The following is a 72,089-nucleotide window of genomic DNA, read 5'->3' as shown; positions in this document are numbered from 1 at the left end:
TCAGCCTGGATGCTGAACAGGTGGAGATGGAAATTGTAACACTGCAAAATGACCTCCACCTCAAAGCCCACCAGGCTGCACCAAACTTTTGGTGCCTTGTTGACACAGAAAAGTACAGTGGTGTATGCGCAGCAGCTATGAAGGTTGAAAGCCTGTTTGGTTCAACTTATCTTTGTGAGTCAGCCTTTTCTGACATGAACTTTATCAAGAACAAACACAGAACATGCCTCACTGATGCACATCTGCAAGACTCACTCAGAGTTGCAGTGTCAAGTTACACACCAGAGTACAACACACTAGTTAACAGCATGCAATGCCAGGCTTCCCACTAACTGACAAAGAAACAGATAACAGATTTGGTATCAGTTCAAAGTGTGACATGATTTATTTAAAAATTGGAGAGTTGACCTTTGTATTTTACATGAGTTATTATTTGTACAAACATGGTGCAAAGTAATTCATGATTTGTTAAAAAATTTCAGTGGCTAGCTAGTTAAAATGGGATATTGTGATTTCACAAGACTGTCTTAGAAGTGATCATTTGAAAATGTTCAATTTGAAAAATGTGCACTTAGAGAAAATATAAAAATAAAGTGTTGCATATTGATATTTATCTGTTTCTATTTATATTTATTGTGAGAAATCATTAAGATGATCAGTGTTTCCACAAAGATAAATATCATTATTAATAATAACATAGAGTTAAAGGTAAATTGAGCAAATTGGCTATTTCTGGCAATTTATTTAAGTGTGTATCAAACTGGTAGCCCTTCGCATTAACCAGTACCCAAGAAGTAGCCCTTGGGTTCAAAAAGGTTGGTGACCCCTGCTCTAGAGAGTGGTGTAAGGCAATTGGAATCCTAAAGGAATGCAGGTTTGGAGGAAGTGTAAAGACATGAGCAACATCTGCCAGGAAGCCCCCACAGGTAGGAGTAGAGGATAGGGGTCGGAGGTCACCCGACTCAAACTGATCAGAGTAATAATGTCAGGGAAAGATTGACTGGCCAAACAACAAACTGAACTTTGTCCAGACTGGCCGGCTTCAAGGCTAGAGTTACGACGACTGGGGATCTTCGTGTAAAAGGTACTAAAGGACAGTGATCCGAGAAGAAATCAGAAGAGTAATCAGGCCCATACTCTTTCTCCTGGAGGCTGCAGTTCCAGTCTGAGGCTCGATGAAACAAATAAAGCTTTTTGTTCGACGATTCCTCGTTGGCGTCTTCTTGGATCATCACACATCACTTGACCAACAAAGATACACAACTACCTAGCTACATGGGTCTAAAAGCAACTAACCTACAGGAAAAGCTACTCGTTAAAAAAGTAGCTAAGCTACCGCCAAGTTCATCACTGCCAAGAATTGATTTAAGTGGACCCCGACTTAAACAAGTTGAAATTTTTTTTCGGGTGTTACCATTTAGTGGTCAATTGTACGGAATATGTACTGTACTGTGCAATCTACTAATAAAAGTCCCAATCAATCAATCAATCAATCAATCATCATGGATGTTCTCTGTATGTTATCTGTATCTTCATCCAGGTCATTATATTTTCTGCGCCATTTTTTCTGGCCTGGATTCGCAGTCCTTTTTTCTCATCACTAACGCCAAGTCCATCACTGCCAAGAACAAACAATATTGTGGATATCTGCACGTCATCTTCATCACTAAAGAAAAATCTAATCTGCGGGGGAGAATTGCATAGTTATTACAAGTAAAATGGTTAATGGTCCGTATTTAAATAGCTTTTTACTAAACCTGGAATGATACCAAACGGAGTTTACATTATGCATTTTTAAGGGCTTTATGAATATAGTTGGTATGGTATGGTATCACATTCACCGTTCCCACCCGAGTACACAAAAAGAACCACTGTGAGAAGATGAAACAAAGAGACTGGAAAGTTTGGTTGGACATATTTCCACTGAGGTAGAGGCGGCACTGATGAGCCAATGAGATAGCAGCAAAATAGTTCCCTCCCATTTGGTATGATGTGGTTCTAGTCAATAATATTAAGATGCTGTCTAGATGGTCTGATGTTCACTTGGTCCAACGAGAGGAGAAAATGTGGATCGTGCTTCATCTGCTGCTCCTGCTCCAAAGTGGAGGTAAGTCCATGCTCAGTTCCAATGGAGACATGTTCATACTGTACATGACTCTTATTACTATGTCTTCTTTTTCTCTTCAGCATGTACAGGTGCTTACAACTTTTCCACTCAGACTCTTGGACCTAGACAAAGTGTCTCTCTGACATGTTCCTACGAGGATTATGGAAATACAAATTACTTATTTTGGATCCGATTGGTTTCTGCAAACTTTCCTGAAGTTTTAGCTAAAACGGCACCTTACAGTTCCGGCTCTGTTGAATATGGAACATCAAATACTGGACGTCGCATCACAGCCAAAAAGGAACAAGGAAAATGTGTCCTGCAAATTAGTCAAGTTAGAGAAAAGTGATACGGCGATCTACTACTGTTTAAAAGCAAAATCAGGTCAACTCCTGTTTTTAAATGGAACATTCCTTCAGGTCACAGGTAAATATGACAACAAATAATTAGAAGACAATTTGAATAATACATTCTCCATACTTTGTGTCATACTTTCAGTTTATAGATAACGATTCTAACTTGACCAATTATGCAGCCTTCAAATGTCCAAATTAACAAATATTTTATTGTGATGAACATGTTTTTACATGCACTACAAGAAATGTAACCTCTGCATTAACACATCACAGTATTTTTTACCTTCAAGATTTCAACAGAAGTGAATGTCGATCTGTGGAATCAAAGTCACAGAGTGCTGAAAGACTTCAATTTGTCTTTCACTCTTCCCAGAACCAGAACCCTCCGTGTCTGTTGTCTCTGAAGTCCAACCAGGACCGCCTGTGAAGTTGCAGTGCTCAGTCCTCTCCCACTCTGGGAATGAAACCTGTCAGGATGGACACAAAGTGTCCTGGATCAGAACTGGACCAGAAAGTGTCCATCCCAGCTTTGTTTACGCTCATAAGGAATGCAAGAAGATCAAAGATAAGTCCACACAGAAATGTGTCCAAAATTTGTCAAAGAACGTCAACTCCTCTGATGCTGGAACTTACTTGTGTGCTGTGGTCACATGTGGGAGGATTTTCATGGGAAATCCAATAAAAGTCAACATCACACAAGGTAAATATTAACTATTAATATTCATCCTAAGTGTTTTTTCACAAGTGTTTTTCATCATAACAATCTAGATGGTGGCAGCTCTGATTCAAACAAGTATGTTATAACCGTCTTGAGTCCTGCTTTGGCCTTAAGTTTCATCATGTCAGCCTTCCTCATCAACAAGATCTGGGCAAAAAACTGTTTTTCCTGCAAAGGTAAGAAAAAAACACATTAGGAATCATCAATAAGTTGCTCTTTTCTATGATTTATTTTAAATAGTTTTTAGCTGGTCCACATAATATTAGCTCATTTTGAATTTGATACCTGCAACATGTTTCAAAAAAGCTGGCACAAGTGGCAAAAAAGACAGAACGTTGAGGAATGCTCATCAAACACTTATTTGGAACATCCCAAAGGTGAACAGGCTAATTAGGAACAGGTGGGTGCCATGATTGGGTATAAAAGTAGATTACATGAAATGCTCAGTCATTCACAAACAAAGATTGTGCGAGGGTCACCACTTTGTCAACAAATGCGTGAGCAAATTGTCCAACAGATTAAGAACATCATTTTTCAACGAGCTATTGCAAGGAATTTAGGGATTTCACCATCTACAGTCCGTAATATCATCAAAAGGTTCAGAGAATCTAGAGAAATCACTGCACGTAACATTGAATGCATGTGACCATGGATCCCTCAGGTGGTACTGCATCAACAAGCGACATCAGTGTGTAAAGGATATCACCACATGGGCTCAGGGACACTTCAGAAAACCACTGTCAGTAACTACAGTTGGTCGCTACATCTGTAAGTGCAAGTTAAAACTCTACTATGCAAAGTGAAAGCCATTTATCAACAACACCCAGAAACGCTGCCGGCTTCGCCTGGCCCGAGCTCACCTAAGATGGGCTGATGCAAAGTGGAAAAGTGCTCTGTGGTCTGAGGAGTCCACATTTCAAATTGTTTTTGGAAACTGTTGACGTCGTGTACTCCGGAACAAAGAGGAAAAGAACCATCCGGATTGTTATAGGTGAAAAGTTGAAAAGCCAGCATCTGTGATGGTATGGGGGTGTATTAGTGTCCAAGGCATGGGTAACTTACATATCTGTGAAGGCACCATTAATGCTGAAAGGTACATACAGGTTCTGGACGAACATATGTTGCCATCCAAGCAACGTTATCATGGACGCCCCTGCTTATTTCAGCAAGACAGTGCCAAGACACGTGTTACAACAGCGTGGCTTCATAGTAAAAGAGTGCGGGTACTAGACTGGCCTGCCTTTAGTCCAGACCTGTCTCCTATTGAAAATATGGGGCGCAATATGAAGCCTAAAATACGACAACAGAGACCCCAGACTCTGGGAGAAGTCAAAACCAGGAGAACGTAACTGTTGCCTATTGCAAACATTGACCCAGCATCTAATGCTGGGTGACAGGAAACTATAAAGGGGAGTGATTAACCAAAACACCTGGTGGGAACACTAATTGCAAAACTAAGACAGGTGAGGAGAATCAGTGCCCATGGAAACCAACAGAAAACAAGGAAAGAGGGTGCACCCAGGAAACAGACTAAGACAGAAAACTACCAAACATAAATCATGCCATGACCCGGGTAACGGATCATGACATAACCCCCCCCTTAAGGGACGGATACCAGACGTCCCAAACTAGAAACCCCTCCCCACCAAAAAAAACAGAATAAGTCCAAAGTCACGGGAGGGTGGAGGGAGGACTTGGTGGTGGGCCCCCAGGCCATGTGTCCCCGAAGCCACCGGGGACAAGTCAGGTGGCGGCGGCAAGCCATGTCTTAAAGCATCTCTTCCTGAGGGTGTTTCAGTGTTATAACTTCACCTTTATCGTTTTTTAAGCCAAAATGCGTCCGTTCTCCCTTTTTTGTCTACACACTGTGTCTGCTTGTAGGTACTCTGTGTGTGTGCGCTGCCGAACATGCTCCTCTGCTCGTAAACCAGCAATGACACGACGTGACAATGACGGGGGTGCGGGGGGGGGGGGGGGTGGGGGATCGGTACTTTTTAGAGGCAGTATAGTACCAAATATATTTCATTAGTATCGTGGTACTATACTAATACCAGTATACCGTACAACCCTACACTCATCCTGACCCGTGTTTTCTTACTGGCTCGGATTCTTTGCAAAGCAAAAAGCCAATGTTGTTATTTCCCTTTCAAATATGTTATTTCTTTCTTCTTTTTAGCGTCTTTTTACCCACAGAGCGACAAAGACGCTTATCTGAACACCACTGTGGTTTTTACCACGATGGAAACTGGAACGAGGGACGCGGTGGCGAGACGGAGGGTTCACGCCGACAAAAAGACTCAGGACTCGCTTGCAGACTATGTTAATGTTTAAAAAGACCTATTTGGTATTTCACAGTGGTATACTGTAAGTGAAGAAAGCAACATGTTTTGGGACTAAACAGCTTTGTGGAAATAAAACAATGCCAGTGCATTTTGGAAAAATTTTAATAAATATGTTTTATCATCACATTTTATTCATTTTTTATTTTATTTCATCACTTTATTATTAAGAAAATATTATACATTTTGCACCTCGAGGGCCCTCAGGTTCGATTCCCGCTTACGCCACCCTAGTCACTGCCGTTGTGCCCTTGGACAAGACACTTTACCCACCTGCTCCCAGTGTCACCCACACTGGTTTAAATGTAACTTAGATATTGGGTTTCACTATGTAAAACGCTTTGAGTCACTAGAGAACAGCGCTATATAAATATAATTCAATTCACTTCACACCCTCCAGAAATAACCCTTGGCCAAGTTGATTTGATATTATATATTTATTCAAATTACTTCATTCTATTTCCAGTCTTAGAAATAGAAAACTAAGCATCAACATTGTTTAATAACATTCCATTATTTAAGGCAGGGGTGTCAAACTCATTTTAGATGGGGGGCCACATGGAGAAAAATCTATGCTAAAATGGGCGGGACTGGTGAAATCACGGCACGATAACTTAAAAATAAAGACGACTTCAATCAATCAATCAATGTTTATTTATATAACCCTAAATCACAAGTGTCTCAAAGGGCTGCACAAGCCACAACGACATCCACGGCTCAGCGCCCACATAAGGGCAAGGAAAAACTCACAACCCAGTGGGACGTCGATAACAATGACTATGAGAAACCTTGGAGAGGACCACAGATGTAGGTAACTCCCCCGCCCCCTCTAGGGGAGACCGGATGCAATGGACGTTGACTGGGTCCGACATAATATTGTGAAAGTCCAGTCCATAGTGGATCTAACATAATAGTGAGAGTCCAGTCCATAGTGGATCTAACATAATAGTGAGAGTCCAGTCCATAGTGGGGCCAGCAGTAGCCCATCCCGAGCTGAGACTCTAACCCAACCGGTGCACAGGCGAGCGGTCCACCCCGGGTCCCGACTCTGGACAGCCAGCACTTCATCCATGGCCACAGGACCTGTGCCGCACCCCCCCCCCTCCCCCTCCCTCCACAAGGGATATAGGGGCAGAGGAGAAAAGAAAAGAAACGGCAGATCAACTGGTCTAAAAGGGGGGTCTATTTAAAGTCTAGAGCAGGGGTGTCAAACTCATTTTAGATCAGGGGCCACATGGAGAAAAATCTACTTCCAAGTGGGCCGGACTGGTAAAATCACGGCACGATAACTTAAAAATAAAGTTAAGTTAAGTTAAAGTACCAATGATTGTCACACACACAGTAGGTGTGGTGAAATTTGTCCTCTGCATTTGACCCATCCCCTTGTTCACCCCCTGGGAGGTGAGGGGAGCAGTGAGCAGCAGCGGTGGCCGCGCCCGGGAATAATTTTTGGTGATTTAACCCCCAATTCCAACCCTTGATGCCGAGTGTCAAGCAGGGAGGTAATGGGTCCCATTTTTATAGTCTTTGGTATGACTCGGCCAGGGTTTGCACTCACAACCTACCGCTCTCAGGGCGGACACTCTAACCACTAGGCCGCTGAGACAACTTCAGATTGTTTTCTTTGTTTAAAAATAGAACAAACACATTCTGAAAATGCACAAATGATAATGTTGGGGTTTTTTATACTTACATGTCGTGGTTGATAGTATTCTACCTTTATTTGTCCTTATTTATACTTTCTGAATAAAGTATGTAATAATGTACATCAGTCCACTCATTGGTGTTAATTTTCAATCAATCAAGATAAAAAAATATATATAAAAATCAAATTACAGGATGTTATTTATGTAGTTTGCTCATTTTCCTTGACTGGTGCACTACAAAGATACAAATAATTGCTATTGGGACATCTAGTGGACACATTTAGAACTGCAGTTTATTTTCTTAAAAAATTTCGGCTCATTTTTATACATAGCAAACTCATCCCGCGGGCCGGATAAAACCTGTTCGCGGGCCTAACGGGCCTTACGTTTGACACCCCTGGTCTAGAGTATACAAATGAGTTTTAAGATGGGACTTAAATGCTTTCAGATTGTTTTATTTGTTTAAAAATAGAACAAGCACATTCTGAAATTGTACAAATCATAATGTTGTTGTTGTTGTTGTTTTTTTACAATTATCAATCAATCAATCAATCAATGTTTATTTATATAGCCCTAAATCACAAGTGTCTCAATTGCCTGTTGAGGTTAATAGTATATATAATTTATTTGTCGTTATTTATGTTTTATGAATAATTTATGTGATACTGTTCATCAGTCAACGTATTGGTGTTAATTTTCAATCTATCTGGATACAAAAATTATATCAAAATCAAATTACAGAATGTTATTTATGTAGTTTGATCATTTTCCCCGACTGATGTACTAATCATGTGGTTTATTTTGTACATATGCAGATGCAAAGATACAAAGAATTGCTATAGCGACATCCAGTGGACACATTTAGGACAGCTGTTTCTTTCATTCAAAAATATGAGGTTAATTTTTATACTTAGCAAACTCATCCCGCGGGCCGGATAAAACTTGTTCGCGGGCCTGATCCGGCCCTCGGGCTGTACGTTTGACACCCCTGATTTAAGGCATAGACTCATAATATATAATTATGGAAATATTTTCGCATTGCAATATACTTTTTCAGATGTTTAGCGAGCCCCTCGGATGACTTGAAGTAGAAAATAAAAAGTGAAATGTTAACTGATGCATGTCGTGTGTGAAGCCACAAACGATGAAAGAACTGCACATGTTTTGATGCTATTAAGCGCGTCTAACAGCGACATGACAGACGGAAGCTGTGGCGGGCCTTTGACCAACCACTCGGCTTGTTTACTCAGAAGAGCGTTTAAGGGCAGGAAATGGGAGGAGGGGCTTAAATCTGGGTTGAAGCACAGAAGACATTATTGTCTGAGGAGGTATGATTATCATTTTTATTTGTGTTGAAACTTTTAGACCAGTCTAGTCAACTAGTTTATTTTATTGAAAGCTAAGGCCAGACTAGTCATTTCACAATTGTGTTTATTTTATATATTATGTCAACGCAACTGGAAACGCTGAGAGCAGAGATCGCTTTCGTGAGCTTCAAGCTCACATTAAAGAAAGTCGCTTATTCTAAAACCCTTTTGCTGCCGACATTATTGACACTCTGCCCTCTCTTCAATTTCAACTGGCTGAGTTTCAGGCCTGCGATGAAAGATGCTTTCACCCCCAACTGTCTCATAGAGTCCTACGCTTCCCTCCCACACCAGACCTACCACAACATGAAAAAAGCATACAATGAAGACAGACAGTTTTTGGGAGCATATATATGGCTGAATGAGCAGGTATCGGACTCCTCAGTCTCCTTGGACGTATCCTCGCTCATCCATGCGGACTGGACACTGGCCGAGGGTGGAGTCGGCTTTCTTGGTTGCTTTGTTGGGTCTGCTCCTGTCTCTGGCCATGCTCCCCCCACCCCAGCAGACGATGGTGTGGAACACCGCAGAGGCCACCACAGTGTATATGTTTATTTTTTGTTGTTGTTTTACTTGTGTGGCTGTGTGTAGAAGTGGCTGGTTGCATCAGCTCTGCTCTTTTAATGTCTTTTATGTCCTTTGTGTTATTTGATGTTTCCCTCTTACACACATGCTTATGTGTGCTATGGCTATGGGTTTTTTTTCCCCTTGGCCTCAGTCTGGACCGCCTCTCCAGGGACCCAGGCTTAGACTGAATTTTTTTTTCTCTCACCTGTTTCTGACCTTTTTTGTGAGGGGCGCCAGAAGTTGGCAGACCCGTCAGCGATCCTGTTCTGTCTCCCTGTAATGTTTGTCTGATCTTGAATGGGATTGTGCTGAAAAACTTAATTTCCCCTCTGGGATTATTATTAAAGTATTTCTGATTCTGTATACTTTTGACCCATCAGATTTGGTCACATTTTCAGTAGACCCATAATAAATTCATAAAAGAACCAAACTTCATGAATGTTTTTTGTGACCAACAAGTATGTGCTCCAATCACTCTATCACACAAAAATAACAGTTGTAGAAAAGATTGGAAACTCAAGACAGCCATGACATTATGTTCTTTGCAAGTGTATGTAAACTTTTGACCACGACTGTACCTGTTAGCACAATTAGTTCAACAAAATACTTGACTATTGTTAACTCACCTTAATACATATGATACAAAATCAGCCCAACAAGATATCTGATTCTTACTTTTTATTCTGTTTTAACATTATTTCACTACTTGTAAAGACAAAATACCTACCAATCGTTTACTCACCTGTACCTGTTACAAAATCACATCACCTCTTTGTTACCCGGCATCGGCTTGTGTCGAATAAAAGGAGTATATGTGGTACTTCAAATAAACACATGAAGACTATATATTTGTGTGTATACTGTATTTATTCTTTTTTTTTTTTAATCCAATGCGGCCCCCGGAAAAAAACGTTAAAGGTGAACTGCACTTTTTTTTTTAGAAATGTGTCTTTTGTTCAAAATTATTTCGAAAGACCTTTTTTTTTTTGTAATGCTTTCTAACTTGTAAATAAATGCGATCAAATGTCCGCTTACAATGGAGCCTATAATATTTGCTCTATTCTGCCTCTAAAACCCTTAAAAAACATCCAAACACCTCCATTATGGTTTTATACACATTATATAAGTGTACATGTAATGTAGTAACAGGCACATTTATAATAACACTTAATATTTACGTATTTTGATCATTTTAAGCATACGCGGCGCATTCATTTAAAAAATGCAGCACGACATTCACTTTTGTTTCTAACAAACACTGATTAAAACTCACTTCAGACTTCATGAGAGCCAGCAAACATAATAAAACATCACTCACTGTACAATGTCTGCTGTCGTTAAAATGCCGACTGCTAGGATGTTATATATATTCCCATTTAGATGAAGAATGACTCATAATTGTGAGAAAAGGGTACCAACTTGTCGGAGTACGTCCTCATCCCTCTACTATCCAGGTGAGAGGCATGATTTATGATCTAGGATAAAGTTTGACGAGCAAGGAAACGAGGAGGCAGCTGATCAGTCGATGATGTCAACATTGGCACGCAAGCTCCTGATCACGGCGACGCTATAAATAGTTTGTCTGCGTTAGCGCTTATAGCAGGGGTCACCAACCTTTTTGAAACCAAGGGCTACTTCTTGGGTACTGATTAATGCGAAGGGCTACCAGTTAGATACACACTTAAATAAATTGCCAGAAGTAGCCAATTTGCTCAATTTACCTTTAACTCTGTTATTATTAATAATTAATGATATTTATCTTTGTGGAAACACTGATCATCTTAATGATTTCTCACAATAAATATGTATAGAAACAGATAAATATCAATATGCAACACTTTATTTTTATATTTTCTCTAAGTGCAGATTTTTCAAATTGAACATTTTCAAATGATCACTTCTAAGACAGTCTTGTGAAATCACAATATCCCATTTTAACTAGCTAGCCACTAACATTTTTTAACAAATCATGAATTACTTTGCACCATGTTTGGACAAATAATAACTCATGTAAAATACAAAAGTAAACTCTCAAATTTTTAAATCATGTCACACTTTGAACTGGACACCAAATATGTTATCTGTTTCTTTGTCAGTTAGTGGGAAGCCTGGCATTGCATGCTGTTAACTAGTGTGTTGTACTCTGGTGTGTAACTTGACACTGCAACTCTGAGTGAGTCTTGCAGATGTGCATCAGTGAGGCGTGTTCTGTGTTTGTTCTTGATGAAGTTCATGTCAGAAAAGGCTGATTCACAAAGATAAGATTTTTCCTCATTGTTTGCGGAACCTTCTTAATCTTTTGGACATATTTTCACAGCAATCTGGCCTTAAGCTTAATTATGATAAATGTAAAATGTTAAGGATCGGAAATCTAAAGGGAACGTCCTTTCGAATGGAATGCAACAGTGCCTGTTTTGTGGACAGATGGACCAGTTAACATACTTGGTGTTGTTGTCCCAGAAAAATCTGGATGATCTAGGCTCAGTAAATTATGATAATCGACTAAGAAAGCTGGACAAAATTATGCAATTATGGAAAGGGAATCCCTAACCTTGTATGGTAAAATGTCTATTGCCAACTCGTTAATTATTCCTCAATTTATTTATTTGTTTTTGTCATTACCAGCTCCATCACAAAACTTTAAGATTTATGAGCGGACGGGCTTCGATTTTGTCTGGAACGGCAAACCAGAAAATATTAAAAGAAAGGTTTTGTACAAAGAGTATGAATATGGGGGCCTGAAACTCCTCAACCTTGAAGCTATGTGTCTGTCTTTAAAAGCATCAATTGTTCCAAAGATGTATTTAAACATTGAGTGGTACACAAATGTCCTGTTGGACAAAAAACATGTACTGTATCAAAAGAAATTGTATCCTTTTTTACAAGTGATCCCCTCCCAGAGAGTCTGCTGGGAAACATGGCGGGGTTCATAAAGGAAACAATCCACTCATAGTGGTGTTTTCAATTTTATGTGCCAGAAAAAAGAGACGATATTTTGCAGCAGTTAATGTGGATGAACTCTAATATTGTAATAGAAGGAAAGCCTTTCTTTTGGAAAAATATGTTTGAAAGAGGAATCATTTTTGTCAATGATATTATCAATGAGAATGGTAAAATTATCAAGTATGATGAATTTAGAGCTATGTATGGTGATGATTGCTCAAGCTTTTCATTTTATCAACTAACTGGAGTAATTGGGAAAAGATGGAAACAAATAATTAATTATGGAACTACTAAATTATTAGTTTGTAAACCTCTAATAAGAAATTCTAGTTGGCAAAAAGGAACTAAAATAAATAGAAAAATATATAATTTTTTATTTAATAAAGAAATCTTTGAAGGCTGCCTCATACAACACAAATGGAAAATGGGAGGACTTTTTTGACTGCCCGTTGCCATGGGATGCAATATTCAAACTAATCTATAAAACCACTATCGATGTGCAAAATCGTTATTTTCAAATTAAAATTATTTATAACTTCTTACCCACAGGGAAAATGTTAAAATTATGGAATACGACAGAGTCAGATGATTGCCGATTTTGTTGTCAGGAGCCTGAATCCACCCTGCATTTGTTTTGGTATTGTCATATTGTGTCTTTGTTTTGGGTGGAAGTTGAAAAAATGTGTTTAAGGATTGGTTTGTTTATGAAGCTTAATGTGGTTTCTGTTATTTTAGGAGAGTTCATTGACAATCATGATTTAGTCAATTTAATTATAGTACTCGGTAAAATGTTTATTTTTAAGGCCAAAAACAGATATTCACTTAGTATTACTTTCTTTAAAACATTTATTCAGTATTTTCTAACTTTAGAAAGTTACATGGTTGAAAACGATAATGATGCCAAAAAAACATTTAAAAAAAAGATGAGAAGTCCTCAAAGGCTTATTTTGAAAGTATAATTATGTTTATAGATTATATGATATCTGTTGTTGTGTTCCCTAATTTGAGTGACCTGGACATAATCTGGACTGTACATAAATTCTTATTTTGAAAATGTAATTTTGTTTATAAATTATATGCAATCTGTTGTGTTCCCTAATTTTTTTCTGTGTACATGAATGAAGGTGTGTGTTGCTGAGTCCGACTTGGACATTATCTGGACTGGGCCTGGTTTAAAAAACCCTTTAAACAAATCTAATTTCATTGACAACCTGGTCTGTTGAAGATAAGGCCCTTTTTAAAAAAATAATGTAAATAAATAAAAAACATTTTCTTGGATAAAAAAGAAAGTAAAACAATATAAAAATAATTACATAAAAAATAGTAATTAATGAAAATGTTAGTGGACCAGCAGCCTATACAATCATGTGTGCTTCAGGGACTGTGTCCCTTGCAGATGTGTTGTCTATGTTGTGGGAACCAGAATATTGGTAGCAGAAAGAAATAACCCCTTTTGTGTGAGTGGGTGTGGATGAGTGTGCATGGGGGAGGTTGTTTGGGTTGATGCACTGATTGAAAGTGTATCTTGTGTTTTTTCTATGTAGATTTAATTTAAAAAAAAAAAAAAAAAAATTTTTTTTTTTTTAAATTTTTTTTTTGTTTGTTTGTTTTAGAACAGGCCCGCGGGCGACTCATCTGGTCCTTACGGGCGACCTGGTGCCCACGGGCACCGCGTTGGTGACCGCTGGCTTATAGTAACAATATCGCTAATACTTGGTTAATATTCCAGTCACGAAATGTAAATGGAGTAATGTCTGCGCTTTTTGGATGTTTTTTATTGGGTTTCAATAAGCGGAACATAGGACTCCCTATTGGCTCCGGACTTTTATTTGCGTTTATTTACGAGTTAAAATGCATTAAAAAAAACAAAAAACATCCGTCATGATTGTGAATGATAGGCAAAATTAAGGTATGGCAGAGCCTTGCATTTCTCGGTTGGAAACGGTACAGCTGGTTTCTCAGCTGAGAGGCTTCGAGTAGCAGGGAGATGGGTGAAGTCTTGTTTTTGCACTTGTCCAGCAAGAACCTCAAATGCGCTAACATGGAAATCCGTGTCACAGACTGAATTTCCTTTCCCTTGGAGATGTAAATCGAGGCCATTTAGAATTTATGTCACATCTGTTAAAAAGTTCCGATTTCCACTGTGTGTCGATCAGCTCTGTCAGGAGAAAAGCGTTGATTTCGGCGGGTAGCTGCTCAAAAAACGCTGAAAAATCTGCCCCGGCTCAACCTTGCGACTCGAGAGTGGTAAGACAAAAAAAAACTTCTGTAGTTTTACTTTGTACTAGCCAGAGACTGATACAAAGGGACTGGAAAGTTTAGTTGGACATATTTCCACTGAGGTAGAGGCGGCACAGATGAGCCAATGAGATAGCAGCGAAATAGTTCCCTCCCATTTGGTATGATGTGTTTCGAGTCAATAATATTAAGATGCTGTCTAGATGGTCTGATGTTCACTTGGTCCAACGAGAGGAGAAAATGTGGATCGTGCTTCATCTGCTGCTCCTGCTCCAAAGTGGAGGTAAGTCCATGCTCAGTTCCAATGGAGACATGTTCATACTGTACATGACTCTTATTAATATGTCTTTTTTCCCCTCTTCAGCATCTACAGGTGCTTACAACTTTTCCTCTCAGACTCTTGGACCTGGACAAAATGTCAGTCTGATATGCCCCCGCGAGAAAACTCTGGATCAGGAATACTGAAATTTTAGACGCAAAGCCATCTTTAGACGGAGGACCTGGTTCTGTTGAACCCGAGACATTGATCCAACGGCAGCGCTTCTCGGCCAGAAAAGAACCAGGAACTTTTGTTCTGGAAATTAGTGATCTACAGAAAAGTGACACAGCTTCCTACTACTGCTTGAAAGTCAACAGATCTAACATGACCTTTTTAAATGCAACATTTATTCATATCACAGGTGAGAATTTCCACAATAGCTATGCTTTAGGACAGCATATCAAGAAAAATACTTTAAATAAAGGTAATAAATGTGTTTGATATTGATTGATTGGAGGAAATATATATTTGATCTGCTACCTACCAGCAATAATTCAAACCCAGCAAGAAGCTGACGGTACTTTAATCTTTAATCTTTAATAAATCAGAAATGGGGTGAGGAGCCTGGTCACCTTGAAGGAGCTCAGAGTAGAGTAACTTCTCCTTCGCATAGAGAACATACATGTGTGCCACCTCGGCACCTCCTTAGTGAGGTGTTCCAGGCATGCCCTGCTGATTTGAAGCCCCAGAGTAAAATCATAGGATACACTGGAGGGATAGTGTCTCTCAGTATGCTTGGAACGTCTCAGGTTCTCTCCGGTGGAACTGAAAGAGCTGGTACAAGACCAGGAGTCTGGGCCTCCCTGCTGAAACTGATTTGACCTGTAAGGATTGTGTTTGTGAGAAAATTCACTGAATTACACAAGAGGAGGCTGTTAATGATGTCAATGAAGTTGGGACCACCAAGTCACCAAGACAACTAAGACTTCTCTCCAATGTGTCGGCCCCCCTGATCCTAAGGACACATGTGATGTGGTCAGATGAGACATAGAAATACTGAATATTAACCCCAAAACTCCATTGCTAATGTCCGGCTTAGGGGTTGTTTCTCTGCTAAAAGTATGTACAGGGAGATTTCCCCACATTGAGGGACTGATGAACAAGGCCATGTACCGTACAATCTTAGATGAGAACTTCTTGACCTCAGCCAAGGAATTGGTCTTCTAGTATAACAATGAACAAACACATACGGACAGGACAATTAATGAGTGCTAAGATCTTGGATTGGCCTGGTTAATTTAGGGGCTGTAATCCCACTGGAAAAACCTTCATGATTTGTAAAGAAGAGTGGACCAAATCCCTTCTTAGATGTGTGCAACCCTGCTGACCAACTACAAAAAAAAGTATGACGTCTGTATTTGCCAACAAGGTTTTCCTCACCAAGTACCAAATCATGGTCTTTGGAATTTGGGTAAACCTACAAATTCAGCACTCGTTCGATGACGCTGCCCTCAAATATTCAAATGAACGTATTTGTATATGCACAACAAGAACTGTAACCTCCACATTAACACATTGCAGAACTTTTTGTGTGGAATCAAATAAATAAATATGACTTTTTATCCAGACTTACCGGAACCAGCAGGTCTGCTTTTGGGTTTCTTGAGTGCTGCTTTGGCCTTAAGTTTCATCATGTCTGCCTTCCTCATCCACAGGATTAGGACGAATAAGTGGTTTTGCCACAAAGGTAAGAGAAAATACTCATTATTAATCATACTCAGTAGACATTATTGGATGGCTTTCATCCAATAATCAATGCAAATGGCTTTCATGGTCACTTTTCAGCTGGTCTACAAACACTCGATGAAACGTCCAGTCGTGTCCAGCAGGTAAGAAGGACGTCCGTAGAACATTTTTGTGCATTTTTGCTTCTTCTTCTCATGTCCCCCATGACCTGTTTCCTCAGAGAGACGAGGGCTCTTTGGTTTATGCCGTGCCGACCATCGTCACCAGGAAAGCCGGCAAAGCGAGGCAGACAAATACGAGGGCAGCACAGGAATTCAGCACGTACGCCGACGTCTATCTTTGTGACTCAGTTCTCAGGATGCAAAATTAAAAAGTGATCTGACACAGCAAAGAGACTCTGGAAATTATCGTAGATTAAAAGTTGCACTAGGCTGCATTTGCACGTGTGGTTCGGTGCTCTGGTCTGGAACCAACAATCCAAAAAATATACTGCAGTTTTCTTGGAGTTCACACTGTTTTATTTTGACATTCTGGCTGTGCAGTGAAGAACATATGCATAAAGTAGAGACTTGAACAAAAATATGTTTTATTGTATCTTTGTCCCCTTTGTTTACTTCCAACATGCATGTGTATACATATGATAATGCAATGGTAATAACTGCAAACGGTCAATAAAAAGCATTTCTTTAGTAATCCTGCTGTGTGGAGTCATTGCAACAATCGTGCATGCTTGAGCAGGGGAATAAATATGGTCACACTTTATTTTTTCAAAGGTCAACCACAACAAGTAGAAATTTTCCATGCTGCATTTGTGTCAGTAGGCCTGAAGAGTGTGTGTGTGTGTGTGTGTGTGTGTGTGTGTGTGTGTGTGTGTGTGTGTGTGTGTGTGTGTGTGTGTGTGTGTGCGCGTGTGTGTGTGTGTGTGTGTGTGTGTGTGTGTGTGTGTGTGTGTGTGTGTGTGTGTGTGTGTGTGTGTGTGTGTGTGTGTGTGTGTGTGTGTGTGTGTGTGTGTGTGTGTGTGAGTGATTGAGAGGCTGATTTTGAGGAAGTGGGTGATTGTTTTGTGGTGCTTGAACAAAAATAGATTTCATCTACAAAATGTAAAAACGGATATTTATTTATATATATATATATATATATATATATATATATATATATATATATATATATATATATATATATATATATATATATATATATATATATATATATATATTGTTGCGTCAACCAGATTTTCCTCCCAGGGAATTTAAGTCACTGGTCAATGCCAAGTTCTTTTGATGACATATATGCTGAGCAAAAAGGACCATAAAGACAAAATAGGAATATTATCAAGTTTTACTGAAGCTTCAGGAGAACAGCCCAGACCAATACATTCATACCGGCTTCTCAAGTTGTTCTAACACTCAAACAAAAGGGCCAACTTCTTGCACACGAAAAAAGCCCCCACCTGTCCGGAAAGGAACACAGCCTCATTGTTGTACTACAGATAAGACAAAAGGGAGTATTCCATCTCCTACAGTGCAAGCCTTCAAGGTAACACACATAGTTTATTTGCGGACATAAGATAAAACATAGAAAGAGTACAAATGGAAAAACACTAGCTGCTTTAAACATGACCATGAATACAGAAAGAACTCTTAAACATATATACATTCTCCACAATATATATATATATATATATATATATATATATATATATATATATATATATATATATATATATATATATATATATATATATATATATATATATTTGTACTAACCAAAAAAATTGTGGACCCTAAAAATGTATTTATTTATTTATTCCTTCATTTAATGTTTGTGTTGCAAATTGAGCACAGGTAGGGAACGGACCAACATGTAAGCAATAGCCATTAAACGGGGTTAATGGGGGTAGGATCAAATAAGCTCTGTTTCTTCCTACTCCTTTTTGGATATGTAATGAGAAATAGGTCATATGTATGTACACCATACTGTAACTGCATGCGTGTTCGGACTAATTAAAACCACAACCTAAACGTTACCATAAAGACTGACGTGTGCACGTCAATGAAAACGTTCTAAGACGGCGACATGATTTGGAACAGTCCACAATGAACCGAATACAAAGTAACTCTAAATAATAATGAAGCATGGACTCTCGCCACGGGATTAGAGAACATATCACATTTTATTCTGCATTTCAGTAGGTTGTTACAATTTAAAAAAGACGACGTTGCAGTGTTCGTAATATTGGCGTAACGTGATGTAACGTGGCACGCTGCTTTCGATGTGGTTTTATGTCGACAACAAGCAGCACCGCACTAAAATGAACTTGATATCAAACAAGAAGAGGCACCATCGCACTGTGACAGAGCAGACAACAACGTATGCACACAATGGGAATATTCAACATTGAATAAAAGATTGAAGTGACCAACTTGCCATCCAAACAATACCCCGTTTGTTGACAAGAAGATATGACAGCCATGCAAGGACATTCAATCTTTTTATTAAGCAGAGGTAACACAAGGCAACAAGCCCCGCCTTTTAAAAGCACAGACTCCGCACACTGTACTCTTATATTAAACATACCTCAAATGCATATGCCTGATATTTATTTTTAATTTGTTTTAAATAACGTATAAATTACTTTCCCTAGTAATTAATTACATGTATTGAAGAGTAAATATGTTTGTATTCAATTACTTTTTTGGTAAGTAACAAGTAACTATAATTCAATATTTTTTTAAAGTAGTTTTCAGACCACTGGTTGTAATACTAGCAAGGAGCAAACTGATTATGAATACCGCTCATGAGTTCTGTGTAAACAACAGTAGTGCAAATGTAACACGCATGGTTCTCAACGCGACCTTGTGGAGGTGATTTTAAAAAAGGACACAGAGGTTGCCTACAGCCACAGCTGGTAATGCCAATGTTTTTTGCCTCTGTGCTATTTAGTAAAAATCAATAAATTGATAAATAAATACACCACGCATCAGGTGACATTTATAGACTGAATAGAGATGGAATTAAATTGTGAACAGTAGTTTGTTATACTTGGAGTGGAACCTTTGAAGTTCTTCACCCCAAAAGTCTTACAATTCTGAATGTCATCACAGTTTGTGTTCTAAATATCCGAAATTCAAAGGATGTGGAACTTTTTTTTGGCTGGAAATGTATAGATAGATAGTACTTTATTGATTCCTTCAGGAGAGTTCCCTCAGGAAAATTTAATTATGTGACAAAAACATGATTGTAAAATGTTTTCTTTGCCACATAAATGCTGCATAGTTATTGAAAGTAGTAAAGAAAAAGAACCACCTTGAGAAGATGGTACCAACAGACTGGAAAGTTTGGTTGGACATATTTCCACTGAGGTAGAGACACGTGACGACCAATGAGATAGCAGCAAAATAGTTCCCTCCCATTTGGTAAGATGTGGTTCAAGTCAATAACTGAAAGATGCTGTCTAGATGGTCTGATGTTCACTTGGTCCAACGAGAGGAGAAAATGTGGATCGTGCTTCATCTGCTGCTCCTGCTCCAAAGTGGAGGTAAGTCCATGCTCAGTTCCAATGGAGACATGTTCATACTGTACATGACTCTTATTAATATGTCTTCTTTTTCCTCTTCAGCATGTACAGGTGCTTACAACTTTTCCACTCAGACTGTTGGACCTGGACAAAATGTCTCTCTGACATGTCCCCGCGGGACAACTGAGAATATTGAACGCTTAATTTGGATCCGACTTGTTTCTGGAACCTATCCTGAAATTTTAGCTACAACGGCATCTTACGATTCAGGACCTGTTGAAAATGGAACATTGAATACTGGACATCGCATCACAGCCAAAAAAGAACAAGGAACATTTGTTCTGCAAATTAGTCAAGTAGAGAAAAGTGATACGGCGATCTACTACTGTTTAAAAGTGAACTTTGGTCAATTCTCGTTTTTGAAAGGAACATTCCTTCAGGTCACAGGTAAATATGACAACAAATAATTAGAAAACAGTTTAAATTAACAATTGTACATATTTTAATTGTTACATAACATCTGTTTATAGATAACAATGTTAACTTTAAATGAACAAATATTTTATTGTGTTGAACATGTTTTTACATGCACTACAAGAAATGTAACCTCTGCATTAACACATCACAGTATTTTTTACCTTCAAGATTTCAACAGAAGTGAATGTCGATCTGTGGAATCAAAGTCACAGAGTGCTGAAAGACTTCAATTTGTCTTGCACTCTTCCCAGAACCAGAACCCTCCGTGTCTGTTGTCTCTGAAGTCCAACCAGGACCGCCTGTGAAGTTGCAGTGCTCAGTCCTCTCCCACTCTGGGAATGACATCTGTCAGGATGGACACAAAGTGTCCTGGTTCAGAACTGGACCAGAAAGTGTCCATCCCAGCTTTGTTTACGCTCATAAGGAATGCAAGAAGATCAAAGATAAGTCCACACAGAAATGTGTCCACACTCTCTCAAAGAACGTCAACTCCTCTGATGCTGGAACTTACTTGTGTGCTGTGGTCACATGTGGGAGGATTTTCATGGGAAATCCAATAAAAGTCAACACTAAAGGTAAATATGAATTGATTTGTATTGATAGATTCATTAAAAGTGTTTTTTCACTAGTGTTTTTTATCATAACAATCTAGATGTTGGCAGCTCTGCTTCATACAAGTATGTTATAATCGTCTTGAGTGCTGCTTTGGCCTTAAGTTTCATCATGTCAGCCTTCCTCATCAACAAGATCAGGACAAAAAACTGTTTTTCCTGCAAAGGTAAGAAAACAGCACATTAGGAATCATCAATAGGTTGGTCTTTTCTATGATTTATTTTCAATTTTTTTTAGCTGTTCCACAAACACTCGATGAAACATTCAGTCGCGTCCAGCAGGTAAGAACAAGTTTGTAGAAAAGTTCTGCATCTTTGTTTTCTTTTTCTTGTAATGTCTTACATGATTTGTTTCTTTAGAGAGACGAGGACTCTTTGGTTTATTCCGTGCCGACCATTGTTACCAAGAAAACTGGCAGAGCGAGGCAGACAAATAGGAGGGCAGCAGAGGAATTCAGCACGTACGCTGACGTGCGTCTTCAAAACTAAATCCTCCTGCTCTGATTTACCAAAGTATTATCTTAAGAGTTGTATTGACTTTCTGTAAGACTTGGCGCAGTGTGCTGAGAGATGCAAGACCTGTTGATGAAGATAATCCAAAATTTACTATATTTTCAGGTTATAGGCTGCTATTTTGTTTTCACGATTTGAACCCTGCACTTATACAATGCTGCGGCCTCTAATAGATATTTAAGGGTTCATAAACTAAATTTGCTCTTTAGCGCCGACCTCGTGGCTCCCTGGAGCTTTTTAAAAAATGTGTGAAAATGGAAAAGATGGTGGAAAAAATATAATTTTTGTTTTAATATTGTTTTTGTTAGAGAGCAAAAATGACACACACACCTTCCTAATTGCCAGAAATCCCACTGTTTATATTAAACATGCTTCACTGATGAGAGGATTTGGCGAGCAACGTTTTGTCCTACTAATTTGGGCGGCCCTTCAACACACCGTAGTTTGTTTACATGTAGCTGCCACTCTTTTTTGGCTCATTTTGAGAATAAAAAAAAATTCAGTGTAAGCCTGGGCCGCTGGAGAGGGGGTCCAGACTGAGGCCAAGGGAAAAAAACCTCATAGCAATCACACATAAACATGTGTTTAAGAGGGTATCATCAAATAACACAAAGGAAATTAAAGACATTAGAAGAGCAGAGCTGATGCAACCAACCACTTCTACACACAGCCACACAAGTAAAACAAAAAAATATATACACTTTTGTGGCCTCTGCGGTGTTCTACGCCATCGGCTGCTGGGGTGGAGCAGACCCAACAAAGCAACCAAGAGAGCCGACTCCACCCTCGACCGCCCACCAATATAAACACTTACATCATGTGTTGCCTGCATTGTAAGACTTATGTAAGGCGTTTACTTTTTTGCAGCTCCAGAAGGATTTTTATTCTGTATTTTTGGTCCAATATGGCTTTTTCAACATTTTGGGTTGCCGACCACTGCATTAGTCCAATGAAATTACCAAAAGGGGTTATGGTGGACCAAATAAACTGTTCACAGCAAATCAAAACGCACTCACACTTATTATGGAGAAGTCGCAACAAAATGCACACAACAAAGCCCCAAAGTCAAAGACGATCGACACGGCCATCGAACAACAAAACGGCCAACGCCGCACAGAACGGAACGGAAATCCACCACCACTAACAGGCCCCAACAGGACGCGCCAAAGAAGACACGTTCAGTAAAGAAGGAGGAGAAGGACGAATACCGCGCTCAGGTAGGCTACTCTAAGCTGTTCTACAGTCACTGTCTTCTGTCAAATTTGGGACTGAACACAAGCGCCTGTGTAAATATTGCGCCCAGTATACGTACAATAAGATTTGTCCAAAAATGTAAAATTTAGCCCAGATTTTACAATATTTTTTATTGTATTTTTATGCTGATTTGAAACATAAATGTCCACCCTGTTTAGTTCCAAAATCAATATCATGTGTATGTTGATGATACTTCATACTGCAAACAGTAAATAAAAAGTACTGACATTTTGCAGTTTTCTTGCTCTGTGGAGTCATTGCAACAATCGTGTATGACATTGTTGCACACTTGACAGGAAGAAACTTTTTTCATACTTAATTTTTTTGGTTATTGCATGAAGTTGAAGATTGTGCTTCTTTGAGTTTTTTCTTTTTTTTTCAAAAGAGAAACCACAACCACAACCATTTCAAAGCGGCATTGGTGTCAGTAAGTGGGTGTGTCGGGATTTGAAGCGTGGAAGGCAGCTTGAGCAACGTGACCCCAAGATGCAGCCAACAACACGCTATTGCCAACAATTGCCAATAATATTCTTTAATACATCAAAATATAATAAATGCATTCTAGAAGGAGTTGAGGAAAAACAACTAGAAATGAAAAAAGGACAAAAGAAGGCAAGTGCAAACGGAATTGTACAAGACACGGGACTTCTTTGTTTGAAGCAATAGGCACAGCCAGGCAGAGCAAATTAGACTAAGACTTCCTTTATTGTCATTAAAATTTGAACTTTACAGTACAGATAAGATCAACATTTATTTGTGTTAGCTCATTGTAGTGCAGGATAAAAGAACAAAGAGGTGCAGAATGTTTGCATTTACAAAAGAAGTTGCATATATAAATAGATAGATTACTGTACAGATACATATATTGCACTTTTGCATATGCATCCACCATTACAGATGTATGTTACATTGTCTTTATAGTCCAGCGAGTTAATCTGGTTTTTGGGGGAATTGAGTGGAATATTATGATGTGTTCAAGAGTCTTATGGCCTGAGGGAAGAAGCTGTTACAGAACCCGGAGGTTCTGCTACAGAGGCTGAGGAACCTCTTTCTAGAGTCCAGCAGTGAAAACAGTCCTTGGTGAGGGTGGGAGGAGTCTCTACAGATTTTCTGAGCCCTGGTCAGGCAGCGGCTTTTTACGATCTCCTGGATAGGAGTAAGAGGAGTCCTGATGATCTTTTCCGCCGTCCTCACAACTCTCTGCAGAGTCTTCCAGTCGGAGGCACTGCACTCCGGTCCAGACAGAGATGCAGTAGGCTCTCTATAGTGCATCTGTAGAATGTGGTGAGGGAGCTGTGTTCTTTTCATCCAACGCAAAAAGTGCATGCGCTGCTGAGCTCTTTTTATATGAGCAGGGTTGTGTAGGGATCAGGTTAGATTGACAGTTATCTGCACCCCCAGGAACTTGGTGCTGCTCACCATCTCCACTGCTGTGCCGTTGATGAAGAGTGGAGTGTGGCTGGACTGGTGCCTCCTGAAGTCGACGATGATCTCTTTGGTCTTGTCGACGTTCAGGACCAGGTTGTTGGTTCTGCACCAGTCAACCAGATGTTTCACCTCCTCCCTGTAGTCCATGTCGTTGTTGTCATGGATAAGGCCCACTACTGTTGTGTCGTCTGCATACTTCACAATGTGGTTGGTAGTGGACCTGGCGCAGCAGTCATGGGTCATCAGTGTGAACAGCAGCGGACTCAGGACGCAGCCCTGGGGGGAGCTCAGGGAGATGGCACTGGAGGTGTTGTTGCCCACTCTCACTGGAGGTGTTGTTGCCCAGCAGCCAGTTGCATGGTGGGGTGCTGAATCCAAGGGGGGCCAGTTTGCTCACTAGGTTCGCGGGATTCTGAAGTCCAGAAACAACATCCGCACGTGTGTATCCTTTCCTTCCAGATTTTCTAATCTCAGGTGGAGTGCAGAAATGAACCACAGGGAGAATGAGACCGCGCCTGACCTAAATAGGAGACTGTTTGGCAACCGGTTGCAGGTGTGTCCTGGTTGCCAATCAGGCAGCAGGGTAGACGCCTGTGCATGGCACGAGGAAGTGAATGTACCAAAAAAAATGGATGGCGGTGGGAGAACGTTGGTGGCAGGGTCGCAAAACTGCGGCCTTAATGCTTGGCCGGCATGTCGGCCACGTGACCTTGAATCCAGCGGAGTAGAGTCCGGTGCTGACAGGCACGGTGGACACGCGCAAATGGAAAAGCAGCGATGACGTCATGGGAGCCGGAGACCTAGTGTCCCTGAAGATACCGGCACAATTCAGGTGATGGCGCCGAGCGTAAAGCAGCTGCAGCTGGCGAGGTGGACGTCCATGAGCCGGCCAACCCTGCGACTGACAAAAATGAGGAGTATGGGCGCCAGGCGGGAGCCTCTGCAGCAGACGAAGATGACGGCAGGCAAGCGAGCGACTGTCCTGGAGATCTGGCAGGCCAATTTAGTGTTGCCAATCAACTTATCCCCAGGTGCATGTCTTTGGAGGTGGGAGGAAGCCGGAGTTCCCGGAGGGAACCCACGCAGTCACGGGGAGAACATGCAAACTCCACACAGAAAGATCCCGAGCCCGGGATTGAACTCAGGACTACTCAGGACCTTCGTATTGTGAGAAAGATGCACTAACCACTGTACCACCGTGCTGCCCTATTCTTTAATAATTCAAAAGAAAATGCACTCACGAGGGAGGGGGATAAAAAAACAACTAGGTTTGTCCTGGTTGCCAATCAGGCAGCGTGCGTGTTGGAACTGAATCTCTGTCACTCTGAAATAATGCAGTGTTGTTTACATGCACTTTATGTATGAGACCTTTTTGGTCGTGAAAACCAATGTGTCTGTTTTCATGGAGCTTATGTTTCAATGTTTTAATCCTTTGTCATCTATATTAATTCAACCTGTGAAAATTGCTTGACAAATGAAAAAACACGAACAAAAGGGTAAAAGCTGGCCAACTTCTGAATAGACAAATTACGTAGTCAACATTCAAAGTGTAGAAAATACATTTTTATATCCATGCACAAAATACTTCGACCTGCACTTTTCTTGCATCTCAGGATAGTTGTTTTTTTTGTTTGTTTTAGACTCACAAGTGAGCTTCTAGTCACGTACGCTTGGTAAAAATGGGTCAGTAGTTTGAAAAAAAAAATGCAGCGGAAATTTTTTTTTCGTATTTCAGCCTAACACCATTGTCTCTGACTTGCAAACCTCCTCGAGACTTAGTGGAAAGACGATCACTACGATGGCGGAGCTGACTGCACTTGTGCTTCTCGGCGCATTGGGTGAGTTTAGGCACCTCCGTTTTGTATTTTCCACTTTTTCCTGCATATTTACTCTTCTTCTGTCTTTTTCTTCAGTTCTGAGTCAATCCTACGTTCCGATAACACTGAGCCTGGTGGAAGTTGGCGTTAACGTCACTTTGGCATGCCCGCGCCACGACGATAGAGGTGACATATTTTACTGGTACAAGATGAAATTCGGCTCAATGGTTCAAACCATTGTGGAGGGGTATTTCGGGGAAATGTCCCTTCGAGGACCGTTCAAGGACGGAAGATTTGTGAGCGCGCGTACGGGTGACATGTACGTTTTAAACATCACAAACGTACACAAAGACGATGAAGCGATGTACACCTGCCAAGCTGGGACCTCATACAACATGGTGTTCACCGGTGGCACGCATCTGGTGGTGAAAGGTGAATATACAGTACAATATACACTTGTAAAGAACATAATGTCATGGCTGTCTTGAGTTTCCAATCATTTCTACAACTCTTGTTTGTTTGTGATAGAGTGATTGGAGCACATATTTGTTGGGGGGGAGGAGTATATTTATAGCTAGAATTCCCTGAAATTAAAGTATTTCTTATATATATATATATATATATATATATATATATATATATATATATATATATATATATATATATATATATATATATATATAGTACAGTACAGAGTAATGAAAACACAGTTGTTCTACTAACTGTACTGTACTTGCTGATTACTTAAAAAAAATAAAAATAACACTTACCTTTCACTATTTCAGTAGCCTTTGTTCTACCATTTGAGTACTGGCGAGCGATCTCTGAATCCGGGAACATATCCTTCACGGATTTGTTGAAAACATCCGCAAATGAGAACGGGATGTTGCTTGCAAGGTGGCCCATAATTCTGCGTTGCCGCCGCCTTGGGCTTTTCTGACCGTTCATGAGTGACTATATCCATTCGGCCACCGTGTTATGGGTTATAGATAAACCTATGGATAACGGAGACATATATTATAGTCTCCTTTTCAGGTGAGAGGACGCTAAAGGCAGTGCTTTTAAGGCACGCCCCCAATATTGTTGTCTGGGTGGAAATTGGGAGAAATTCGGGAGAATGGTTGTCCCGGGAGATTTTCGGGAGAGGCACTGAAATTCGGGAGTCTCCCGGAAAATTCGGGAGGGTTGGCAAGTATGGCTCCAATCACCCTACCACAAAAAAATAAGAGTTGTAGAAATGATTGGAAACTCAAGACAGCCATGACATTATGTTCTTTACAAGTGTATGTAAACTTTTGACCACAACTGTATGTGGACTGTTTATCGATAAAAGGGCTTCTGAATCAAACATGTTAATTCCTCTTTGTGACTCTCACAGACCCCAGACGCAAGTCCTTCCAGGTGAGACAAATTCCGCAAAGCAAGTCGGTCAAAGGGGGCGAGTCTGTGACCATCCAGTGTTCCGTCCTCGCTGAGAGCAAAGAATATTTCCGCCAATGTCCGAACCAAAGCAGCGTCTACTGGTTGAAGTCAGGATCAGGAGAGTCTGATCCACACATCATTTACTCCGACAGTGATAATGAACAAGACCCAAGAAGCTGCGTCTACCATCTCTCTCTGACCGTACTCAACTCCTCTGACACCGGAACATACTACTGTGCCGTAGCCACGTGTGGACAGATCCTGTTCGGACAAGGAACTCATGTGGACACACGTATGTATTAAACATTTACTCATGTAATTGATTTTAATCAATTATTGTCCTTTTTAAAGGTTAATAAATAGGTTTAGACCAGTGGTTCTCAAACTGATCAGTCACACTGAATCATTGTGGTATTATCGTGTCAGTTTGTATGTACGTTTATGACGATTTACGAAGCTATGCACTTGCCCCCGTGGAAAATGTGGTCTTCCTTCAGCCAAAACACTACAGCTTTGGTCCAGTGGCGCCGCCAAAATCAAGCAAAACTGAAAGTTCTTAATTGGGGCTTTAACATTTTAATGTAATAACATTTAGATGTAGATTTAACACTTAAATTTCATATTTAGATTTAACATTGAGATTTGGATTTTATCATTTAGATTTCCTCTCGGGATTTAACATTTAGATTAACATTTGCGTTTAACATTTATTTAAGTTTATATTTAAATTAAACACTAATATTTATTGTGGTCTTTTGTAACTTCCATTCATTCTATTTCCAATTCTTAAATGCAAATCAAAAAACAAATTTCGGGCCATTTTTTCTATTTTCATTTCTGAAACAAAAGTTGGACAACTATTTAATGACACTTTTTTAAAATGATAATATGACTCCTGCTGAACAAAGATGTTGCTAAAAACATGCTAAACGCAAAGGAAAAGCTAAAATACCGCTTCCGGTTCAATTTGTCATCATATTTTTTGCAACCACACATTTTTGCATTTTGAATGAACTTTTTTTTTTTAAACAATTTTTCTGTTTATCTTGAAAAACTCAAATCCATAGAAAGAAAACAGCACAAAATCCCATTTTATGGGAATATTAGAATTTTGGTTTGTTTTAAAATCTGCCATATATAATAAAAATCGAAAAACGGTCCTAATTTTATTTTTTTATTTGTGTTTCAGAATTGGAACTAGAATGAACGGAATGTACACAGACTTATTGTTTGGTTTGAACATGTATTGGTATATTTAACATTTCTATTTAACACTTAGATTTCACTTTTGGATTTAACCTTTATTATAAAATTCAAGACTTACACTTAACATTTAGATTAACCGTTTGGATTTACATTTTCAACATTTTTAAACAACCTGTTGCAAAGGCCTTGTTTGATTGGTTGCTTGTTTGATTGGTTGCGAGAGAAACTCGGAGTAGAGCCGCTGCTCCTTCGCTTGGAAAGGAACCAACTTAGGTGGTTCCGGCATCTCGTGCGGATGCCTCACGAGCGTCTCCCTATGGAGGTCCTCGTTGCACGTCCCACTGGGAGGAGACCCCGCGGCAGGCTAAGTACCAGATGGGGGGATTACATCTCCTCTCTGGCCTGGGAACGCTTTGGGATTCCTCAGGAGGAAGTTGCTAATGTTGCTCTGGAGAGGGAAGTCTGGGGGTCTCTGCTCGAGCTGTTGTCCCCGCGACACGATTCCGGATAAGCCATACTTGCCAACCCTCCCGAATTTTCCGGGAGACTCCCGAATTTCAGTGCCTCTCCCGAAAATCTCCCGGGACAACCATTCTCCTGAATTTCTCCTGATTTCCAGCCGGACTTAAGGCACGCCCGCTCCAGGTCCGTGCGGACCTAAGTGAGGACAGACTGTCGTCACGTCCGCTTGGCCAACCAAAAAGTAACCACAGAACACTATAGTGTTCTGTGGTTACTTTTTGGTTGGCCAACGGTCTACGTTGTAAATTATTATAAATTATTTTATATATATATATATATATATATATATATATATATATATATATATATATATATATATATATATATATATATATATATATATATGTATATGTATGCTATATATGTATATACTGTATGTGCATATGTGTTTCTATGTATTTATGCGTGTGTGTGTGTGTATATATATATATATATATATATATATATATATATATATATATATATATATATATATATATATATATATATATATATAAAATAATTTATATATATATATATATATATATATATATATATATATATATATATATATATATATATATATATATATATATATATATATATATATAAATTATTTTATGACCCACTGCATACAAGTCCAGCATGAGCATAATTTCTTGGGCAATAATAGATAGATAAAAAATAATAATCCATCTTAAAATACTGCTGTTCCAAGCACAGTATAAAGTACACTGCTATGCATCTAGCGTGGTCCAAAAAAAATATAGGGGCCTACTGCGACCTATGAACAAGGACACTCACAGTTTCATTTTTCATCAGCTTCTCACTCACACACACTGCAACCACACATGCGTGTAAACACATATAGAAGTATGAAAATGTTTCTCCCTCTTACACACACACACACATACACACACACACACACACACACACACACACACACACACAAACACACACACACTCTTCCGGCCGTCTGACTAAAATAAAATGGCTGCACATCATCCTTTTCTTCCTGTGCAAGTGTATGGTAAACAATTACTTAGACCTCATTACAAAATGGACAATAAAAACAATGTTTTAATTGTTTTCTTTTATTGACTCACTCCTTTCCACACGTTACATTTCCTGCGCCAGGTTTGATGATCCACCAAATATTATAAAACATCATTGTAAAAAGTGGGAGGAGGGGTAAAAATCTACACTTTCAAAATGTGTATTTCCAAGTATTTCAATGAGTGCCAATGGTAGTTAAAGGTACGTTCAAGCATGTCACGTTTGGTTGGGTTAAAAGCACTTTTGGTGTGTTTGTGATCCTGGTACATATAATCGCACTTGACCAAACAAACCTGGTTCAGTGCGGTTATCTGAACCATGGTGTGCACCACAACGAGTGTACCACTTGAGCTAAAATGTGAACTCTACGCACACCAATATAAAATATGAAAATAGCCTACATTTTCTACCTGAAGACGGCGTTCTTGTTTGGAATATTTGAGTTATGTCACGTAATATGTTATGCAATCAAGTACTTACTTTATGCATATGTTCTTTACTGTGCTGCCTTAGGTCACATGACAAAAATAAATTTTTAACGTAAAGGCCAAGTACCATTTTTTCCGGACCATAAGGCGCACTGCCGATGAGCGGGTTGAGTCAGGTCTATTTTCATATATAGGGCGCACTAAAGGAGTCATATTATTATTATTTTTTTCTAAATGTAAAACACTTCCTTGTGGTCTACATAACATGTAATGGTGGTTCTTTGGTCAAAATGTTGCCTAGATGATGTTTTATAATCCATCTTTAAGCAGCTTTCTGACAGTCGCTTTAGGATGCGCCGTTTTGTGGGCGATCTTATTTACGTGGCTCACCTTCGGCAGCGTCTTCTCCCCGTCATCTTTGTTGTAGCGGTGTAGCGTGCAAGGACGGGAGTGGAAAAAGTGTCAAAAGATGGAGGTAACTGTTTTAATGACATTCAGTCTTTACTTCAATCAACAACGAAGCAGCATCTTCTCATCCGTGGCTCACGAGTGCAATAACAAAGCCGGAAAAACGTCCGACTGGAACTCTCTAATAGTTAAAGTTCCTTGAGTGAATAATGTAAAGTCACTACACCGGTATGTTTTAGTGCTTTCATGGCTTTACTGTTTACTGACAGATATAAGTAAGAACTTTACACTACTTTATATTAGAAATGGCAACAGCGGAGGACAAATGTCCCATGACAAGAAGATAGAGAAAAAGAAGAAGCTTATTGACTACGTTGTCGGCACGGACTACAAAGGCGGAAGCGCGCAATTTTTCAGAATTCATGCAGATCCCAAATACACATCAGCAGGTACCAGAAGGTAAGAAAAGTTGCTTTTGCATAATATTGTCAAACAAAACACCAGATAATATGTATAACATTATACACACCCCATAATAATATGTGTATGTTGGAGCGGCTTTACGTTGCGTTCTCCTACAATCCCTAGACTCAGAGCCATCTGGGAACGTAACATAAATTGGGGGCTCGTCCGGGATTTTGATGGATATTTGAGAACAGTGTGTAATGTTGTCTATTTTCAATGGAACATATAAAATGTTTGTGTTTACTTGAGTCACATTGCAGTCTACACGTCTTTTGTGTGACTGCCATCTACTGGTCATACTTATCATTTCACCATGTACCAAATAAAATAGCTTCGAGGTCGGTAAGCACAACCAAAATTATTCCGCACATAAAGCGCACTGTCGAGTTTTGAGAAAATGAAAGGATTCCAAGTGCGCCTTGTAGTCTGAAAAATACGGTACCTTTTCATTTAGCTTATGGTCGCTGTGAACGCAGATCAATACAAACGAATTTCCTGAGCCTCTTTGCAGTATTGAAACATTTGGATTTTGTGACGTGAGGGTGTCAGTTTCGAAAACACACGTCAGCGTAGGTGGTCATTTCCTCTGCTGCTTTTTCTTTTGTCTGCCTCGCCTTGGCAGTTTTCCTGGTGACGATGGTCGGCACGGTGTAAACCAAAGAGTCCTCGTCTCTCTAAGGGAAACAAGTCATGTGTGACATTAAAAAGAAAAACAAAGCAAAGTGCACAACATTTCCTTCTTACCTGCTGGACGCAACTGGACGTTTCATCGAGTATTTGTGGACCAGCTGAAAATTGGAGACGAAGCTTAATAGTTCCGTCAAATAATGTGCATTTTCAGTTACCTTTGCAGCAACAACATTTCTTTGTCCTGATCTTGTGGATGAGGAAGGCTGACATGATGAAATTTAAGGCCAAAGCAACACTCAAAACACTCCAAAACAGATCTCTTGGGAGACCTGGTTGTGAAATGCTGAAGTAAATTTTTATAGGATCCAACACTTTGAATTTGTCCATACTGATGACCATTTACCTTTAATGATGACTTCTACTGGATTTCCCATGAAAATCCTCCCACATGTGACCAGGGCACACATGTAAATCCCAGCATCGGAGGAGCTGAGGGTCTTTGAAAAAGTGTGGAAGCATTTCTGCGTGGAGTTATCCTTGATCTTCTTCTTGCATTCGTCATGAGTGAAAACAAAGCTGGGATGGACGCTGCCTGGTCCAGTTCTGAACCAGGACACTTTGGGTCCATCCTGACAGGTTTCATTCCCAGAGTGGGAGAGGACTGAGCACTGCAACTTCACAGGTGGTCCAGGTTGGACTTCAGAGACAACAGACACGAAGGGTTCTGGTTCTGGGAAGAGTGCAAGACAAATTGAAGTCTTTCAGCACTCTGTGACCAGTCAAGTTACCATCGTTATCAGACGGTATGTACCACTTAAAGTATGAACAATTGTTGTATTGTCTCTGTTATATTTACCTGTAACTTGAAGAAATATCCCATTCAAAAACATCCAGTTACCTAAATGTATTCTTAAACAATAGTAGATCGCCGTATCACTTTTCTCCACTTGATTCATTTGTAGATCAAAAGTTTCTTGTTCTTTTTTGGCTGTGATGCGAGGTCCAGTCTTTAATGTTCCATGTTTATCAGGACCGAACTCTATATATGACAGTGCGACTAAAGCTTCAGGAAAGTTTCCGGAAGCAAGTCGGAGCCAAAATAAATATTCATACTCTGAATTTTTCTCCAGGACACATGTTAAAGAGGCATTTTGTCCAAGTCCAACAGTCTGTGTGGAGAAGGTGTAAGCACCTGTACATGCTGAAGAGAAAAAGAAGACATATTAATAAGAGTCATGTACAGTATGAACATGTCTCCATTGGAACTGAGCATGGACTTACCTCCACTTTGGAGCAGCAGCAGCAGATGAAGCACGATCCACATTTTCTCCTCTCGTTTGACCAAGTGAACATCAGACCATCTAGACAGCATCTTAAGATTATTGACATGAACCACATCATACCAAATGGGAGGGAGTTATTTCACAGCGACCTCATTGGCCGCCATCTGTGTCACCTCTACCTCAGTGGAAGTATGTCAGCCAAAACTTTCCAGTCTGTTTGTGCTATATTTTCAAAGTGTGTTTTTTTTGGTTCACTACGTTTACACTTAGACTTCCTTCATTGTCATTCAAATTCAAACTTCACAGTACAGATAAAAACATTTTGTTGCATTAGCTCGTGGTAGTGCAGGTTTGTTAACTATGCAGTCTTTCCGTGGCAAAGAAAAACCTTATTTGTCTTTGCAGATTTTTGTCTGTCAATAAACCAGACTTGGGCAAATTAAGGCCCAGAGGCCACATGCGGCCCGTTAAGCTTTTCAATCTGGCCCGCCGGACATTCCCAAATATTTTTTTTAGATCTTTAAGATGGAAAGTGTAGCTGCCATTATGATGTGCAGTCATGTTTTCAAATTACCATGAGTCTTGAACTATACAACGTATTTCAATGGTTGGAATCTGCGCTTTTGCATGATATTTTAGTGACTAGTGTTGTCCTGATACCTTGATGATTTTGATACTTTTCGGTACTTTTCTATACTTTTCTAAATAAAGGGGACCAGAAAAAATTGCATTATTGGCTTTATTTTAACAAAAAATCTATAATAATACCCGTATACCGTATACTATGGTAATCTACGTCACAGCAGGTCAGACGAGGCACCAAGCAGTGTGGGTGGGGAGCGTTTCCACAGAGTGTTTCCAGAGCGGCCAGCCTGAAATGCGGGTGTCAGGGACAGACGTGGAAGGAGATTTTTACAAGAAAGTTCTAAAGCTTACTGATATATCAGATGTATCAGATTGTAGATGATTTTGTTTTTTTACCCTTCACCTTCATATTTCGCTGTGTTTGTTGCATTTGTGTTGCATTTGGCTTGATTGTAAAATATGTCGATTGAGAAGGGGTGTGACGTTCATACGTTCTCAATATTCAGGGTTTTATCGTTCATAGAAAAAAATAACATTCCATTCCGTTTTTAAGGCGGTCTGTCATAACATTTTTAGCATTCAATCAGACTTTATTGTGAGGTTTTGTATTAGTTTTCCTAAAAATAGATATACCGGCCCCGAGACACATTTTTTTCTCGAAATTTGGCCCCCGAGTCAAAATGAATGCCCAGGCCTGCAATAAACCAAAAATCTATGTGATATTTATGCTAGATTTTGCTAAAAAAAAAAAAAAAAATAAGTTAATTTCATTTTCTTTGGTAAAAAAATGAAATCATTTAAATTTGAAAACCAGTAAACATCCACCCATTATTTTAACACTCCTTTAAAAGGCCTTTCAGCCAAAAGGGCGTCCCTTTGGAATAGGTTTTGCTCCAAAATCAATGCAAAATCAGTTAACTAACTCATGACGTGTCACATAACAAGGTAACATTGGCGCATCTTTATGAACATCAGTTTCACAAAGACACATTATGTAACGGTACAGTGGAGAAGGAGACGGCACACATCATTCTAAATACAAAAGAATGATGTGTGTAATTAATCCAAATCCGTGTGGTGTGACTATGTGATGCGAATAAATGTTGAGTGTTACCGGATCTCTGAGCCTGCCTCCATCCCCTGCCAGTGGTCAGGGGATGGAGCGAGGCGTCGTTGTCCAGGGGGCAGGCGAGAGGTCGAGATCCGGGGAGGCAGTAGGAAGTCCAGAGAGAATCCGGGGAGACGAGACACACAACTCGAAACCAGGGAATGACGCAGAGCTGCAGGATGACGACACAGGACAAGACACGATGAGCACAGACGAGGGGAAACACAAGAGAGCGAGGAAGCACATAGGCGAGGAAGGCTAGAGACGTGTAAGGCTTACTGTACAGGTACAAGTATCTACGTTCTGGCACTGGAACGCAGGACACACTCAGTGTGGCGGCAGGTGCTTGAGTCATAACACATTAGGCCCAAAAATGTGGGCTCTGTACCGAGGATGTCGTTGTGGCTTGTACAGCCCTTTGAGACACTTGTGATTTAGGGCTATATAAATAAACATTGATTGATTGATTGATTGATTGAAAAAAGTCAAACTTTGAATGCTGTTGTGTAATGACATTCTTGGATGCAGGGGCAGGTTTCAAAGGTTTTATTGTAGTTCAAGGAAAGGTACAAGGGAGTAGGCAACAACGTAGTCAAAGTCAAAAATAGTTCAGCAACAAACAAAGACTAAAGCTAAATGCTACAAACGGACAGGACCGTGTGGTCAGGCTAAAGTCTTTCAAAGAAGAGGGTATATATACAGATGTTTGGTAATGAGTCACAGGTGAGTGTAGAGTGTGGAATAGCAGAGTCTGATTGGCAATGAGCAGATGAGCAGACAGCTCAGTGTAGTTAATAGACTGGAGGTGAGTATCTATGGAGTGAGGGAGTGGGCGTGGTCCTGACATTTTGGGTAAAATAAAATCCTGCGAGCGTCAGGGCAGGGCACTGGGATGGGGAACCAAACTCCAAAATGCAGAAACCTCAGTGCAGGAAAACGACAAGAATGTATTTAGAGACTTTGCTGATAGGGGAAGGCTGGGCAGCGAGCAAGGCAGGATTCAGGCAGGGTGACTTTGAATCACGGTGCAAAAAGTACCCAATAAGCAGGAGGTCAAAAGTTGTGACAAAAGACAGGACGAAGTCGCCACACCTTAAAAACGAGTGGGGTTTTTTTTACGTGTAAATAAATGAAAGTAAAATAATGGATGAAGGAATTCTGTAATATATTTGGGAGGGTTCTAATGTTTTTAAGACTGTTGAGTAGAGGCAACTCAGACATCAGCGTGGATCTACGTTAGCTTTATTTTTCAACTCACTTATGTAAACAACTTCCGCAATGTACGTAAAGTGTAAGAAAATACGCCACAGCGTCAATTCCGGTCGTTTAACAATCGCTATTTCTTCGGAGTTGAAATATATATACATATATTACATATAGCCTATTATTTGCGCACTATTGACTAGTGATGTATCAAAAATTTGGCGAATGAATAAAGACTTGGCTCACCGAAACCGGATGTTGTGATGACGTATCCACATCCGTTGGCAGGCTGCTCGCCCAATGCTGACGAAAAAGTCACATATGGGTCGCATTCAGGTCGCATTGCCGTTTGGACTGAAGTCACATTTGAAAAGATCAGATTTCAATGGGATTTGGACTGATGTGACCTGAATCTGATGTCAAAATATCAGATTTGAAGCACTTTGGAGCGTTTAAAATCCAATGTGAGTTACTTGAGGGCAAAAAAAATCAGATTTAGTGTGCAGTGTAAAGAGGGCCTTTAAGACCCTGCGCATACCCAGAGTTTTCTAAAAAGATTGACAAACAATGTGTAAAAGTAACAGAATGTGTATTAGAACACATTTTAATTTTATGTCGTGATGATTTAGTTTTGAAGACGCACGTCAGAGTACGTGCTGAATTCCTCTGCTGCCCTCGTATTTGTCTGCCTCGCTCTGCCAGTTTTCCTGGAGACAATGGTCGGCATGGAATAAACCAAAGAGTCCTCGTCTCTCTGAGGAAACAAGTCATGTGTGACATGAGAAGAAGCTGAAAACCAAGCAAAGATGCACAGAACTTTTTTACAATCTTCCTTTTACCTGCTGGACGTGAATGAACGTTTCATCGAGTGTTTGTGGACCAGCTGAAAAATTTAAGAAAAAGCATAAAAGAACAACCTGATGATGATTTATTTTTCTTACCTTTGCAGCAAAAACAGTTTTTTGTCCTGATCTTGTTGATGAGGAAGGCTGACATGATGAAACTTAAGGCCAAAGCAGCACTCAAGACAAAGATGACATACTTGGATGAATCAGAGCGGCTGGAATCTGAATGGTTGTGATTAAAAAACAGTCGATATTTTTAGTAACAAACACTAATGATGAATTTGTCGATACAGATGAATAAATTCTTACCTTCAATGATGACTTTTATTGGAGTTCCCATGAAAATCCTCCCACATGTGACCACAGCACACAAGTAAGTTCCAGCATCAGAGGAGTTGACGTTCTTTGAGAAAGTGTGGACACATTTCTGTGTGGAGTTATTTTTGATCTTCTTGCATTCCTTATGAGCGTAAACAAAGCTGGGATGGACACTTTCTGGTCCAGTTCTGAACCAGGACACTTTGTGTCCATCTTGACAGATGTCATTCCCAGAGTGGGAGAGGACTGAGCACTGCAACTTCACAGGCGGTCCTGGTTGGACTTCAGAGACAACAGACACGGAGGGTTCTGGTTCTGGGAAGAGTGCAAGACAAATTGAAGTCTTTCAGCACTCTGTGACTTTGATTCCACAGATCGACATTCACTTCTGTTGAAATCTTGAAGTTAAAATATACTGATGTGTTAATGCAGAGGTTACATTTCTTGTAGTGCATGTAAAAACATGTTCATCACAATCAAATATTATTTGTTCATTTGGACATTTGAAGACTGCATTATTGGTCAAGTTAAAATCATTATCTATAAACAGAACGTATGTCACAAAGTATGGAGAATGTATTATTCAAATTGTCTTCTAATTATTTGTTGTCATATTTACCTGTGACCTGAAGGAATGTTCCATTTAAAAACAGGAGTTGACCTAGTTTTGCTTTTAAACAGTAGTAGATCGCCGTATCACTTTTCTCTACTTGACTAATTTGCAGGACAAATTCTCCTTGTTCCTTTTTGGCTGTGATGCGACGTCCAGTATTTGATGTTCCATATTCAACAGAGCCGGAACTGTAAGGTGCCGTTTTAGCTAAAACTTCAGGCAAGTTTGCAGAAACCAATCGGATCCAAAATAAGTAATTTATATTTCCATAATCCTCGTAGGAACATGTCAGAGAGACACTTTGTCCAGGTCCAACAGTCTGAGTGGAAAAGTTGTAAGCACCTGTACATGCTGAAGAGAAGAAGAGGAAAAGAAGACATATTAATAAGAGTCATGTACAGTATGAACATGTCTCCATTGGAACTGAGCATGGACTTACCTCCACTTTGGAGCAGGAGCAGCAGATGAAGCACGATCCACATTTTCTCCTCTCGTTTGACCAAGTGAACATCAGACCGTCTAGACAGCATCTTAAGATTATTGACAGGAACCACATCATACCAAATGGGAGGGAACTATTTTGCTGCTATCTCATTGGCTCATCGGTGCCGCCTCTACCTCAGTGGAAATATGTCCAACCAAACTTTCCGGTCTCTTTGTTTCATCTTCTCACAGTGGTTCTTTTTGTGTACTCGGGTGGGAACGGTGAATGTGATACCATACCATACCAACTTTATGTATAAAGCCCTTTAAAATGCATAATGTAAACCGCGTTTGGTATCATTCCAGATTTAGTAAAAAGCTATTTAAATACGGACCATCAACCATTTTACTTGTAATAACTATGCAAGCAATTGTTTTGTCTTTGCAGATTTGAGCACATCAATAAACTAATAAATTAAGAAGCATCTGTACTGGATTTTGCTAAAACATGAGTTAATTTATTTCGTTTTCATTGACATTAACAAAAAAGATTTATATCAAAACTCTTTTTAGAGGCTGACCCTTCCATTAAAATAGGTTTTGCAAAAAAAGTATATACGTATGTTTGAATTATATGCATTTGTCATTTTGAACTGAATAAGTGATTAGAATTTTTCCCATAAATACATTTTAACACAAAACAGGTATTTAAGTGCTTCCTCCCCCAGAGGTGTAACTCTCCCCTGGCTAAGGTAGAGATCCTTCCGCAGGGTTGTGTAAGGGAACTTTTTTCACAATTTATACGTCCTTCATTTAGTTAAGTTAGATGTCTTCTCAACGCTGCACCATTCACACCGTTCAATCTCTGCCTTATTGATTTGTTATTTTTGAAGTGGTTTAGCCTTTTTAAGACCTCACTTTTGTTTGCTTAATGAAAGACTGTATTCCTTGTATATACTTTTGTATTATTTACTTCGGAAGAATCACCCTAACACCTAGATCTACATTCTTGTGACGTTACTGATACCTAGTGACTAGTCAGTATCAAAACATAAATCGCAATTTGTTTATGTCTCCCTTTAAAAAACACAATATCATAGATTCGACTAATCACTGACTATGGGAAAAATCTAACAAATCAAGTTTGTCTATGAAAATCCTAAGTTGAAGACGGACCAAAAATTATTAAAATTGTCAGACCTTTTAGTTGTTAGCCGTCAGAAGTTCCACTGCAAAGACATGGTATGAAATGTATTACTGTAATTGATCTTATTAAGCTTTTATTTTTTTATTAAACACAGAAAATATGGTAAAATGGTAGTATGTGTTTGTGTCTGTACTGAATGTTTAGTTGATAGATGATGTGCAGCCATTTTCAGATCCCTCCAGAGATGTTCAATCAGATTCAGGTCTGGGTTCAGGCTGGGCCGCTGAAGGACGTTTACAGAGTTGTTCTGAAGCCATTCTTTTGATATTTTGGCAAAGTGCTAAGCGTCGTTGTCCTGCTGAACGATGAACCGTCGTTTCAATCTGATTTCAAGAGCGCTCTGAGGCACATTTTTATCCAAGATGTCTCTTTATATTCATCTTTCCCTCTATCTTGATTAGTCTCCCAGTTTCTGCCGCTGAAAAACATCCCCATATCATGATTCTGCCACCACCATGCTTGACTGTAGGGATGGTACATGCCTGGTGATGAATGGCGCCTGGTTTCCTCCAAACATGATGCCTGATATTCACGCCAAAGAGTTCAATCTTTGTCTCATTAGACCAGAGAATTTAGTTTCTGATGGTCTGAGAGTCTTTCAGGTGCATTTTGGCAAACGTTCTGAAAAGAAATGGTTTCCGTTTGGCCACTTGACCATACAGGCCTTATTGGTGGTTTGCTGCAGAGATGGTTGTCCTTCTGGAAGGTTCTCATCTCTCCACAGAGGAATTATGTAGGTCTGATAGAAGTGACCATGGGGTTCTTGTTCACCTCCCTGACTAAAGCCCTTCTTTTTTGATCGCTCAGGTAAGCCAGCTCTAAGAATAGAGTCCTGGTGGTTCCAAACTTCTTCCATGTACGAATGGTGGAGGCCATTGTGCTCATTGGGACCTTCAATGCAGAAAATATATATTTTTTGTACACTTCTCCAGATTTGTGCCTCGAGACAATCCTGTCTCGGAGGTCTACAAACAATTCATGCGACTTCATGCTCGGTTTGTGCACTGCCATGTATTGACAAACATGAGACTTTATATATAGACAGGTGTGTGCCTGTCCAAATCATGTCCAACCAACTGAATTTATCACAGGTGGGCTCCAATTATGCTGCAGGAACATCTCAAGGATGATCAGTTAAAACAGGATGCACCTGAGGTCACTTTTGAGCTTCATGGCAAAGGCTGTGAATATTTATGTACAATTGATGTCTTTTTTTTTTTTTTTTTTGCACAACTTTAAAAAAAAAAAAGTTTCACATTCTCATGATTTATAAAGTAACCTGAAGCAAGTAACAGCAAATGTAATGTGGTAAAAGATGCAAGTAGTAAGCCAATAAAAACTACTGAAAAACGTTGTACTTTTGTGCTGACTGCCAAAATAAATATCCACCATGTTCATTTCTAACGCCACTAATTAACCTGCAAGTTTATGCTGATGATAATGCAACACTTCTTACTGCAAACTGTAAATAAAAAATACTGAACATTTTTTAGTATTCTTCCTGTTTGCAGTCGTTGCAGCAATCGTGTATGAAGTTGTCGCACACTTGGACAGGAAGAAAAACTCCTTCTGAGTTCACACTTTTTTTATTTCAAAGGTTAACCACAACAAGTTTCAACTTCAACAGTGTTTGTTTGAGGGAGTAGCTCATTTATTTATGCAAGTCAACTTTTAAGGAAGAGTTACAGTGTGAGACTGATCTACTAGAAGTGTGCGTGTATTAAAACAGGTGAAAACGTGATAGCACACACAAAGCTGATCTACTAAACTGGAGCGTACAGGATTGTGTCTCTTAAAGACCTACTGAAAGCCACTACTACCGACCACGCAGTCTGATAGTTTATATATCAATGATGAAATCTTAACATTGCAACACATGCCAATACGGCCGGGTTAACTTATAAATTGCAATTTTAAATTTCCCGGGGAACTTCCGGTTCAAAACGTCTTTGAGGATGACGTATGCGCGTGACGTAGCCAATAGAACACAGGTATGGCTTCGCCATTGAAGCCAATACGAAATAGCTGTTTTCATGTCATTATTCCACAGTATTCTGGACATCTGTGTTGGTGAATCTGTTGCAATTTGTTCATTGCATTATGGAGAAAGAAGCTGAGCAAGCAAAGAAGAAAGTCGGTGCGAAGCGGAGTATTTTGCGAGGGAAGTCAGCAACACAACACAGTCGGTGTTTCATTTTTTACATTCCCGAAAGATGCAGTCAAGATCGAAGAACTCGGACAACAGAGACTCTTACCAGGAGGACTTTGACTTTGTTAACAGACACAGACGCGATACCGTGAGTACGCTTCCAAACATTTGATCGCTTGCTATAACTAGCTCGAGCTAGTAGCTAATAGCTAGGAGCTAACATAACAAACACCTAGGTGTTTGTTATGCGGGATTCATTTGTGGCATATTAAATATAAGCCTGGTTGTGTTGTGGCTAATAGAGTATATATATATATATGTCTTGTGTTTATTTACTGTTGTAGTCATTCCCAGCTGAATATCAGGTCCCACCCACGCGCTTCCAAACATTTGATTGCTTACCCGTACGTGCGTGTCATGTACGTAACTTTGGTTAAATATATAAGCTTTATGAACCTTGGGTTAGGTGAACGGTCCTTTGGGCTGAGTGAGTGTGTGTGTTGTGCAGGTGTTTGAATTGTATTGGCTGGTTATATATACGGGATCCCGTCCATATTACCCGCTCGAGCTATAACTAGCTCGAGCTTGTAGCTAGTAGCTAGGAGCTAGCATAACAAACACCTAGGTGTTTTTATGCGGGATTAATTTGTGGCATATTAAATATAAGCCTGGTTGTGTTGTGGCTAATAGAGTATATATATGTCTTGTGTTTATTTACTGTTTTAGTCATTCCCAGCTGAATATCAGGTCAACCCCGGCTCTCACAGCATCTTCCCTATCTGAATCGCTTCCACTCCCCACTAGTTCTTCACTTGCACTTTCCTCATCCACAAATCAGAATCAGAATCAGAATCAGAATAGTTTTATTGCCATTGTTTGAGAACGGGTTCACAAACTAGGAATTTTTCTTGGTGCAAACGTGCGACATAAAACACATACAACACATATTTGGTATAAAAAGAGCTGTGACTGAGCTATCAGATAGACTTAGAAGGGATTCAAGGAATTCAAGGAGCTGCTGTTAGGAGTTCTTGTTCATTTGCCTGATGGCCGAGGGGAAAAAACTGTTCAGGTGGCGGGAGGTGTGGGTCTGGATGGAGCGTAGTCTCCTGCCTGAGGGGGGAGGGGAGAATAGTGTGTGTCCAGGGTGAGAAGAGTCAGCTGTGATCCGACCCACACGCCTCCTGGTCCTGGAGGAGAACAAGTCCTGGAGGGATGGGAGCTTGCAGCCAATCACCTTCTCCGCAGCACGTACGATGCGTTGCAGTCTATTCTTATCCTGGACTGTGGCGCCGGGGAACCACACTGTGATGGAGGAGGTCAGGATGGACTCAATGATGGCTGAGTAAAACTGCATCAGCATCTCGGTCGGCACCTTAAGTTTCCTCAGCTGCCGCAGGAAGTACATCCTCTGCTGGGCCTTCTTGATGAGGGAGCTGATGGTCAGCTCCCACTTGAGGTCCTGGGTGATGGTGGTGCCCAAGAAACGGAAGGAGTCCACAATGGGGACGGGGGTGGGAGAGTCAATCAGGGTGAGGGGGGATGGTGGGGCTGTGACTTTCCTGAAGTCCATGATCATCTCCACTGTTTTCTGGGCGTTCAGCTCCAGGTTATTGAGGCTGCACCAGGACGTCAGCCGGTCTACCTCTCTCCTGTAGGCGGACTCATCGCCATTCGAGATGAGCCCGATGAGGGTGGTGTCATCCGCAAACTTGAGCAGTTTTACGGATTGGTGACTGGAGGTGCAGCAGTTTGTATACAGGGAGAAGAGCCAGGGGGAGAGTACACAGCCCTGAGGAGTACCAGTGTTTGTGGTTCGACTGTCCGAGACAATCTTCCCCAGCCGTACGTGCTGTCTTCGGTCCGTCAGGAAGTCATTAATCACACTGCAGAGGGAGTCGGGCACGCTGAGCTGGTAGAGCTTGTCTCGTAGCAGTCCAGGGAGGATGGTGTTGAAGGTAGAGCTGAAGTCCACAAACAGGATCCTAGCGTAGGTTCCTGGGGAGTCCAGATGCTCCAGGATGAAGTGGAGGGCCAGGTTCACTGCATCATCCACAGACCTGTTGGCTCTGTAGGCGAACTGCAGTGGGTCCAGGAGGGGGGCGGTGATGTCCTTGCTCAAATTAATGGGGAAATCGTCGCTTTCTCGGTCCGAATCTCTCTCACTTCATGCGGCCATCATTGTAAACAATAGGGATCTTTGCGTATATGTTCAATTGACTACGTCACGCTACTTCCGGTAAGGGCAAGCCTTTTTTTATCAGATACCAAAAGTTGCGATCTTTATCGTCGTCGTTCTCTACTAAATCCTTTCAGCAAAAATATGGCAATATCGCAAAATGATCAAGTATGACACATAGAATAGATCTGCTATCCCCGTTTAAATAAAAAAAAATCATTTCAGTAGGCCTTTAAATGAGCATTTGACGTGTTTGTCTTCATGAATATGCAGAATATATGCTGATGATCACAACGCCCACAATACTGGAAGGAGGAGATGCAAATATAATTATTTAGAACACGCGCTGTGATTTATCAAGACTGAAACTGTTCTGCAGACGCCGTTTTGCGTTTTTACTTTGCACGTTTGAAATGTGAGTGCAAATGGGCGTGAGAAAGGAGGCAATCGTGCTGCAAAGACAAACAAATAAAGATAAAATCCTCCGTCTTTTGCGTTTGTGTCAACATATGCATCCTTTTTCTACAGCTTGTCCCTCTCGGGCAGGGGTGTCCAAAGTGCGGCCCGGGGGCCATTTGCGGCCCGCAGCTAACTGTTTACCGGCCCGCCACACATTCAAGAAATACTATTGTACGAATAAAAAAGAACATTAAAAAAAGTGGAATGAGGTAAAAATCTAACGAAAAAAAAGTTGTAATGTTGACACAAAAGCTGCCATGCAGGCTGTTTTTTTTTTCTTTTGTATTTCTTCATTTTTCTTTTTTTGCCAATGCTCAAAAAAAATAAAACAATTATTTTTATTATTATTTATTTTAAGGGCTCCAATTACTTCAAATATTTCACTTTAAAATGTTTTATGTCGTAAATATTGCATATATTGTGTAGTAGCCATATAAAAACATCAAAGTTTTATTTATAATTTATTTATCATTTATTTATAAAGTTTTCTTTGACAAAAGCGCATAAAACAAACAAAATAATAGTTCCAGCATAAAATCGACAGATATATCTGAAGTTGATCTCGTAACTTAAGTGTTGAAAGTAAAAGAAAAACCTAATAAAAATGTATCACTTTATGAGTGGGGCACCTTTTGGATCCCAAATATATTTAGTGGTATTTTATCTATCTTTTCACTGTGATTACTCAAAAATATGAAAATCAATGGTGTCCTGCATTATTGATCTTTTATCACTCTAATTACTAAATACTGCATATTTCAGTTTTACTATAAAAAAAACTAAGTTGTTTTTGACAGAAAAGCCATAAAACATTTGTTTTAATTTGTATTACTTTATATCAACTTGAAGTTGACATAGAGATTTACTGTAAGCGTTAAATAATGAAAAAAAAAAAAAAAATCTGACTTATTTTTAACATTTTAATGACTGAGACTCTTTGCGGTCCCCGGGACCCCTAAAGGTAAAATAACTAAAAAATGCATATATTTTGTTATGGTTTGAAAATGAAAAATATCAAAATGGCCCCCACATGCTTTAATTTTTCCGTGTGCGGCCCTCAGTGGAAAAAGTTTGGACACCCCTGCTCTCGGGCATTCACACACCAGGGCCAATTTAGTGTTGCCAATCAACCTATCCCCAGGTGCATGTCTTTGGAGGCGGGAGGAAGCCGTACTGTCAAAAATAGAAATATTAGACATTGTCTATTCAAGCAACATCGTATTAAAACGTTAAAGCTGCTTGATGACTTAATAGGCTGATTAAACATATTTCAATGATTTGTTTGATATTTTTTTGTTGTATTAATAATATATCTCTTATATATATCGTTTTCATGCATTGTTACATGCAATTTTGGATCATTCCAGATGCACCATCACAACAGTCAACCAAAATATTCTGGGAGTAAATGGAAATGCAATATTATTTCCATTCGACATGGAAGGACAATAAAAACATTTTTTTTTGGTTGTCATTGAAAATTAAATAAATTAAATCTAGTTTTAGCAAAATCCAGCACAGATGCTATAGAATAATAATATATTGATATTCATAAAATCTGCAGGGACAAAAAAGGTTTCCTTTGCTACAAAAATACTGCATGGTTATTAAAAGTAGGAAACAAATAGAACCACTGTGAGAAAAAGATACAAAGAGACGTTTGGGTGGACATATTTCCACTGAGGTAGGGGCGGCACTGATGAGCCAATGAGATGGCAGCAAAATAGTTCCCTCCCATTTGGTATGATGTGATTCATGTCAATAATCTTAAAATGCTGTCTAGATGGTCTGATGTTCACTTGGTCCAACGAGAGGAGAAAATGTGGATCGTGCTTCATCTGCTGCTCCTGCTCCAAAGTGGAGGTAAGTCCATGCTCAGTTCCAATGGAGACATGTTCATACTGTACATGACTCTTATTAATATGTCTTCTTTTCTTTTTTTGTCTTCAGCATGTACAGGTGCTTACACCTTTTCCACTCTGACTGTTGGACCTGGACAAAATGTCAGTCTGATATGTTCCTTCGAGGATATTAAAACTCAGAACATCTTATTTTGGATCCGATTTGTTTCTGGAACCTTTCCTGACATTTTAGCTACAATGGCATCTTACAGCTCTGCTGAACGTGGAACATCAAATGCTGGACATCGCATCACAGCCAAAAAAGAGCAAGGAAAATTTGTACTGCAAATTAGTCAAGTAGAGAAAAGTGATTCGGCGATCTACTATTGTTTAAATGTACAACAATATACGAATACCATGATGTTTTTGAAAGGAACGTTCCTTCAGGTCACAGGTAAATATTACAACAAATAATTAGAAAACAGTTTAAATGAACAATTTGACATGTTTTAATTTTTACATAACATCTGTTTATAGATAACAATGTTAACTGGACTACTCATCCAATAATTCGGCTTACAAATGTCCAAATTAACAATATTTTATTGTGATGAACATGTTTTTACATGCACTACAAGAAATGTAACCTCTGCATTAACACATCACAGTATTTTTTACCTTCAAGATTTCAACAGAAGTGAATGTCGATCTGTGGAATCAAAGTCACAGAGTGCTGAAAGACTTCAATTTGTCTTGCACTCTTCCCAGAACCAGAACCCTCCGTGTCTGTTGTCTCTGAAGTCCAACCAGGACCGCCTGTGAAGTTGCAGTGCTCAGTCCTCTCCCACTCTGGGAATGAAACCTGTCAGGATGGACACAAAGTGTCCTGGTTCAGAACTGGACCAGAAAGTGTCCATCCCAGCTTTGTTTACGCTGATGACGAATGCAAGGAGATCAAAGATAAGTCCACACAGAAATGTGTCCACACTTTGTCAAAGAACGTCGACTCCTCTGATGCTGGAACTTACTTGTGTGCTGTGGTCACATGTGGGAGGATTTTCATGGGAACTCCAATAAAAGTCAACAACACCCAAGGTAAATATTAATTCATTAGTATTGATGAATTTAACATAATTATTGTTGCGAAAAATATTGAATGTTTTTTTTTATCATAACAATCCAGATGGTTGCAACTGTGATTCAAACAATTATGTTATCTTTGTCTTGAGTGCTGCTCTGGCCTTAAGTTTCATCATGTCAGCCTTCCTCATCAACAAAATCAGGACAAAACAATGTTTTTGCTGCAAAGGTAAGAAAAAAGTGCATTATCAAACATCATTGGGTTGTTCTTTTATGCTTTTTCTTCAATTTTTCAGCTGGTCCACAAACACTCAATGAAAGGTTCAGTCACGTCCAGCAGGTAAAAGGAAGTTTGTAGAAACTTTCTGTGCATCTTTGCTTGGTTTTCAGCTTCTTCTCATGTCACACATGACTTGTTTCCTCAGAGAGACGAGGACTCTTTGGTTTATTCCATGCCGACCATTGTCTCCAGGAAAACTGGTAAAGCGAGGCAGACAAATACGAGGGCAGCAGAGGAATTCAGCACGTACTCTGACGTGTGTCTTCATGACTCAATCCTCACGAAACAAAATTAAAATGTGTTCTGATACACATTATATTACTATTACACATTCTTATACTATTTTCCTGTAAGAAAATTATAATGGAGACACGAAGAAGAGGTAGGAATAAATAAGTTCTTCTTCATACGGCTCCTTTTCGGTCATGTTGATTTGATGTGAGTTTAAATGTGATGTTTTTCAATGTAACATGTTTAAAGTAACTGAACTACTCCCAATACTAATAGATTTCAAAGTAAATTGAAGCAAGTAACAGCAAATGTATTGTGGTGAAAGATGTGAGTAGTAGGTCTATTGATGACAACTACTGAAAAACGTTGTACTTTTGCGTTGACTGCCAAGTTAAATATCCACCACGTTTATTTCTAACGTCACTATCCAACATTCATGCGTATGCTGATGATTTCCCCACATTGAGGGACTGATGAACAAGGCCATGTACCGTAAAATCTTAGATGAGAACCTTTTGACCTTAGCCAGAATGCTAAGGGATTGGTCTTCTAGTATATCAACTAACAAAGACATACGGACAGGACAACTAATGAGTGCTAAGATCTTGGATTGGCCTGGTTAGTTTAGGGGCTTTAATCCCACAGGAAAAACCTTCAGGATTTGTAAAGAAGAGTGGACCAAATCCCTTCTTAGATGTGTGCAACCCTGCTGACCAACTACAAAAAAAAGTATGATGTCTGTGTTTGCCAACAAGGTTTTCCTCACCAAGTACCAAATCATGGTCTTTGGAAGTTGGGTAAACCTACAAAATAAGCACTGGTTCGATGACGCTGCCCTCAAATATTCAAATGAACGTATTTGTATATGCAGAAAAATAACTGTAACCTCCACATTAACACATTGCAGAACTTTTTGTGCAGAATCAAAGAAATAAATATGACTCTGTATCCAGACTTACCGGAACCAGGACAATCTGAAGGTCTGCTGTTGGGTTTCTTGAGTGCTGCTTTGGCCTTAGGTTTCATCATGTCTGCCTTCCTCATCCACAGGATTAGGACGAAAAAGTGGTTTTGCCACAAAGGTAAGAGAAAATAATCATTATTAATCATCCTCAGTAGACATTATTGGATGGCTCTTTCATGCTCAACTTTTCAGCTGGTCTACAAACACTCGATGAAACGTCCAGTCGTGTCCAGCAGGTAAGAAGGACGTCCGTAGAACATTTTTGTGCATTTTTGCTTCTTCTTCTCATGTCCCACATGACCTGTTTCCTCAGAGAGACGAGGACTCTTTGGTTTATGCCGTGCCGACCATCGTCACCAGGAAAGCCGGCAAAGCGAGGCAGACAAATACGAGGGCAGCACAGGAATTCAGCACGTACGCCGACGTCTATCTTTGTGACTCAGTTCTCACGATGCAAAATTAAAAAGTGATCTGACACAGCAAAGAGACTCTGGAAATTATCGTAGGTTAAAAGTTGCACTAGGCTGCATTTGCACGTGTGGTTCGGTGCTCTGGTCTGGAACCAACAATCCCAAAAATATACTGCAGTTTTCTTGGAGTTCACACTGTTTTATTTTGACATTTTGGCTGTGCAGTGAAGAACATATGCATAAAGTAGAGACTTGAACAACAATATGTTTTATTGTATCTTTGTCCCCTTTGTTTACTTCCAACATGCATGTGTATACATATGATAATGCAATGGTAATAACTGCAAACGGTCAATAAAAAGCATTTCTTTAGTAATCCTGCTGTGTGGAGTCATTGCAACAATCGTGTTTGCTTGAGAAATGAAATAAATATGGTCGCACTTTATTTTTTCAAAGGTCAACCACAACAAGTAGAAATTTTCCATGCTGCATTTGTGTCAGTAGGCCTGAAGAGTGTGTGTGTGTGTGTGTTTGTGTGCGTGTGTGTGTGTGTGTGTGTGTGTTTGTGATTGAGAGGCTGATTTTGAGGAAGTGGGTGATTGTTTTGTGGTGCTTGACAAAAATAGATTTCATCTACAAAATGTAAAAACGGATATATATATATATATATATATATATATATATATATATATATATATATATATATATATATATATATATATATATATATATATATATATATATATATATATATATTGTTGCGTCGACCAACTTTTCCTCCCAGGTAATTTATGTCACTGGTCAATCCCAAGTTCTTTCGATGACATATATGCTGAGCAAGAAGGACCATCAAGAGAGAATAGGAATATTATCAAGTTTTACTGAAGCTTCAGGAGAACAGCCCAGACCAATACATTCATACCGGCTTCTCAAGTTGTTCTAACACTCAAACAAAAGAGCCAACTTTTTGCACACGAAAAAAGCCCCCACCTGTCCGGAAAGGAACACAGCCTCATTGTTCTACTACAGATAAGACAAAAGGGAGTATTCCATCTCCTACAGTGCAAGCCTTCAAGGTAACACACATAGTTTACTTGCGGACATAAGATAAAACATAGAAAGAGTACAAATGGAAAAACACTAGCTGCTTTAAACATGACTATGAATACAGAAAGAACTCTTAAACATTTTTGCATTCTCCACAATATAAATATATATAAATATATATATATATATATATATATATATATATATATATATATATATATATATATATATATATATATATATATATATATATATATATAAAACCCAAAAAATTGTGGACCCTAAAAATGTATTTATTTATTCATTCATTTAATGTTTGTGTTGCAAATTGAGCACATGTAGGGAACGGACAAACATGTAAGCAATAGCCATTAAACGGGGTTAATGGGGGTAGGATCAAATAAGCTCTGTTTCTTCCTACTCCTTTTTGGATGTGTAATGAGAAATTGGTAATATGTGATGCACCATACTGTAACTACATGCGTGTTCGGACTAATTAAAACCACAACCTAAACGTTACGATAAAGACTGATGTGTGCACGTCAATGAATACGTTCTAAGACGGCGACATGATTTGGAACAGTCCACAATGAACCGAATACAAAGTAAGTCTAAATAATAATGAAGCATGGACTCTCGCCACGGGATTAGAGAACATATCACATTTTATTCTGCATTTCAGTAGGTTGTTACAATTAAAAAAAGACGGCGTTGCAGTGTTCGTAATAATGGCATTACCAACGCAGTAAATTATTAATAACGAGTAAATCTAATGAATTACTTTTAGGTTCGTTACAACGGCGTTAGCGATAGTTTGATATTTAACGTGGCATGCTACTTTTGATGTGGTTTTATGTCGACAACAAGCAGCACCGCACTAAAATGAACTTGATATCAAACAGGAAGAGGCACCATCGCACTGTGACAGAGCAGACAACAACGGACGCACAGAATGGGAATATTCAACAACAAATAAAGGATTGAAGTGACCAACTTGCCATCCAAACAATACTCCGTTTGTTGACAAGAAGATATGACAGCCATGCAAGCACATTCAATCTCCTTATTTAGCAGAGGTAACACGATCCGGTGAAAAGATTCAAAAGAGCTGGCGTCAAAGTGCGCTGCTAAGTGCTACAGCTAAGAAACACAGCTCTGTTGAAACCCTCGATGATGTCACATGTCACTAGGCAACAAGCCCCGCCTTTTAAAAGCACAGAGTCCGCACACTGTACTCTTATATTAAACATCTCTCAAATGCATATGCCTGATATTTAATTATTTTTTTTTTTTTAAGTAACGTATAAATGACTTTCCCTTGTAATTAATTACATGTATTGAAGAGTAATTATGTTTGTATTCAATTACTTTTTTGGTAAAGTAACAAGTAACTATATTTAATTATTTTTTAAAGTAGTTTTCAGACCACAGGTTGTAATACTAGCAAGGAGCAAACTGATTATGAATACCGCTCATGAGTTCTGTGTAAACAACAGTAGTGCAAATGTAACACGCATGGTTCTCAACGCGACCTTGTGGAGGTGAATTTTAAAAAAGGACACAGAGGTTGCCTACAGCCACAGCTGGTAATGCCAATGTTTTTTGCCTCTGTGCTGATTAGTAAAAATAAATAAATTGATAAATAAATACACCACGCATCAGGCGACGTTTATAGACTCAGAGATTACTGAATAGAGATGGAATTAAATCGTGAACAGTAGTTTGTTATACTTGGAGTGGAACCGTTGAAGTTCTTCACCCCAAAAGTTTTACAATTCTGAATGTCATCACAGTTTGTGTTCTAAATATCCGAAATTCAAAGGATGTGGAACTTTTTTTTGGCTGGAAATGTATAGATAGATAGTACTTTATTGATTCCTTCAGGAGAATTCCCTCAGGAAAATTTAATTATGTGACAAAAACATGTTTGTAAAATGTTTTCTTTGCCACATAAATGCTGTATAGTTATTGAAAGTAGTAAAGAAAAAGAACCACCTTGAGAAGATGGTACCAACAGACTGGAAAGTTTGGTTGGACATATTTCCACTGAGGTAGAGACCCGTGACGACCAATGAGATAGCAGCAAAATAGTTCCCTCCCATTTGGTAAGATGTGGTTCAAGTCAATAACGGTAAGATGCTGTCTAGATGGTCTGATGTTCACTTGGTCCGACGAGAGGAGAAAATGTGGATCGTGCTTCATCTGCTGCTCCTGCTCCAAAGTGGAGGTAAGTCCATGCTCAGTTCCAATGGAGACATGTTCATACTGTACATGACTCTTATTAATATGTCTTCTTTTTCCTCTTCAGCATGTACAGGTGCTTACAACTTTTCCTCTCAAACTGTTGGACCTGGACAAAATGTCTCTCTGATATGTCCACGCGGCAAAGTTGAAACCTGGAACCACTTATTTTGGGTCCGACTCATTGCTGGAAACTCACCTGAATTTTTGTGTTCAATAACATTTGACACGTCAGGCTCTGTTAAACATGGATCATCCACTACTGGACATCGCATCACAGCCACAAAAGAACAAGGAACAGTTGTCCTGCAAATTAGTCAAGTAGAGAAAAGTGATACGGCGATCTACTACTGTCTTAAAGTAAATTCATATTTGAACAACATGACATTTTTGAATGGGATATTTCTACAGGTCACAGGTAAATAGGACAACAATTAATTAGAAAACAGTTCAAATGAACAATTTTACATATTTAATTGTTACATAACATCTGTTTATAGATAATGATGTTAACTTGACTACTCTTCCAATAATGCAGTCTTCAAATGTCCAAATGAACAAATAATATTTTATTGTGATGAACATGTTTTTACATGCACTACAAGAAATGTAACCTCTGCATTAACACATCACAGTATTTTTTACCTTCAAGATTTCAACAGAAGTGAATGTCGATCTGTGGAATCAAAGTCACAGAGTGCTGAAAGTCTTCAATTTGTCTTGCACTCTTCCCAGAACCAGAACCCTCCGTGTCTGTTGTCTCTGAAGTCCAACCAGGACCGCCTGTGAAGTTGCAGTGCTCAGTCCTCTCCCACTCTGGGAATGAAATCTGTCAGGATGGACACAAAGTGTCCTGGTTCAGAACTGGACCAGAAAGTGTCCATCCCAGCTTTGTTTACACTCATGAAGAATGCAAGAAGATCAAAGATAAGTCCACACAGAAATGTGTCCACACTTTGTCAAAGAACGTCAACTCCTCTGATGCTGGAACTTACTTGTGTGCTGTGGTCACATGTGGGAGGATTTTCATGGGAACTCCAATAAAAGTCAACAACACCCAAGGTAAACATTCATTCATTAGTATTGACGGATTCAGTGCAAGTGTCTTTTTTCCATAAGTGTTTTCTATTTTAACCATCTAGATTCCAGCAGCTGTGATTCAAACAACTATTTGTTCTTTGTCTTGAGTGCTTCTTTGGTCTTAAACTTCATCTTGTCAGCCTTCCTCATCAAAAAGTGTAGGAATAAAATCAGTTGTTGCTGCAAAGGTAAGGAAAAAAAAGCGCATTATCAATCATCATTAGTGTGTTCTTTTATTTTTTGTCTTCAACTTTTCAGCTGGTCCACAAACACTCCATGAAACGTTCAATCACGTCCAGCAGGTAAAAGGAAGTTTGTAGAAAAGTTGTGTTCATCTTTGCTTTGTTTTCAGCTTGACTTGTTTCCTCAGAGAGACGAGAACTCTTTGGTTTATTCCATGCCGACCATCGTCTCCAGGAAAACTGGCAGATCGAGGCAGACAAATACGAGGGCAGCAGAGGAATTCAGCACGTACTCTGACGTGTGTCTTCATGACTCAATCCTCACCACACAAAATTAAAAATGTGTTCTGATACACATTCTGTTTATTTGACACATTAGTATAGTTTTTCCTGTCAGAAAATGGAGACACAGAGATGAGGTAGGAATAAATAAGCTCTGCTTCTTCCTGCTCCTTTTCGGACATGTTGATTTTATGTGAGTGTAAAAATGATCTTCTTAATGTAACTTGTTAAACATGTTTAAATAAATATTCCCAATACTGCAAAGAGGCTTTGGAAATGATCGTACAAGTTGATTTGACCTCTATAGGGCAGTATTTTTCGACCTTTTTTTAACCAAGGCACATTTTCTGCGTTGAAAAAATCCAGAGGCACACCACCAGCAGAAATCATTAAAAAACAAAACTCAGCTGACAGTAAAAAGTCGTTGTCGCAATTGTTGGATATGACTTTAAACCATAACCAAGCATGCATCACTATAGCTCTTGTCTCAAAGTAGGTGTGCTGTCACCACCTGTCACATAACACCCTGACTTATTTTGAGTTTTATGCTGTTTTCCTGTGTGTAGTGTTTTAATTCTTGTCTTGCGCTCCTATTTAGGTGGCTTTTTCTTTTTGGGGGGTATTTTCCTGTAGCAGTTTCATGTCTTCCTTTGAGCGATATTTCCCGCATCTACTTTGTTTTAGCAATCAAGAATATTTCAGTTGTTTTTATCCTTCTTTGTGGGGACATTGTTGATTGTCATGTCATGTTCGGATGTACTGTTCCACAGTAAGTCTTTGCTGTCGTCCAGCATTCTGTTTTTGTTTACTTTGTAGCCAGTTCAGTTTTAGTTTTGTTCTGCGTAGCCTTCCCTAAGCTTCAATGCCTTTTCTTAGGGGCACTCACCTTTTGTTTATTTCTGTTTTAAGCATTAGACACCTTTTTACCTGCACACTGCCTCCCGCTGTTTCCGACATCTACAAAGCAATTAGCTACCGGCTGCCACCTACTGATATGGAAGAGTATTACACGGTTACTCTGCTGAGCTCTAGACAGCACCGACACTGAACAACAACACATCATTTGCAGACTATAATTACTGGTTTGCAAAAAATGTTTTAACCCAAATAGGTGAAATTAGTGTTTGAAAAACATTCATTGAAATACTTGGAAATCTAAATGATCAAAACAATGTTTGTTTTTTTCATCTTTAGAAGAAACATTTTTGCCATTTTTTTTTTTTAATTTATTGTCATTTCAAAGTAACCTGAAGTAAGTAACAGCAAATGTAATGTGGTGAAAGATGTGAGTAGTAGGTCTATCCATGAAAACTAATGACAAACTTTGTACTTTTGTGCTGACTGCCAAGATAAATATCCACCATGTTCATTTCTAACATCACTTTTCAACATCCATGTGTATGCTGATGATAATGCAACACTTCTAACTGCAAACTGCAAATAAAAAATATCAAACATTTTCAGTAATCTTCCTGTGTGCAGTCATTGCAGCAATCATGTGTGAAGTTGAAGCACACTTGGACAGGAAGAACAACTCCTTCCTAGTTCACACTTTTTTTTTATTTTAAAGGTTAAACACATAAAGTTTCAACTTCAACAGTGTTTGTTTGCGAGAGTAGCTCATTTATTTATGCGAGTCAACTTTTAATTGTGTGTGCCAGAGAAAGACTGAGACAAACAAAGGTTTGTGTGTACTAAAACACGTGCAAACTTGACAGCACACGCAAAACGGATCTACTAAACGCGAGCGCGGAGGATTGTGTCTCATAATTAAACAAAATAGGGAGCGCAATCCATTTAGCGTGTCTGCCTTCATGAAAATGCAGAATATGCTGATTATCACGATGTCCTCAACACTGGAAGGAGATGCAAATATAATTTAGCAAACGCAATGTGATTTCTCAAGACTTAAACTGTTATGCAGCCGCAGCTTGTGTCTTTTTCAAGCATTTCTGGCACAGTTACGCACAAATGGCTGCAAATGTTGATTTGTTTTGGTGTCTGCTGGCATTTTTTTAATGGCGATTTTTTTCCCCTCCATATAGGAGATATATAAATGATGTATATTATTATATCGCGTATGTGAAAAATGTCTTTCAACATTCATTTTCACGTGGCCACTAGGCCACCATTTCTAGTCCCGCCCCCGCCCCCGCACCCCTTCGCTTTAGTTTTATTTTTCAATTTCTCACAATTTTATTAATTATTATTTTGCGTATTGCTTTTGCACTATCTTGTTCAGCTCTTTCATTGTTTATGTTCTTTGTTTTTTTGAGTTTTTTTTGTTTTGTTTTTTGCTCTATGCTTTTATAACCTGTAAAGCACTTTGGTTCAATTTAAAAGTTGTTGCAAACGTGCTAAATAAATAAAGTTGACTTGACTTGACTTGACTATTATTACATACATTTTTGGATCATTACATACGCACCATCACGACAGCGGAGCCTCCCATAGCGCACCTAAGCTTCGGCGTGCCAAAAATAGGTTATCTTGTCTGGATTCTATAGAATATGGTGTGTGCTGCATATTCCAAAACTTAATTAAACATCTCGCGTTGGACCGTTGCAGTATATGATCAGAGATGAGTAGAGTACCCAAAATTGTACTCAAGTAAAAGTACCGCTACTTTATAATATTATAAAACTAAGAAGTAGTCTTAATAATTACTTGAGTAAGAGTAAGTATTCTTTAAAATAACTACTCAAGTATTGAGTAACTTTTGAACAATTTTAAATTATTGAGTAGCTTTTTTTAATGGATTTTGGGCTACAATTGTAGTTGGTGTGTGTCTAAAACATAACAATCATAAAGGATTTACTGCAACATATTTTCTCTCGTTGGAAGTGGAATTATTTTAGGCTGAAATGTGAACATTTCTACTGACACAGATGACAGCACATGATATAAATGTTCTTTTTACCAGTCTGAGTAATCATTGAAGATTTGTACTGCCTTGTTCGTCACTTTTTACAGTCAAAACGTTTCTATGCACTAAATTAGTCTGATTTGTCAATTTATTTTTTTTTCCCATTTTCACACCTACTTGGAACAAGTTGGAATGGAACAAGTTGGAGTGATTTGGACACAGGTTAAAAAATTACGTTTCTATTGTATCACATACTTAAAAATATTGACCTATGTTAGCTTCTATATCTGTACTTTGTGCTAGTTTGGCTTATTCCTCTTCGCCTCCAAATAATGTAGAAGTGTCTTAATCAGAATTTTCGACCATTCTTCTAAAAGTGCATTGGTGAGGTCACACACTGATGTTGGTGGAGAAGGCCTGGCTCTCAGATTCCGTTCTAATTCATCCCAAAGGTGTTCTATCGGGTTCAGGTCAGGACTCTGTGCAGGCCAGTCAAGTTCATCCACACCAGACTCTGTCATCCATGTCTTTATGAACCTTGCTTTGTGCACTGGTGCACAGTCATGTTGGAAGAGGAAGGGGCCCGCTCCAAACTGTTCTCACAAGGTTAGGAGCATGGAATTTTCCAAAATGTGTTGGTATCCTGGAGCATTCAAAGTTCCTTTCACTGGAACTAAGGGACCAAGCTCAACTCCTGAAAAACAACCCCACACCATAATTCCTCCTCTACCAAATTTCACACTCGGCACAATGCAGTCTGAAATGTAGCGTTCTCCTGGCAACCTCCAAACCCAGACTGGTCCATCAGATTGCCAGATGGAAAAGCGTGATTCATCACTCCAGAGAAGGCGTCTCCACTGCTCTAGAGTCCAGTGGCGACGTGCTTTACACCACTGCATCCCACGCTTTGCATTGGACTTGGTGATGTATGGCTTAGATGCAGCTGCTCGGCCATAGAAACCCATTCCATGAAGCTCTCTGCGTACTGTACGTGGGCTAATTGGAAGAACACATGAAGTTTGGAGCTCTGTAGCAACTGACTGTGCAGAAAGTCGGCGACCTCTTTGCACTATGCGCTTCAGCATCTGTCAGTTTACCTGGCCTACCACTTGGTGGCTGAGTTGCTGTTGTTCCCAAACGCTTCCATGTTCTTATAATAAAGCCGACAGTTGACTTTGGAATATTTAGGAGCGAGGACATTTCACGACTGGATTTGTTGCACAGGTGGCATCCTATGACAGTTCCATGCTGGAAATCACTGAGAGCGGCCCATTCTTTCACAAATGTTTGTAGAAACAGTCTCCATGCCTAAGTGCTTGATTTTATACACCTGTGGCCGGGCCAAGTGATTAGGACACCTGATTCTGATCATTTGGATGGGTGGCCAAATACTTTTGGCAATATAGTGTAGATCAGAGTTTGAATTGTTGTCCTGTGTGATGTCATTTGTGAATTCAGGGTGGAATTATTGTTTTCCTAACAGGGTAGTTCAAACATTTTGGCCTCAAGTGACACCTGTGACTCAAAAATGGACAGCTGTTGCCTCTCATGTCACTTGACATGATAGTGACCCTCACAAGACAAATATAAGGCTTTATTGTTATTTTTTATTTTATTTAATTATTTTACACAACCCATTCCAAAGGAAGGTCCAGCCTTTAAAATGATTCTGAAAAAAGATTCCTGGTTACTGATTGTGGCCAGTGAAAATGGAATACATTAAGTCTTGTCTTAGCAAAATCCAGCACATGTGCTACATAGTTGCTTGATTTGTACAAATCTGCAGAGACACAAAAAAAAAGTTGACTTTGCCACAGAAATACTGCACAGTCAACAAAAGAAGTTACAAGAAAAAAAAAACTGTGAGAAAATGATACAAAGGGACTGGAAAGTTTGGTTGGATATATTTCCACTGAGGTAGAGGCGGCACATGACGACCAATGAGATGGCAGCAAAATAGTTCCCTCCCATTTGGTATGATGTGATTCATGTTAATAACGTTAAGATGCTGTCTAGATGGTCTGATGTTCACTTGGTCCAACGAGAGGAGAAAATGTGGATCGTGCTTCATCTGCTGCTCCTGCTCCAAAGTGGAGGTAAGTCCATGCTCAGTTCCAATGGAGACATGTTCATACTGTACATGACTCTTATTAATATGTCTTCTTTTTCTCTTCAGCATGTACAGGTGCCTACAACTTAACCACTCAGACTGTTGGACCTGGACAAAAAGTCTCTCTGACATGTCTCCACGGGACAACTGAGAATGTTCAACACTTAATTTGGATCCGACTTGTTTCTGGATCCTATCCTGAAATTTTAGCTACAACGGCATCTTACGATTCAGGCTCTGTTGAATGTGGAACATCGAATACTGGACATCGCATCACAGCCAAAAAAGAACAAGGAACATTTGTTCTGCAAATTAGTCAAGTAGAGAAAAGTGATACGGCGATCTACTATTGTTTAAAAGTGAACTTTGGTCAATTCTCGTTTTTGAAAGGAACATTCCTTCAGGTCACAGGTAAATATGACAACAAATAACTAGAAAACAGTTTAAATTAAATATTGTACATATTGTAAATGTTACATAACATTTGTTTATAGATAACAATGTTAACTTGACTACTCTTCCAATAATTCAGCCTTCAAATGAACAAATATTTTATTGTGATGAACATGTTTTTACACGCACTACAAGAAATGTAACCTCTGCATTAACACATCACAGTATTTTTTACCTTCAAGATTTCAACAGAAGTGAATGTCGATCTGTGGAATCAAAGTCACAGAGTGCTGAAAGACTTCAATTTGTCTTGCACTCTTCCCAGAACCAGAACCCTCCGTGTCTGTTGTCTCTGAAGTCCAACCAGGACCGCCTGTGAAGTTGCAGTGCTCAGTCCTCTCCCACTCTGGGAATGACATCTGTCAGGATGGACCCAAAGTGTCCTGGTTCAGAACTGGACCAGAAAGTGTCCATCCCAGCTTTGTTTACGCTCATGAGGAATGCAAGAAGATCAAAGATAAGTCCACACAGAAATGTGTCCACACTTTGTCAAAGAACGTCAACTCCTCTGATGCTGGAACTTACTTGTGTGCTGTGGTCACATGTGGGAGGATTTTCATGGGAAATCCAATAAGAGTCAACACTAAAGGTAAAGATCTTTATTGATAGATTCGACAAAAGTGTTTTTTCATAAGTGTTTTTTATCATAACTATCCAGATTCCAGCAGCTCTGATTCATACAAGTATGTTATAATCGTCTTGAGTGCTGCTTTGGCCTTAAGTTTCATCATGTCAGCCTTCCTCATCAACAAGATCAGGACCAAAAACTGTTTTTGCTGCAAAAGTAAGAAAAAAACACATCATTAGGTTGCTATTTTCTATGATTTAATTTCAATTTTTTTTAGCTGGTCCACAAACACTCGATGAAACATTCAGTCGCGTCCAGCAGGTAAGAACAAGTTTGTAGAAAAGTCCTGCGTCTTTGTTTCGTTTTCTTGTTCTTGCCATGTCTTACATGATTTGTTTCTTTAGAGAGACGAGGACTCTTTGGTTTATTCCGTGCCGACCATTGTTACCAAGAAAACTGGCAGAGCGAGGCAGACAAATAGGAGGGCAGCAGAGGAATTCAGCACGTACGCTGACGTGCGTCTTCAAAACTAAATCCTCCTGCTCTGATTTACCAAAGTATTATCTTAAGAGTTGTATTGACTTTCTGTAAGACTTGGCGCAGTGTGCTGAGAGATGCAAGACCTGTTGATGAAGATAATCCAAAATTTACTATATTTTCAGGTTATAGGCTGCTATTTTGTTTTCACGATTTGAACCCTGCGCTTTATACAATACTGCGGCCTCTAATAGATATTTAAGGGTTCATAAACTAAATTTGCTCTTTAGCGCCGCCCTCGTGGCTCCCTGGAGCTTTTTAAAAAATGTGTGAAAATGGAAAAGATGGTGGAAAAAATATAATTTTTGTTTTAATATTGTTTTTGTTAGAGAGCAAAAATGACACACACCTTCCTAATTGTCAGAAATCCCACTGTTTATATTAAACATGCTTCACTGATGAGAGGATTTGGCGAGCAACGTTTTGTCCTACTAATTTGTGCGGCCCTTCAACACACCGTAGTTTGTTTACATGTAGCTGCCACTCTTTTTTGGCTCATTTTGAGAAGAAAAAAAAATTCAGTGTAAGCCTGGGCCGCTGGAGAGGGTGTCCAGACTGAGGCCAAGGGAAAAAAATTCGGGGGGGTTGGCAAGTATGGCTCCAATCACTCTATCACAAAAAATAAGTGTTGTAGAATTGATTGGAAACTCAAGACAGCCATGACATTATGTTCTTTACAAGTGTATGTAAACTTTTGACCACAACTGTATGTGGACTGTTTATCGATAAAAGGGCTTCTGAATCAAACATGTTAATGCCTCTTTGTGACTCTCACAGACCCCAGACGCAAGTCCTTCCAGGTGAGACAAATTCCGCAAAGCAAGTCGGTCAAAGGAGGCGAGTCTGTGACCATCCAGTGTTCCGTCCTCGCTGAGAGCAAAGAAAATTTCCGCCAATGTCCGAACCAAAGCAGCGTCTACTGGTTGAAGTCAGGATCGGGAGAGTCTGATCCACACATCATTTACTCCGACAGTGATGATGAACAAGACCCAAGAAGCTGCGTCTACCATCTCTCTCTGACCGTACTCAACTCCTCTGACACCGGAACATACTACTGTGCCGTAGCCACGTGTGGACAGATCCTGTTCGGACAAGGAACTCATGTGGACACACGTATGTATTAAACATTTACTCATGTTATTTATTTTAATCAATTGTTGGCCTTTTTTAAAGGTTAATAAATAGATTTAGACCAGTGATTCTCAAACTGATCAGTCATACTGAGTCATTGTGGTATTATCGTGTCAGTTTGTATGTACGTTTATGATGATTTACGAAGCTATGCGCTTGCCCCCTTGGAAAATGTGGTCTTCCTTCAGCCAAAACACTACCGCTTTGGTCCAGTGGCGCCGCCAAAATCAAGCAAAACTGAAAGTTTTAAGTGGGGCTTTAACATTTCAATGTAATAACATTTAGATGTAGATTTAACACTTACATTTCATTTATAGATTTCACCTCGAGATTTAACATTTAGATTTACATTTGCGTTTAACATTTATTTAAGTTTATATTTATATTAAACACTAATATTTATTGTGGTCTTCCGTTACTTCCGTTCATTCTATTTCCAATTCTTAAATGCAAATCAAAAAACACATTTCGGGCCATTTTTTCTATTTTCATTTCTGAAACAAGAGTTGGACAACTATTTATTGACACTTTTTTAAAATGATAATAGGACTCCTGCTGAACAAAAATGTTGCTAAAAACATGCTAAACGCAAAGGAAAAGCTAAAATACCGCTTCCGGTTCATTTTGTCATCACATTTTTTGCAACCACACATTTTTGCATTGTGAATGAACTTTTTTTTTTAAACGATTTTTCTGTTTATCTTGAAAAACTCAAATATATAGAAAGAAAACAGCACAAAATCCCGTTTTATGTGAATATTTGAATTTTGGTTTGTTTTAAAATCTGCCATGTATAATAAAAATCGAAAAACGGCCGTAATTTTATGTTTTGATTTGCGTTTCAGAATTGGAACTAGAATAACCAGAATGTAAACAGACTTATTGTTTGGTTTGAACATTTATTTGTATATTTAACATTTCTATTTAACACTTAGATTTCACTTTTGGATTTAACCTTTATAATAAAATTCAAGACTTACATTTAACATTTAGATTAACTGTTTGGATTTACCTTTTCAACATTTTTAAACAACCTGTTGCAAAGGCCTGGTTTGATTGGTTGCTTAAAAAACAAAACTGTATAATTGAAAGTACTACTGGTATAAATGAAAGTGTATACTACAAATTATGTATTTTATCATTTGTTTTATGTATTCATGAAATGCAAAAGGTAAATTGTGACAGTGAGTGTCTTACCATGAATTGATTAACGTGGACCCCGATTTAAAGAAGTTGAAAAACTTATTCGGGTGTTGCCATTTAGTGGTCAATTGTACGGAGTATGTACTGTACTGTGCTATCTACTAATAAAAGTTTCAATCAATCAATAAATCAATACAGCAGCATCTTTTGCAATAAAATCTTGGAATTTAAAAATTTGTAATGTTGTGAATCTGTGTATTTGTTTCGAAAGTGTTTGTCTTTATTTTAACATCAACTTGGAGATGGAAATCAACCAATGGCTATAATCTCACATATTTACGTGTCACACTTTCATTCAAATGTACTGTCCCTTTTAAAAAAAACTAAATCTCAGAAATCAGAGGATCAGCATCTCCAAATCTGAGGCCATGGTTCTCAGCAGGAAACCAATGGTTTGTACTGTCCAGGTAGGGGACGAGACTCTGCCCCAGTGGAAGAGTTTAAGTATCTCGGGGTCTTGTTCACGAGTGAGGGAAAGATGGAGAAGGAAATCAACTGGCGAATCGGAGCAGCTGGGGCAGTATTGCAGTCTCTCTGCCGCACTGTTGTGACGAAACGAGAGCTGAGCCAGAAGGCAAAGCTCTCGGTCTACCGAGCTATCTACATTCCTACTCTCACCTATGGTCATGAAGTGTGGGTCATGACCGAAAGAAGAAGATCGCGAATACAAGCGGCCGAAATGAGTTTCCTCAGAAGGGTGGCTGGCATCTCCCTTAGAGATAGGGTGAAAAGTTCAGTCACCCGAGAGAGACTCGGAGTAGAGCCGCTGCTCCTTCGCTTGGAAAGGAACCAACTTAGGTGGTTCCGGCATCTCGTGCGGATGCCTCACGAGCGTCTCCCTATGGAGGTCCTCGTTGCACGTCCCACTGGGAGGAGACCCCGCGGCAGGCTAAGGACCAGATGGGGGGATTACATCTCCTCTCTGGCCTGGGAACGCTTTGGGATTCCCCAGGAGGAAGTTGCTAATGTTGCTCTGGAGAGGGAAGTCTGGGGGTCTCTGCTCGAGCTGTTGTCCCCGCGACACGATTCCGGATAAGCCATACTTGCCAACCCTCCCGAATTTTCTGGGAGACTCCCGAATTTCAGTGTCTCTCCCGAAAATCTCCCGGGACAACCATTCTCCTGAATTTCTCCGTGCGGACCTAAGTGAGGACAGCCTGTCGTCAGGTCCGCTTGGCCAACCAAAAAGTAACCACAGAACACTATACCGTATAGTGTTCTGTGGTTACTTTTTGGTTGGCCAACGGTTTACGTTGTATTGCGCACCCTGACGGCAAGTGTGGGAGTCGGTTCTGAAGTATGAAGTAAAGAGACGTAACTTCATCACCTCGCCTGGTTATTGACTCCAACCCAGAATATTACACTGCCCATACCTATGCTCCTTCAAAGGCTGTGCTACTGTCTGCAAAGCATTGCACTTTAAAATACAACAATGAGTAGAGAGGAGTGTTATGTGTGTGTATATGTGCAAATAAATGAACACTGAAATTCAAGTATCTATTTTATTTAAATGTATATATACATAATAAAATATATATATATATATATATATATATATATATATATATATATATATATATATATATATATATATATATATATATATATATGTATATATATATATATATATATATATATATATATATATATATATATATATATATATATATATATATGTCTTAATTAGATTATCCAAAAAAAATAGTGCTCGATACCGTGGTAGAGCGTAATATGTATGTGTGGGAAAAAATCACAAGACTATTTCATCTCTACAGGCCTGTTTCATGAGGGTTTCCTCAATCATCAGGAGACTTTCTGATGATTGAGGAAACCCTCATGAAACAGGCCTGTAGAGATGAAATAGTCTTGTGATTTTTTCCCACACACATATATATATATATATATATATATATATATATATATATATATATATATATATATATATATATATATATATATATATATATATATATATATATATATATATTTATAGCTAGAATTCACTAAAAGTCAACAATTTATTTAATGTATATATATATATATATATATATATATATATATATATATATATATATATATATATATATATATATATATATATATATATAAGAAATACTGGAATTTCAGTGAATTCTAGCTATAAATATACTCCTCCCTCTTTAACCCCGCCCCCCAGCCCCCCCAAATCTTCAGAATTTGGAGGTCTCAAGGTTGGCAAGTATGGGATAAGCGGTTGAAGATAGATGGATAAATCTCAGAAATATACAAAAAAAAATAGAGCGTGTCAATATGTGGAGTAAAACAATCCAAGTATTACATAGCGTCCTCTGCAGTGGACGTTTGTTTTTGGTCTTTTGTTAGACACGCACTTTTAAGGTGGGGGAAAAAGGCCCTGTTATGCAGTACACAAAGGTCCACCACACAGGACGTTGGTTCTCAGGTTGATGGTGCAGGTGTTGACAAAGCATGAGGAGGAAGCAGAACTAGATTAGGATAGCTTTATTTTCATTGCAGTTTTTTTTCATTTCTTTTTTTTCATTTATTTATTTATTGCAGGCAATGACATAAAGAAGTACAAAGTTGACAACACATAATAATATAAATTAATATAGTGCAAAAGGTAATGTATAGTATGTAATGCATGAATGCACTTTAAAACAAAAATAAAACAAGCAACTGTTCTTTTCTCTCTCTATCAGAAGACGAGCATGTTAAACACAGGAAGTGAACAAACTTGCATGAGACAGCGAGAAGGGCTGGGCTTTATTAAGCTCTGCGTCTTCCTCCTCCTTTACTCACATGTTCACTTCGTCCGACTTCAATAAAATCAACACCTGCACGATGTTCAGATTTCATTCGGTTTGAAGACGCAACAAAGAAGAGCAGAAAGTTGAACCCTTTCCTCTCGCTGTGTTCTTGCTACTTCCTGTTGCGGTCCGACTCGCTGCCGTCATCAAACTGCTTTGCTCTCTTGGTATTAGTCTGAAGTTAGAATTTGGCTTCTGCGATAATAACTTCAGAGTGTGAATGGTTTTGTCCCGCGGACTCCAAGGGGCAAGCAAGGCGCGCTGAATCCAACTGTTGGTTACTTTATTGTGTAAGGTTGTGTTGCAGTCCTAAGATGCACTCTTCTTGTGTTGCAGAACAAGACGTGAAAGCAGCTGCCGTTTTGCTGAGTGCTCTGCTGGCCTCCTTCGCTGTTGTGGTCACTGTTTTAGTTGCTTAACTTGTATTTTATTTTTACCAACAGTAGTATTTTTTGTATCATTTCATACACATCATTTTGTAAAGGAACGTTTGCTTCTTTTTTTTTCCAAGATGGCGCTGCTGTAGTGGCTGCTGGTGGCAGGAGCTCATCCTTTTGTGTTCCTGATGTTTCCCTCTTGTTTGCATGTGTTTTGTTTTTGCCTTTTGGTTCGGGACCCTTTGGGACTTTTGGGACTTCTGCGGTGCTTTTTTGTGAACTTCTGGATCTACCTCCCGGGTAGCCTTTTGGTCATGGAGACCAGCTGCTGGGTCTATGCCACACCAGAGTCCGTTTGGAGAGACTGGAGGAGATGCGGATGAAGAGACAGGGCTGCGGAGCTGGGACGGACAAGCTTCACAGTGTCTTGGCTGAATGAGCAGGTATCGGACACCTCGGTCTCCTTGGACGTATCTTTGCTCATCAATGCGGACTGGACACTGGCCGAGAGTTGGTGGGCAGCAGAGGGTGGGGTCGGCTCTCTTGTTTGCTTTGTTGGGTCTGCTCCTGTCTCTGGCCATGCTCCCCCCACCCCAGCAGACGATGGCGTGGAACACCACAGAGGCCACCACAGTGTATATGTTTTTGTTGTTGTTTTTTTCCTTTTGTGGCTGTGTGTAGAAGTGGCTGGTTGCATCACATGTTCATGTGTGCTAAGGCTATGAGTTTTTGTTTTTCCTTGGCCTCAGTCTGGACCCCCTCTCCAGGGGCCCAGGCTTAGACTGAATATTTTATTTTCTCACCGGAAGTTGGCCGACCCGTCAGCGATCCTGTAATGTTGGTCTGCTCTTGAATGGGATTAATCTGAAAATCTTAATTCCCCCTCGGGGATTATTAAAGTATTTCGGATTCCGATCCTTTAAAAATGTAATTTATGAAACAGTAGATTCGGCTGTGCTTGTCAAAAATGCTAAGACAGGGAGAAGACGTAGGATTAAATAAACTCTGCTTCTTCTTCTTTGTTTTGGACGTGTTGAGTTGTGCGAGTGTAAACATGTGATGCACTTCAATGTAACTTTGACAACCATGTTTACTAAACCATTACCAAACACCACGACTGTATGAAGATAATAAACCATCATTTGTCTTTAAGGGGTCCTATTATCCAAAACCACATTCCATACCTGTTTGCTCGGTTTTTGTGTATTTGGCATTTCCATAAGTCCCAAAAATTTGAAATCAAACCATGGAGGCATGGCAGAGATGTTTATAAAACAATCTTGCCTTCTTCCAAATGAGCGGTTTGGAATTTGAGACATTAGTAAGTGCTTTGAGCTTTGTGTGAGTTGTAGTCCAAAGTTGAAGTCAGTAAGTTCCTTTACTTTCCCTATCCTCTTGTTGCGGGGCACACTGGCTCGTACATGCACATGCGTCCGCCGCTGTTCTCACTTCTAATACAAATTAAGAGTATAGTTCTGTCAGTAGACTCCATATGGAAGCGCTAAAAACTACAATATTTCTGACAGGGAGGAGACACAGTTGATTGAGGAAGGCCTCGGCACGTAAATAAGACCGACCGTCCTGAAGAGACGGTCAGAAAGCGGCTTGAAGTAGGTCTGTAAAACATCATCTATGAAATTTTTTTTACCAAAATCACCACCATTACATGTTATGTAGACCACAATGTTAAAAAAAAAAATCCCCTTTTCAATACCTGTATATATATATATATATATATATATATATATATATATATATATATATATATATATATATATATATATATATATATACATATATATATATATATATATATATATATATATATATATATATATATATATATATATATATATATATATATACATATATATATATATATATATATATATATATATATATATATATATATGTACGCTATATATGTATATACTGTATGTGCATATGTGTTTCTATGTATTTATGCGTGTGTATATCTATATATATGTATATGCAGTTTATATGTATAACTGCATGTATACAGTATACATTTGTGTGTGTATATATATATATATATATATATACGCTATATATGTATATACTGTATGTGCATATGTGTTTCTATGTATTTATGCGTCTGTGTGTGTGTGTATATATATATATATATATATATATATATATATATATATATATATATATATATATATATATATATATATATATATATATATATATATATAAATTATTTTATGACCCACTGCATACAAGTCCAGCATGAGCATAATTTCTTGGGCAATAATAGATAGATAAAAAACATATAAAAAATAATAATCCATCTTAAAATACTGCTGTTCCAAGCACAGTATAAAGTACACTGCTATGCATCTAGCGTGGTCCAAAAAAAATATAGGGGCCTACTGCGACCTATGAACAAGGACACTCACAGTTTCATTTTTCATCAGCTTCTCACTCACACACACTGCAACCACACATGCGTGTAAACACATATAGAAGTATGAAAATGTTTCTCCCTCTTACACACACACACACACACACACACACACACACACACACACACACACACACACACACACACACACACACACACACACACACACACACACACACACTCTTCCGGCCGTCTGACTAAAAAAAAATGGCTGCACATCATCCTTTTCTTCCTGTGCAAGTGTATGGTAAACAATTATTTAGACCTCATTACAAAATGGACAATAAAAACAATGTTTTCATTGTTTTCTTTTATTGACTTGTTAAGGTGTTTGAGCTTAATGGAGTTCATTTATGCGTGCACATGAACAACACTTTATTCGAGTTCGATCATCAACGTCCTCTCTCCGAGGATACTTTATTTTTTTCTTCTTCTGTTGAACACACAACTGCTGCGGTGTTAAACACTACACAGCACCAGAGCGTCCCAAGTGGAGAACATGCGCTACAACATCCAACCTCTACTATAAACACACAGAGTAAGAGCGCAGATATATACAATCTTAACACCCCCACTCGCTATTAGCTCACTGTGTTAAATCAATTTGTAAACAATATTTAAGAACATTTTCCATCATCCTGTTTTGTTAGGATTCCTCCTTCTAGTCTTTATCCCAAAATGCCAAACATATTCTGTGAAAAACATTTCAACTTATGTTTAGTAGCTGGTTTTGTCAGGATATCAGCAACCATTTGTTCTGTAGGGCAATATTCCAGTAATACCCTACCAGTAGCAACAATGTCTCTTATGAAGTGGTATTTCACATCAATGTGTTTGCATCTTTGTCTGTTAACAGGGTTTTTAGTGAGTGCAATCGTACCTTGGTTATCTTCGTACACTTTTGTTGTAACATATTGGTAGTTATCAAGTCCTTTTAGTAGCTGTTCAATGTAAAGACACTCCTGTATAGCTGAAGCTAACGAAATGTACTCTGCTTCACAGGTAGAAAGAGCTACTGTTGGTTGTTTTCTTGTCTTCCATGAAATGAATGAACTGCCTTCACACAAAGTTACACAATAGCCTGATGTGCTACGTCTGTCTGTTTCATTTGATGCCCAACTTGCATCACAGTAAACTGTCAGACCGAGTCTTTCAGTTACATTCTTCTTGAAGTTAAGTCCTTGTTCTGATGTACCTTTTAGGTATCTGAATACATGTTTCACTGTATTCCAATGTTCCATAGTAGGTTCATTAAAGTGTTGAGATAGTTTACTCACAACAAAGCTTATGTCAGGTCGAGTGCATGTGGATAAGTAAATTAAACTTCCCACTGCTTCTCTGTACTGTCTTGGTTGTTTCAACTTTTCAGCATTTTCTGCATAACCAAGTTTTGGTTCACAAGGAGTTTCTCTTGGTTTACAATTTTCCATATCAAACCTTTGTAAAACCTTTTTCATATATCTCTCTTGTGACATTTTGACTAGTCCATTTGTTTGTTCAAAGTCTATTCCTAAGAAATGTTTTAGGATTCCCAAATCCTTCATTTTGAATCTCTGGGTTAACATTCTGTTTACATCCTGCATTGATTTTTCACTTGAAGCAGCTAAAATAAGGTCATCTACCCAAATAATAAGTATTACCTTTTGACCATATTTTTCTCTTGTATACACACAATGATCTGCTTCATTTTGCACAAAGTCATTTTCACATAAATGGGTGTTTAACACTGTATTCCAGTTTCTGCCCGACTGTTTGAGTCCATACAATGATTTGTTCAGTTTACATACCAGTTTTTCACCAGTGTTAGAGTTTTTCTCGTATCCTTGTGGTTGTTCTAAATAGATTTCACAGTCGATGGGTGCGTGCAGATACGCGGTCTTCACGTCCATCTGATGTAAGATTAGGTCCTCCTGTGCCGCCTTCTGCATGAGAATCCTTACACTTAACATGTCAGCTGTCGGTGAAAACGTCTCTTCGTAATCAGTTCCTGCTTTCTGGTCGCATCCTTTAGCAACAAATCTCGCCTTATATTTATCAGATCCATCTGTGTCAGTTTTGAGTGCATAAACCCACTTCGCTTTTAAAGCTCGCTTACCTGGTGGTAAGTCAGTCAACTGGAATGTGTCATTTTCCACAAGTGAGTTCATCTCCTCATCCATGGCGTTTTTCCAGTGCATTGACTTGGATGATAACACGGCTTCCTGATAAGTTTCTGGAATGTCACAAACTGCTCGATAACAGAAATCAACACATGTTTGTAACCTGTCCAATGAATCACCAGTCTCAAAATCTTGTAGATAAACTGGCTTTTGTTTTATCCTGAATGGATTCTTTCTTATTTCTGTTTCGGCATTTGCCGCTGACTGTTCCACATCTTCCTGCTCATTTAAATCCTCAGTTTTGTTTTCAGGTTGAACTATGTCCTCATCCTTCTGGTCACTGTCACAGACTGCATTGTCTCTGTTTCCAATGTCATGTCCTGCGTATGGCTCTAAAGTTTGTGTCTCTCTTTCTACACTTGTTTTGGTTGCGAATCTCACCAATCTGATCTTTTGGACCTTTTCCATTTCTGGATAATATACAAGGAAGGCTGGGCTGTATTTATCATAGCCTATGAAAATGCCCTGCTCACTTTTGGAGTCTACTTTTCCTTTTCCTTGTTTGTAACCAAAACATGTAGACCCAAACTTTTGCATTTGTGACACATTTGGTACTTTTCCTGTAAGTAACTCATATGCTGTTTTCTTTGTCCGTCTATTGTAACACCTGTTTCTAACATGAGCTGCTGTTTGAATGGCATAGTTCCACAAATAGTTTGGTAGTTTGCTTTCTATCAGTAAGCATCTAGCCATGTCAAACAGTGTTCGCCATCCCCTCTCTGCTGTGCCATTTTGGTGTGGCGAATAAGGCGCTGACGTCTCATGTCTTATTTTGTTCTTTGTTAGTAACATTTGGAACTCTGTTTGTAAACTCAGTGCCGTTGTCTGAACGTATACACTTCACATCTCCATAGGGTGCTACATCTGCTAAGAAATTTTCTGTTGCAGCAACTGCATCACTTTTTGACTTAAGGAAATATACTAATACAGCACCTGAATAGTCATCTGTGAAACATTGTGCGTATTTGTGTCCTTCTATGCTCTCAGTTTTCATTGGGCCTGCTAGGTCTGTCTGGATTAACTCCAGGGGTTTATTTGCTTTAGCATCTAGCTCCCTATTTCTCGTTTGGGTAAACTTGCCTTTTGTACATATTTCACACATCTGATCTGGCTTAACAACATTTCCCTTAATTACCATACCTTTGACCACAGTTTGGAGTGTGATTACATCGTCATAGTTGCAGTGCCCTAGAATCTCGTGCCATGTTTGTACGTCATGACAAACTTTACACTGATCTTCATTTGCATCAACAGTTGGTAGATAATATAACTTCTAATGTTCGTTTATTTTAAATCTGTTACCATCTTTAGTGATCATGTGGCTCTTTCCTTTCTTGAAAGTTATGGTTGCTCCTCCGTCGGCTGCTCTCGCCACTGAAAAGATGTTGTGGGGATATGACGGCATGTACAAAGCATTTCGT

At 39.1% G+C, this 72,089-nt stretch overlaps 3 protein-coding genes across 5 annotated transcripts; all 3 read left to right on the top strand.

Moving 5' to 3' along the window:
- Window positions 1-24,573: 24,573 nt before the first annotated feature.
- On the top strand, window positions 24,574-28,531 carry LOC133644907 (uncharacterized). Its single transcript, XM_062039661.1, has 6 exons — window positions 24,574-24,835; window positions 24,919-25,079; window positions 25,822-25,924; window positions 26,000-26,335; window positions 27,282-27,617; window positions 28,515-28,531. Exons 1-6 carry the CDS (start codon window positions 24,574-24,576, stop codon window positions 28,529-28,531), a joined length of 1,215 nt encoding a protein of 404 aa, XP_061895645.1.
- Window positions 28,532-46,188: 17,657 nt separating this feature from the next.
- On the top strand, window positions 46,189-49,544 carry LOC133644933 (uncharacterized). The gene is made up of 9 exons (XM_062039697.1): window positions 46,189-46,254; window positions 46,342-46,686; window positions 47,001-47,327; window positions 47,416-47,541; window positions 47,609-47,652; window positions 47,738-47,792; window positions 48,777-48,905; window positions 48,980-49,023; window positions 49,101-49,544. The coding sequence occupies exons 1-9, from the start codon at window positions 46,212-46,214 to the stop codon at window positions 49,248-49,250; spliced, it is 1,263 nt and encodes a 420-aa protein (XP_061895681.1). The 5' UTR covers window positions 46,189-46,211; the 3' UTR covers window positions 49,251-49,544.
- A 9,364-nt stretch (window positions 49,545-58,908) lies between these two features.
- Window positions 58,909-67,212, top strand: LOC133644846 (uncharacterized). Of its 3 annotated transcripts, XM_062039592.1 has the most exons (7): window positions 58,909-58,991; window positions 59,072-59,416; window positions 59,724-60,047; window positions 60,117-60,242; window positions 60,304-60,347; window positions 60,431-60,541; window positions 61,341-61,496. In XM_062039592.1, the coding sequence occupies exons 1-7, from the start codon at window positions 58,949-58,951 to the stop codon at window positions 61,365-61,367; spliced, it is 1,020 nt and encodes a 339-aa protein (XP_061895576.1). In that variant the 5' UTR covers window positions 58,909-58,948; the 3' UTR covers window positions 61,368-61,496. The 3 variants fall into 3 exon arrangements, with proteins under 3 accessions (XP_061895576.1, XP_061895574.1, XP_061895575.1); XM_062039590.1 differs by lacking the exons at window positions 60,304-60,347; window positions 60,431-60,541 and adding an exon at window positions 66,041-67,212 and having other exon boundaries at window positions 61,341-61,676; XM_062039591.1 differs by lacking the exons at window positions 60,117-60,242; window positions 60,304-60,347; window positions 60,431-60,541 and adding an exon at window positions 66,041-67,212 and having other exon boundaries at window positions 61,341-61,676.
- Window positions 67,213-72,089: the final 4,877 nt, after the last annotated feature.

Source organism: Entelurus aequoreus, linkage group LG28 (assembly GCF_033978785.1).
Source record: "Entelurus aequoreus isolate RoL-2023_Sb linkage group LG28, RoL_Eaeq_v1.1, whole genome shotgun sequence".
NCBI classification, from domain to species: Eukaryota; Metazoa; Chordata; class Actinopteri; order Syngnathiformes; family Syngnathidae; genus Entelurus; species Entelurus aequoreus.
This window is presented reverse-complemented; position numbering and strand designations above follow the sequence as displayed.

Excerpts from the sequence above, each read along its gene's own strand:
- LOC133644907 (XM_062039661.1), top strand. The coding sequence starts at position 24,574 with ATGAACCACAGGGAGAATGAGACCGCGCCTGACCTAAATAGGAGACTG. Across the intron at positions 25,080-25,821 it reads GCGACTGTCCTGGAGATCTG|CCTAACACCATTGTCTCTGA; the intron begins GCAGGCCAATTT and ends TTCGTATTTCAG. Across the intron at positions 25,925-25,999 it reads TGTGCTTCTCGGCGCATTGG|TTCTGAGTCAATCCTACGTT; the intron begins GTGAGTTTAGGC and ends CTTTTTCTTCAG.
- LOC133644933 (XM_062039697.1), top strand. The coding sequence starts at position 46,212 with ATGTGGATCGTGCTTCATCTGCTGCTCCTGCTCCAAAGTGGAG. Across the intron at positions 47,793-48,776 it reads CATTGTCTCCAGGAAAACTG|ACTTACCGGAACCAGGACAA; the intron begins GTAAAGCGAGGC and ends CTCTGTATCCAG. Across the intron at positions 49,024-49,100 it reads CGTCCAGTCGTGTCCAGCAG|AGAGACGAGGACTCTTTGGT; the intron begins GTAAGAAGGACG and ends CTGTTTCCTCAG.
- LOC133644846 (XM_062039590.1), top strand. The coding sequence starts at position 58,949 with ATGTGGATCGTGCTTCATCTGCTGCTCCTGCTCCAAAGTGGAG. Across the intron at positions 58,992-59,071 it reads GCTCCTGCTCCAAAGTGGAG|CATGTACAGGTGCCTACAAC; the intron begins GTAAGTCCATGC and ends TTTTCTCTTCAG. Across the intron at positions 60,243-61,340 it reads AAACTGTTTTTGCTGCAAAA|ACCCCAGACGCAAGTCCTTC; the intron begins GTAAGAAAAAAA and ends TGACTCTCACAG.